At 41.8% G+C, this 72,089-nt stretch overlaps 1 protein-coding gene across 2 annotated transcripts; it reads left to right on the top strand.

The window, feature by feature from the left end:
- Positions 1-40,255: 40,255 nt before the first annotated feature.
- On the top strand, positions 40,256-70,874 carry Arhgap36 (Rho GTPase activating protein 36). Of its 2 annotated transcripts, XM_013018119.1 has the most exons (12): positions 40,256-40,313; positions 63,798-63,956; positions 65,263-65,328; positions 65,869-66,107; positions 66,327-66,519; positions 66,719-66,774; positions 67,021-67,171; positions 67,656-67,804; positions 67,991-68,167; positions 68,367-68,464; positions 68,580-68,686; positions 70,717-70,874. In XM_013018119.1, the coding sequence occupies exons 1-12, from the start codon at positions 40,256-40,258 to the stop codon at positions 70,872-70,874; spliced, it is 1,611 nt and encodes a 536-aa protein (XP_012873573.1). The 2 variants fall into 2 exon arrangements, with proteins under 2 accessions (XP_012873573.1, XP_012873572.1); XM_013018118.1 differs by lacking the exon at positions 40,256-40,313 and having other exon boundaries at positions 63,704-63,956.
- Positions 70,875-72,089: the final 1,215 nt, after the last annotated feature.

Raw genomic sequence — 72,089 nt, 5'->3', positions numbered from 1 at the left:
TCTGTGTTCCCAGTTTTTCATCACTGCCTTCAAATAAGGGTTGATTTCTGCCTAAACTCTCCCCAAATTACTTAGATTCTTACTTTCCAGTAGAAATTCAAGCCACTTTCGACCTTTTGTCCTCAAACTGACAAACATTTCTTTAGCTGCTCTCGCTTGCACCGCATATTTCTCCTGTACTCACAGATGAGCTGGACCTCATCTTGCAGTTCCTGCATCCTTGTTCTGTAGCCTCTTCATCTTCCTCTTTCTATCTCACCTGGAATCTTCCTTATTGAATTATTTTTTCGCTTTCCAGACTCTTTATTTCCTCCATTCCTCCTAGTTACCTCAGGTTATTCATACATTCAACTACCCGTATTTTTATTCTATTTATTTATTTTTTGGCAGTACTGGAGTTTGAACTCAGACCCTTGTGCTTGCTCTGCAGGTACTCTACCACTTGAGCCATGTCACAATTCCCACTTCTTTCCCTCCTATGTTCTTCTTAGCCCAATGAGAAATGGTGTTCAAGCATGCCACTCCATTACTGCAGACTCTTGTCTTTTTCTTACATTTTACTTTTTAAAAAAATCACAATTCTATGATGGAGGACAATACATTGCACACCCTGAAAATGTACATTTTGTTGAGCTTTGATTCTTGCATGTACCCGTAAAACTATTACCTCAGTCAAGATAATATCTGTGAAAGCAAAGTTTAAGGTCTCCCTTTTGTGTACCAAATATGCTCCAAACTGTCTCTAAACAATCAATTGGTTGTTTCTCAGAGGTTCATTTGAATTTTATAGGATTGTGTAGAATTGGAAAGAAGCAGTATGTTTCTTTTAGTTTATTTTCTTTTAATTTGGATCTCGCTGTTTTTGTCTTGGTAGTTTGATAATTACCTCAGGTTTGTTTACTTGATTTTGAAACTCTGTAATCACTAGTTTATTCTCATATTCTTTTAAAAATGAAAACTTCCTTTTATATACACACACATCCCCACTAGTTTCCTTTAGAGCCATCCCACCTGAGCTCTTCAGCCATGTCCTGTTGATTTCATGCTGTTTTCCCTGCCACTCTCTCCCTTTAATGCAGTTGATATGATTATTTCAGAAACTTTATGGCTATACTGTAAATAATAAAAACACCCTTTCCCCTTCACAACAGATGGAATCTCTCAATTTCCCACTTTCTAAGGGTGCCATTTACCTTTCCTTCCATCCTTCAAAATTCCCACGTATCAACTGTACTTGAACATTAAGGCTGGTAAACATTTGCATTCTGCCTTGTAACCATAATTAAGTACTCACTTAAAAGCTGAAAAGCATACACAGAATTTGAATTGTTACGATAATTTCAATGTTATTCGCTGAATAGCCAAGCTTTGTTCTAGGACTCTATTTTTCCTTTAGCATCCACATGCTACTCACTGAAGTAGAATATTTCTCACTCTTGCTGCTATTTGTTCAAAATCATGCAGTGTTTCATATAGTCCTTCCTAGCTTGTTTCCACTCACATAATTATTTTGAAACCCAGCCATATTTTGCATTCATCAACAGTTGGATTTTATTTTTAGTACAGTTCTTCCTTGTAACTGAGGATGGTTTCCAACTCAAGTCCTCCTACTTTCACCTCCCAGGTGATAGGACTACAGGTGTGCAATATCAAGTGTCCGGGAACAGCTCTTTTAAATTGCTCAGTAGCATTTCTTTGTACAAATATACCATAATGTATTTATCTATTCACCTGTTAATGAATTTAAGGATTATTTAAAGTCTGGGGCTATTTTTAATAAAGGTGCAATGGATGTTTGTGTGGACAAATGTCTTTCTTTCTTTTGGGTAATGTCTGGTGGAGAAATGAGTAGGTTGTAAGACAGATGTACTTTTTTGTAAAAAAAAAAAAGAAATTGCTAGACTGTTATTTCTGTACCTTTTGTCTTGTATATGTTTATATGATTTGGGGAGGGGGAGGGGAAGCATAAAGATGGTGGGACAATTCAGCAGTAAAACCCACTAGACAATATATTGGAAATGAACTATACAACTTGCGGGGAAGGAAGTTGGGAGGGGAAAAACTGGGAGAGCATGAGGGAGGTCGTGACACCATTCAACTGGAAATTTACTCATTACCTGACTTATGTAACTGTAACCTTTCTGTATATCACCTTTACAATAAAATTTTAAAAATAAAAAAGAAATTGCCAGACTGGACAATCTTCTGCATTTTAGACATTCTGGTCTAAATTTTTATTTGCATTTCTCTAATGACTAATGATGTTAAGTAACTGTCATGAGCATATTTGCCATCTGTATTTCTTCTTTTCTGAAATGTCCCAATGTTGTGAGATATGAGAATTCTTTCTATATTTGTAAATATTTTCTCCCATGCTATAGTTTGCCATTCTGTTCTAGTTAGCAGTGTTTTGTGGGCAATGGAAGTTTTTAATGTTGATGGAGATCAATTACTAATCTTGCTTTTATACTTCATGCTTATTATGCCCTCTTTAGAAAATCTTTATCAAATGCAAGGTTACTTAGAGTTTCTATTATGTCTTCAGCTAGAAGTTTTATACTCTTACTTCTTCCTTTTAAGTCTTTGATCCTTATTCAGCTAATTTTGTCTATAATGTGAAATAAGGGATAAGGTCCATAGCAAATGATATTCCATTACTTTAGCACTATTTGTTGAAGAAGTTGTTGAAGAAGTTCTTTCTTATTGAATGACCTTGGTACATTTTTCAAAAATCAAAAAACTCTACATATGTACGGGTTCATTTTGGACTTTCTCTCTTGTTCCATTGATATATCTTTTGGTGTTACACCAACAGTATCTTGTCTTTCTTTTTATGCCTTTTTAATAAGTTTTAAAACTAAGCAGCTGTTTGTTCATGATTACAGTTGCCTTGGCATATACAGGTATTTTGAATACCTACATAAATTTTAGAACTACCTTGTCAATATGTACAAAAAATGTTTTCTGAGTTTTTGAATGACATAGGAATCAAACAATAAATTTAAAGATAATAGATATCTTGTTGATATTGAACATTCTGATCCATAAACATAATACATTTCTTCATTTATTTAGACGAAATTCCTCTCAGTAATGTTGTGTACATGTGTACTATACCATTTGTCAAATTTAGTCTTATTTTATATAATTTGATGCTATTCAGAATAATATTTTTAAAATTTCAGTTCCTTTTGTTTGTTGCTAGGAACCAATGATTAATTTTTTAATGTTGACCTTGTATCATCTAACCTTGCTATACTCACTATTGCTGCTCAAAATTTTTTCAGGTCCATTATGATTTTCAGATCCAGTAGTCTGAGAATAAAATATCATTGTCTCTAATCTGTATGTCTTTTAATTTACTTTCCACATATTTGCACAATAATTATGGTCTCCAGCAACATGTTGAAAAAAAGGGGTGAGACTGGACAATCTTGCCTTATTCCTGATCTGAAGAGAAAAGCATGTGATCTTTTAATATTTAGTGTAATGTTATTTGTCAGCTTTTTATAGACGCTTTTTTCTTTCTCTTTTTTTCCAATTTCAAGGTGTCCTTTTCTATGGCAGGTATGTGTACAGTTCATTTTTAAAAGTATGAAATTGATTTTGAATTTTGTAAAATGCATTTTGCCTGTTCTCAAATAATCATACTAGCTTGAATTTTACTTTGTTAATATAGTGGATAATATTTTTAAATGGCAATATAATTTTCTAATCCTTTAATAACTTACACTTAATTATGATGTAATATCTTGTATTAATGGGTTGATTGGGTAAAATTTTCTAGGAATTTCTGTGTCTACATGCATGAGGGATTTTGATCTACAGTTTACATCACTTGTAACAATTTTGATTGGTTTTAATTATGAGGGCTGGTAGACTGATCGTAAAGTAGTCCTTCACTTTTCTCTGGAAATATGTAGAACTGTAATTATTTTTATCTGTGTTTGGTAAAATTTACCAGAAAAGACATTTAGGCCTTTTTTTGGAAGAAGGTTTTTAACTACAATTCCTATGCCTTAATAACTTTCACGTTCTCTTCTTAAAGTAAGCTATGATATTTTGTGTCTTATAAGGAATTTGCTCATTTTATCCAAGTTGCTGAAATTATTGTTATAAAAGTGTAAATAAAATTCTATTGCCCTTTATATCTAACATCTGTTCTGGTGTTATTTCTCTTATTGGTAGTAGTAAATTATCTTCCTGATTAGTCTGGCTTGAACTATATCGATTTTATTGATTTACTCAAATAACTAACTTTTAGTTTCATTAATTTTCTCTATTGTTTTTCTGTTTTACATTTCATTGATTTTTGCCTCTAACTTTATTATTTCCTTCCTTGCCTGAAACTTCCTTTGGGCTTAATTTGCTCTTACAGTATCATTTCTAGGCATGGTAATTTAGAACACTGATGTGATAATTTTCTCCCTTTTAATATGTTTCATAGTATAAACTATACTGTAAACACTACTGTGGTTGCAGTTTATAAACTTTGATAGTTTACATTGTCATTTTCATTCAGATAAAAATACGTTCAATTTTTCTTTTCTTTTCTCTGAGGTTTGCACTCAGGGCCTCACACTTGCTTTGGCCAGCCTGAACCACGATCCTTATATCTATGTCTCCTTGGATCTGGGATTCTGTGTGATACTGTACCCAACTTCCTTTCGTTGAGATGATGTCTCATGAACATTTTGCTTAGGTTTGTCTTGAAATGTCATCATCCTGATCTTCACTTCCTAAGAAGCTGGGATAATAGCTCAAATTTTCTTTTGACTTCCTATTTGACCTATGATTTATATGAATGTATTGTTCTGGTGTTCAGTTTATTTTTAATATTTGCCCACTTTTCAGGTACTTTCTGTTTGAGCTTGGGCCTGGACTTGGCCTTTTTTTTTTTTTTTGCCTGCCATGGAGGCTGAACTCTGGGCCTGGGCGCTGTCCCTCAGCTCTTCAGCACCACTTCCAGCTTTTTCTGCTTATGTGGAGCTGAGGAATTGAACCCAGGGCCTCATGCATGCAAAAAAGCATTCTACCACTGAGCCACCTTCCCAGCCCTGCCTTTGAACTTTTATGCTCAAGGCTAGCACTACCGCTTGAGCCACAGCTCCCCTTCTGGCTTTCTGTTAGTTAATTGAAGATGGGAGTCTCTTGGACTTTCCTGCCTGGGTTGACTTTGAGCTGTGCACCTCAGATCTCAGCCTCCTGAATAGCTGCAATTACAGGCCTAAGCCACTGGAACCTGGCTGCAAGGTTGTTGTATAGGCTGGAACATGGACTATCATGGTAAATGTTCCATAGGCACTTGAAAAAATATTTAGTTTGACAATTTTTGTGTATATTTTGTAAATGTTATTTACATAAATTTCTTTGATGATAATTTTCTGGCTTTCTCTAATTGCATTGATTTTATCTTTACTTTTTCTTCTAAGTGTTGAGAGAAGAGTAGTGAAATCACCAACTATACTGGTGGAATTGTACAAGCTGTATCTGTGCTTATATCATGTATTTTAGAAACTGTCATTTGATAAACTGAACCCGTTAATATGATCAAATGACCCTTATGTGTCTAAAATTTATTTTTTCTGTATTGATGTAGTCATATTCTCTTTTGTATATCTATTCTTAGCATTGTTAACAATCTTTTTCAGTGCTTTTAAAAGAGTCTTTTGGTGGTATTGGGGTTTTGAACTTAGGGACTCATGCTTGCTAGGCAGATACTCTACCACTTGAGACATGCCTCTAACCTTTTTGTGCTTTAGTTGCTCCTCAGATCAGATCACAGGCACACACTAACATGTCCAGCTTATTGACTATGTTGGAGGTCTTGTTAACTTTTTTTGTATAGGTCCTAGGGCTTGAACTCAGGGCCTGGAGTCTGTCCCTGAGCATTTGTGCTTGAGGCTAGCGTTCTATCATTTGAGCCACAGCTCCACTTCTGGCTTTTTGGAACTTTATTGGAGATAAGAGTTTCACAGGCTTTTCTGCCCAGTCTGGCTTTGAAATGTGATCTTCAGATCTCAGCCTTCTGACTAGCTAAGCTTACAAGCATGAGCCACCAGTGTCTAGTAGCTCTTGAGAACTTGTTGAATGATTTTTTTCCTGAATTGCTTCATTTCTGAGAAGGAATCTACTGTCATTTTTATATTTATTTCTTTGTCTATAATTTATCTTCCAGCCTACTGACCCCCTGAACTAGCTTTTAAGATTTTATCTTTATCAAAGATTTTATGAGATTGGATTTTGATATGCTTTTGTGTCTTTTTTTAACTGTTAAAATGTTTAGAATTTGTTGAAATTCACAGAACTGTAAGTTCATAATTTTTTTTTTGTCAGTTGTGGGGCCTGAACTCGGGGCCTGAGTGCTGTCCCTCAGCTCTTCAGCTCAAGGCTAGCGCTCTACTGCTTGAGCCATAGCAACACTTCCAGCTTTTTCTGCTTATGTTATGTGGAGGCATCAGACCCAGGGCCTCATGCATGTGCAGCAAGGACTCTACCACTGAGCCACCTTCCCAACCCCAAGTTTATAATTTTTATCTAACTTGGAAAATGTTCTGTCATTATTATCAATATTTTCTATTTTTCTTTGAGTACTTTAAATATATGACCATTAGGCTGAGTAAAATTGTGTCACAATTCAGTAACACAATGAATATTTATACTTTTCACGTTTTCTTTCCTTCTCAAGTTTTTCATGCTGTTTTTAAATCAGTGATGTTTTACTACAAGCTCCCATTTTTCTATTTGCTCCTTATATACTGATGCTCCACCAGAGATCTTTTCTTTTCACTATGACACTCACCCACTTCCAAGGCTTTCATTACCCTTGCTGATCTCACTGTTATCTTTTCTAAATTTCTGATTATCTAATAGACATCTCTGCCTGATTAACTCAAAAGTACATTAGAATTTTTCTCCTGTTTGTAGCAAAACAAAGCAAATGGTTACCAAGGCATGAAACATAGTTTTCATTTGAGACCTTCACTATCCTCCAAGCCCACATCTATTTGATGAGCACACATTTAGAATGGTTTGGTATAGCAATAGGTAACCAAAATGGAAGAGAGTGGAACATAACTATTATATCTATTGTTATGGAAGGTTTAGAGTAAAACCTTCTTCTCTAAGCCTCAAATACTCTGACAAAGACGTCAACCTAGGGGTTGAAAAGAAAAACAAAGGCAAATACGAGTCTCTCTTTATACTATTATCAGCACATAAGTATCCGGAGCTTGATATCCTTCAAAACACTAGCAATGGCATATAAACCACTTCTAAGGAGAAAGAAGAGAAGAGATTGCCTTTCAATGATACAGTACAGATGACAATGTGAAAAGAAAGAGCTACTATTTTGGAAAGAAGGAAGAATTTTCCCTAAAGAGAGAACAGGCTGGGATAATAGGTTAAATATAAAAAAGAATTTAGCAGGCATTAATGAAAAGTGGAGCAATTAAGTCCAACTTGCATATGTATAAAAATAAATAATTAGAATGACCAGTGAGGAGGTAATTTGGATGCCTATAACTGCTTAGAGAGATAATATCCTCTTAAACTACATTATTGGAAGTGGAAAATTCCAAATGAAGGAGGCTGATTACCCTTTTATTTTACTCATCTAGAAGATTGTCCTCAGTTCTGTGAGCAATCAGAGAAATTTGAGGACACAAGGCATATTACAAGGAAGAACTGTTGACCTTTTAGGTTCTTGTCAACTTGGAGAGTCTCTGAAACTATATTTAGATGCATTCTTAAAGTTCAGAACAACTCATATGTTTCCTTAATACCCTGTCCCGGCCTGGATCCATTGTAGTGGTACTCTTCAAACTGAATTGCAAAATATTCTGACAAGCTCTGGATAGGCAGAGTAGAGAGGGATAATTGCTTCTGGACTTTCTCATGGTGATATTTGATTAAGATAGGCTTTCCCGTCAGACCTCTGAGGTAGATGGTGGTGGGTCCTGTTTGGATGACCCTGCTATCTCACAAACAGGAAAGATTTCCAATTCCCCACTTAGAAAGAGACAGAAGGCCTGGGTTCAAGGTCAGTTGGACATGACTTCATCAGAGTTCTGCTTTTGTATGCTTTGCTTTGTGAAGTATGACTCATCATAATTAAATTTTGAGCTAGATTAACTATAATTCCTGCACTTATTAGGCGATCAGGGTTTAAAGCCCTTGTAAAAGAGGATGAGTTGTTCATTCTGATAATGTAATTAACTACCCAACAGAGCTAATATTTTATTTTAGGGAAGAGTAATTTTTGATTAATGATGCATTTTATTTTCCAAATCCCTGCAGCAGTGGGTCACATCCCTGATGAGAAAACAAAAGAAAAGGATAAAATTAGAAAATATAGGTGTTTGAAGGTGGATTAGTATAGACTCTCCAAAGGTCACTGTACCCCTTAAAGCCCACTCCCAAGCCCTGAGACCCTGTTTCCTTAGGCACATATGTATCTTTGGAGCCTGGACAACATTTTCCACCTGGAAGACATTTCTGGAAGCACTGACCCTTTGCCCTCACTTCTACTTACAGAAGTAGGGGATAATACCAGCATTTCTGAGGTTCTTTACTCATGGGATGCTATTCAATGCCAGCATCTCCTGTGCAAGTGCTATGTGAAGAGAGGACTGATCAGAAGGAATCAGGAAATGCTTCCTGATTATTGACACAGGGTTGGTATGAGAACTGTGACACTGTGGCCGGGGTAATCAGTTTGGTCATTTAAGGAATCCAGATGAGATATCAGTAGGAAGGAGAGCAGCAGACATAATCAGCCAATATTAAAGAAGTACAAACTTTTTTTTTTTTTTTGTCGGTCGTGGGGCTTGAACTCTGGGCCTGGGCGCTGTCCCTCAGCTCTTCAGCTCAAGGCCAGCGCTCTACCACTTGAGCTACAGCGCCACTTCCGGTTTTCTGGTGGTTTATTGGAGATAGGAGTCTCACGGTCTCTCCTGCCCGGGCTGGCTTTGAACCGCGATCCTCAGATCTCAGCCTCCTGAGTAGCTAGGATTACAGGCGTGAGCCACCAGCGCCCGGCAAGAAGTACAAACTTTAAGACATGCAGGATGGTTTGGAAATTAAAGGAGGCAATGTGTAAGGGAGAGTTAGGGAAACTTCTGGTTGCCTAATTTAAGTGATAAGGTGTATGATGGTACATTAGGTGGGAATACTCTTTACATGAAATGATGATTTCTTCTGGAATGATGAGAGAGATTTTAATTTTAGCGATCTGTAAAATATTAATGGAAAATGCCCAATAGGTAACTATGTAAGTCTGTACTAAGTAGGGAGGAGATGGAGTCTTAGAGGTAATCAGTAGGGCAGCTGAAACCTTATATATGCACCATGTTGTCCAGGATTTGCATGTTTAAGATGAATTAGGAGAAGAGGACTAAAGGGCATAATTCCATGGAGCTGTAGTGTTAAATGAGTGAGCTGAGGAGGATCCAGAAAAGATAATGAGCAGAAACAGGAGCTTTAACTCTGGGGAATGGAGCACCACTGAAGGAAAAGACAGAAAAAATACCTCACAAAGATGAATGAGCCTTCTTAATAAATATAGCCAGTGAGAGAGGGCCTGAGGAAGACAGTGCAGGATTAAAGTACAGGTGAAGGGAGGGGAGAGGTGCTATGCAAATATTTTAGTGGATGAAATTGTTTTTTCTTTTTTTAATATATGTTTTTATTGTAAAGATACGTACAGAGGGGTTACAGTTACATGAACAAGGTAATGAGTCCATTTCCTGTTGAGCATTGTTACCCCTTCCTCTGTTTTTCCCCTACCATCCCTTTCCTCCCACCTCCCCAACTACTCCCTCCCTCCCTCCCCCTTTAAAGAAATGGTCTTTTCTTTAAAGACAGTTTCCTGTTACTGTCCACACTTGCAAGAAAAGTCAGTGTGTATTCTATATAGACAATACTTTCTTTTTCTTGGTCTCTGGATCCCAGGGAACAGCAACCATATTTTGTGCTTTCTCCAACTCATCCTTGGGCTGTCACTGTTACTGGCCTTGAGCATAGGAATGAGGCTGGGCCCACAGTATTCAAAGCTTATCACATTCTTCTAAGTCTAGTAGTAAGAGACGAATATATCTGGAGGGAACTTCCTAAGAAAATAGTAGCATAGTTCTTGTTTGTTTTTGAGACAATGTATCAACTACTTAGAACAAGCTGGACTCAACAGTGTGAACCTCCTGTTCTTAGTAATCTGAGTTTGGTGATTATATGCATGAACTTTCAGACTCGGTTTTATGGTTCTTTGTTGAGGTAGATGGAATGGCATGATTGCTGATGGTGGTTTAGTCATCTTAAAACCTTGATTTCTAAGAATCCCGGTAATGCAAATTAGTGATAATTATGTAGTTGGAAGAGAGAAGGCAGAATAATGCTCCTCCACTCCATTTACTCATGCTTTTGGTCTAGCTACAACTGTGGTTATATAGCTACTAACATTCCTTTATTTTACTGTTATTGTGAAGGTGATGTACAGAGTGGTTACAGTTACCTATTTCAGGTAATCAGTACATTTCTTTTTGAGCAGGGTCACCTCTTCCCTCATTTTATCCCAGTTTTCCCTCACATTCCTTTTTTTTTTTTACATCAGATTAATTACTTATCACACAATGACATTTCTCAATGTGTAGTATTTAAACTACCTACCTCAGAAGCACTGTTTTGGGGCCTGGAAATCTGCATTTTTAATACATTCCAGATTATATAAATTCATACCAACATTTAACCCTCAATATTAGAACTTCTCAACTATTACATGAAAAAACCCAATACCTTGATTAAAGAACTGTTAGACATCCTGCCTACTGTGTTCTACTCTTTGGAGATTTGAAATTCTTATTAGCATATTAAAAGTCTAAGAGATCCCTCAGTGAGGAAATAATGTTATATTCACTGATGCAGGACTAACTAAATAAGTTATGATGCAGGTACAATAAATCCAAAGAAACAAAAGATACGTGTTTTCCATTATATGTGGAAGTTAGATTTAGCTTATAAACTTATAAGTAAAAATGTTGGGTGGTATCCAAGTATATACAAATGTATCAACTCTGAAATATGGTAGAATCAGGGAAGAATTCAAATAGTGTAATTCCTTAGAAAAGCAAAGTTATAGCCCCACAAAATAAGCACTAGGTAAGGGATACTTGTAAGAGGTGGCAAGGAGTCAAAGGGAAAGAGATAGATGAATGAAGAGAAGAGGTGGGAAATGCAGACAAGAATCCAACATATATCCTACAAATTTAAGAAGAGCAAGGGAAAAGATGGATAGGAGAAGGGTAAGGGAGAATGTTGAAAGGGGTGGCATTGATCAAGATGTATTGTATTCATAAACTTTTGTTAAATAGAAACTCCTTTGTACAATTACATAAAGAAAAAATTTAAAATAAATAATAACAAAAACCCCTTGTTATATTTTAACTATGAATTAACCCTCAAAGTATTCTAAGGCAGCTTGTTGTAGATGTGAAGAGCCATAGACTCTATACTAATCCTGAACTTACATCTCTCTTGTATCATTATATTAATGGTGTGATCTTGGAAAAGTTCTCTCAATCTGTTTTCTCTACAAAGGGAATGACAAGTACCCATTTCACAGAGTCAAAGTTGTAAATATATGAAAGCATGAAATTTCTCTTGGCATATGAAATATACTCAATACTTAGCACTTACTATCATCAACATGGGAAAATGCCCATGATGTATTATCAAATACAAAGCAAAGTCATGCTTTCATTTGAAATCAAGTGTAGAACCATGCCTATGAGCCTACCTACTCAGGAAGCTGAAATCTGAGGATTGCGGTCCAAAGCCAGCCCAGGCAGGAAAGAAAGTCTGTGAGACTATTACCTCCAATTAACCACCAAAAAAGCCAGAGGTGGAGCTATGGGTCAAGTAGTAGAGTGCTAGCCTTGAGCGAAAGAGCTCAGGGACAATGCCCAGGACCAACAGCAACAGCAAAAAAGAAAAGAAAACAAATGTGGAAGTGTACCACTCTAATAGGGAATAATTTAGGGTTAGAGGTTGGTGGGAAGAGGGTAGATTTTCTCATTATATATTTTAGTGAGGTTTGTTTTTTCTCTTCCAGTATTATTGAAGTATAATTGAGTAAAAATTGTATGTACTTATAGTGCACAATGTGACCTGGTATATGAATACATTATAAAATAATTATATCAAGATAATATATCTATCACCTTGCATAGTTAAATCTCTGTATGTATGAAGAACATTTCAAATGTCTCTTAGCAACTGTCACATTTACATTATTATTACCAATAGTTACCATGGCATGCAATAAAGCTGTAAAACTTAATCCTCTTGTCTAACTAAAAGTTTTTGTCCTTTGACCAAGATCTTTCCATTCTCTTCCCTCCTGTTTTTCAAAGAAAGCATACATCTGAGAGATTAAAAAAAATCTTATCTAGAATCGAACCCCAGTATGACATGGACATTGCAGAATAATCAAGTGGTAGCATGGTTTTCTCTCTCAGGTTTCTGGTTCTATTTTGCTTTTCTTCCACTACTCTTAGAATTCCTCTGACTCATCAAGCTGTCTGCCTGTTGACCTCTTTGCCTTCTACACCCTGACAGCTGCTCTGTATATAGACCTGTGCTTGTACATGTGAATTCTGGATTCCAAATGTAGGTTATTGCATTTTGTACAGGTCAACCCATGCTTCAGCATACTGAGATTATTTGGGATGCTACCTCTCACATCAAATTTATAAGCTGGATCCTTAAGCTTCTCAACATCCTCACCCTTAGAGAGTGTGCCATCTGTGTTAATTTTCACATAAGCTGTTGATAATGATTGTGACTTGACTGAGACTGATGTAGGATCTGTGACCTGTCACTAGAGACTCTGATCCACATTATCAGCATCCACTTTCTAGCTCTGTAGTCTCACCTGTACTCTGTATTTCTTCCCTTGATCTACAAAGGGCTTATGAGTGCCTAAGTAAAAAGCTTTGTTAAAATCCAGATACATCCTGTCTACAACATTCTACTGATCTACAGGACTTGTAACCTCATCAGAAGAGTAAATTAAGTTAGTTCTGCCATGACTTCTTTCCTAAAGGCCCTACTTAGTGTTATTACCAAAAGAGATTTGATTTGAGCCCAATTGTGGTTTCAATTTAGACATATTTACTATATTCCCCTACCTGCTCAGTATCCTTCCCTGTCCCCTCAAGGCTTGCCTGGTGGCAGGAGGTAGTTAGATGTATAAATTCATGCAACCGGACTAATAGAAAATAATTACATGTACTATCTATTTTGTGCCAGCCTTTGGGTTTGAACTCAGGGCCTGTGCACTGTTTCTGAGCTTTTTTTGCTCAAGGTTAACACTCTACCACTTTTGCCACAGTACCACTTCTGGCTTTATGGGAGGATAATTAGAGATATGAGTCTCATAGATTTTCCTGCCCTGGCAGTCTTTGAACCACAGTCCTCAGATCTCCTGAATATCTAGGATTATAGGCGTGAGCCACCAGTGCCTAGCTATATGTACTCTTTGCAATGTAGCAGCAAGAAAGAAATGTTAAGAATGTGAAAATAATTATGTGTGTGTGTCAGATGGAATCCATAGTGATTGACATTGCATTGTGATAGATGAAGGGCATATTCAAGATAAAGGAAGATTTTTCACGCGGTTTGCATTACAACAGGAAGGTTGTTTATCAGATCTACACGAGTTTGTTAAGGCTGTTAAACAAGTTTGTGGTTTAACACCATAGAAACACCATGACAGTTTGAAATCTGGACATCCCATATTGTTCTCAGGGTCAAAATCAAGTGCTGGTAAGTCCAACCCTCTAGAGGCTCTAGAGGAGAACACTCTGCTTCTAGTTTCTGTTGATAGCAGCACCTTTTGGCTTGTAACTGCATTGCTCCAATCTTTGTCTCTACAATCATACTACCTTCTCTTCTATCTGCGATCTCTCTGATTCATTCCTATGAGAACACTTGCAATTGCATTTAGGGTACAGTTGGAAAACAAGATAACCACCCCATCTCAAGAACTTTAATTTAATCTGCAAAGTTCCCTAGAAGGTAATATTCACAAAATTCTGGAAGAGATTTTGGAAGAGAGGGCATTATTTATCCTATGATAAGTATTAATTCTATATGACTAATTTATTCTTCTGCCAAACTTCTCTGAGAAACATGGTTTGCCTAAGTGTGAACTGGGATAGACAAATGCAAGGTCTTATAGAAGATGGCTCTAGCCTTTCTTTCCTCTTCTGTTCCTGTTGCAACCACGAGCATGAAGAGCCTAGTAAGAAGGTCTTAGCACCTATTTTACAGGCTCAAGACACAGGGATCACCATGGCATCTTTGCATTGCTCCTCCCACTTGCTTGTTTGAGATTCCTCAGGAGCCCAGACTTCAGTCAATATATTGGCCAGGAATATTCTGAATATCTGTTGTAGAGCTGTCCATGTACCTTGCCACATCCTGATCATACACATGTTGTGCAGGGAAATAATGCAGTATAATCCACTCCTGAAATTCATCTTGGCCAGTTTTCATTTATTTAGGTGGCATTCGACCTCCACAGCATAATTGCTGATGCAGGATGAAACAGGGTGTGGGGGAGAGTGATTGATTGGCTCACCAATAACATTTGTCTCTTGGGCTGGCAGTGAGCACAGAGAAGCCATTTATGCAATCTAATTATTACGTCAATTGGGGGATGGAGTAATGTTTCCCAGATGCCATTTGGCACCTGGAGAGCTGCAAATCAGCACTATCATATACAAAACATTAATATAGACCATTGATTGAAATAATTGATCCCACCTATTTGCCTCCCCTTTTTGGCTTCTTATTTTGGTTTGACATGAAATGCAAAGGCTTTGCTTTACCTCTGCTAACTACCATGTGCAGATTGATTAGATGTCTTTTACAGTTCAATGTATTTAAAGAATGATATGCATGTCTGAATTACTTTCCCTTTTCCTGACCTTGCATCATTCAAACTATGCCTGGCCAATATGACTGAAATCTGGGCTCCTAAGGAATCTCAAACAGGCAAGTGGGAGGAGCAATGCAAAGATGCCATGATAATCCCTGTGTCTTGAGCTTGTGAAATAGTTGCTCAGAGCTTTTTATTAGGCTCTTCATGCTCATTGTTGCAACATTTCTTGATGCTAAAGGTATTTGTTGGCTTCAAAACACACTTTTTGTTGGTGCCATTCTAGGGCTCAAACTCAGGGCCTGGGCACTGTCCCTGAGCTTTTGTGCTCACAGCGAGTGCTTTACCACTTGAGCCACAGCATCACTTCAGGTTTTCTGGTGGTTAATTGCAGATGAGTCTCACAGACTTTCCTGCTCAGGCTGGCTTCAAACCAGGATCCTCAGATCTCAGCTCCCTCAGTAGTTAGGATTACAGGCTAGTAGGCTTATTTTTAATGAATCTTTTTATCATTAAGTAAGGAATCTGTTGGAATTAGCCTCAACTGCATGCAAGCTCATACAGCCTGAGGGAGGAGGAAGCTCAGGTTATTGGAGGAGTTTATGACATTCCCTTTCTTCCCCATTCCCCTTTCCCAAATACCTTTCCCTTTTGTAGGCAGATTCTTACAGTATCTTTACTATGTCACAAAGCCTTCCTTTCCACTGGTGGGCATGGAGCTCAAAATGTAGCTAAGCTCAGGGAGAAGGAACACAGATATTTAGAGTTATACTAAAGAGTAAATGAGTGCTGCTACAGACTCCTAGATGGCCTACTAAACTAGGAAAAGGCTTGAATCTAAAAACCCCTTATTTTTTAAGGAAGAGGGAACTGAGAATTGACTCATCCAAGTTCTTAAGGCAATTTTGTTAGTACATTGTTTTCTTAAGGATGTTGTAGTAAGGAACACTTTAAGAACACTGAAGAGAGACATTTATGACCTCATTCACCTATGACCAATTATGGCATATTACAAAGCTAACTATTACAGCAGGCCAATTACTGAAGAAATTAAGTGGTCTGTTTCCAATGCTCAAAACACACCTTTCCCTTAGCTCTGGCTTGGTGGTATTTAGCAGAAGTCCTTATTTATTATTTGTCCACTAGTATCTAGCATAGTACTTCTGTCATGGAAAACACTCAGCAAGTGCTTCATAAATGACTGATTCTCCCCAGAAAATAGAGAAGTCTTGCCACTGACCATTCTACACTCTGCTTCCTGGACATACATTGTGTCGATAACTGCTCATGTTAGGAACTTTGTCCTTGAGTGGGACTCAATTCTGTCAGTAGGTAGAGACCAAAGTGAAGGCTGTACAGTATACTTGTGTTCAAACCTATAATCCTAGCTTCCTTGAGCCATGTGGGGGAGTCATGATATTAGAAGCAAAAATCCTGAGACCAATGTTTCTTGGGAGTTCAGAGTCACCAATTCTATCTTTGGGTATTGTGGGCACCTGATCAGGAAATTCAGATTCCAATTGGAGCTAGCACACCTTCTCTGATAAATTTCTTTCCCCATGTTGGGAGAAATACTTCTCTGGTTGTGGTTGGGCCTGAGAACAAGAGTAGAGACAGCACTACAGGGGTGTAGAAAGCCCCTGTTGTACTTATGACTTATTGGTAGGAAATAGAATCTGCGTTCTCCTACCACTAGTACCTAGTTTTTTTTCCCATTTGTTGGCTCCTTGTACTCTCCTCCATAGGCTAGGGAAAGGTATAATCCATACCACCAGCACAGTCCCTGCATGCCTACCTCTCATTGGGCTTCCTCAATTGGGATACTGTTTATGCCTTCTATATTCACAGCAGAACTTTTCAGTCAGGGAGACAGGGCAGACTTTGAGGCACAGCGACCCATCAGCTCCTGATGAAAATAAAATCCAGTAACCAAATCCACTCCTGTTGGCTGATGGCTCAGTATTGGCTGGGAATCTAGAAAGCCTTTGGTTGGCCTGAGCCAATGAAAAAGAGCCAAAGATACAGTCTCTCTACCCATTAAAGAGATACTTCCACCTATGATTGGCCCTAGGGCAGTTCACCTCAGGGTTCTCTATTGGCTTGGAACAGCATGCTGACAGCCAGGTCACCCTGTGCTGAGCAGGCAGCTACGTAGGCATACAGTTGGGCACAGCCTGCTGCTGGATACTCAGGGGAGAGGCAGAGAGAGGAGCAGGTATCAAGATCCTCCCTCTGCTTAACTGGAGACATCTTGGGGGCCCACACAATATTCCTTTCTGTGCCTCTCCCCTCGGTGTTGGCTTTCTTGTTCTCCTGTTTCTGTTCCCCAAAGGATCTTCGATTTCCAGGTATGGTGGTGACTGGCAACACAGGGTAAGATGTAGCCTTTTCTCAGAGCTATTTTCATTTCATAGGGGATTCCCGAAATCTGAAAGACTGTGATGATCCAAACAAATTATAAGTTCATAGAATTTGGATGCCAAAGGAAACTTTGGTATAGTTGCCATGCTGCAGATGAGGATGGGAACTGAGATGAACTCTGAGAGGTAATGGAATTTGGTCAGTCATAGAGCTAGTTAGTGTCAGTTCTCCTGACCATAGGCAAGAGCGTGTCTAAGGTATCACAAATGAATTGTGACTGTGGTATTTCATGTACTTTTCTGTTTTCCTTTAAACCATAGGCTTTCGGCTCCTGGGAAACTTCTGGTCCCACCATGGAGGTCTTTAGAACACAAATATGGCTTAATTATCTTTCCTAATGAAGTTTAATTGTGATTACTAGATAATGAAAGAGGCTTTGCCATAGGATTTGTCTTACTACTTACTTTCTTGTAAGTCCCACAGTAGAAACAGTAGTAACCAGTTATCTCTCTAGGAAGTCATGCAACTGGGGTCTGTAGCCACCAGCCTTGTGATGTTCGAACCATCATTATTCCATGTGCAGCCAAAAAACACCCCCCCCCAAAAAAAAACCAAGTTAATTACTACATGGCCAAAGGTCTGAGCCTAAGCTATTGTTGTATTAATGTGAATGCTCTATTTTTCATGCATCTATCCTCTACATCTCCTTTAGGTTAGAGACTTATGTTTATTTGTTCATATGTAGGATGAGTTTGGAAACATCCTGAAATCCTGGCCATGAGTAGTTGTTTTTCATCATCAATAAGGAGAATAAAGGGTTTCTGATTGCTGCCTGCAGATTCCCCTTATCACTGATCTTTCCTTGATGCTTCAGCTTTCTTCACTCTCCTTTTCTTGTACCTTAAAGGCCCATGATGAAAATCCTCCCTTTTCTAGGAGCCTGTGCTTACTAATGCTAGCCCACATCTATCTTTCCCTCCTTTGGACACTCACTGTCCTTCTTGCCTATATCTCCAAATGACAATTAATTCTATTCCATTTTGCATTTCTCAATATTTTACGTATACCAGTCTCATCTAGATTGTAAGTCCTATAAAGGTAGGATACACCTCTATACTTGTTTAGCATGCCCCAAAATATCTGGTGGGCATTCAATAAACTAGAATCATAGCTTCTGTAATAGCATGAGAAATGTTCCCAATATATTTGAGTGTAATACAAGATACAAAATGTTTTCCAGAGATGGAAACAAATATACTCAGACGTGCAAGAGGTGGGATGATGGATGAGCTTAAGCCTTCATATGTTCACCTGATTTTGCCAATTTTCAACAAGGATGATGCATTGCTCTTATGAGAAACAAGCATTGCTTAAAACATAATCGTAGATTCATATGTGCTTGAGCACAGCACAAGAAGAGATAATAGAGCTCATGTAAGTCCTTCCTTCTTCTAAGGTTGAAACATTTGGGACAGTGCTGTGAGAGATAAGAGATACAAGCTAGTGATATATAATCACTAGGATCAAATGGCCCAGTGTTCTAGAGCTCTGAGGCGGGCTTACCTCTTCTGAAATCTACCTGCGCTGAGGAGCTTCTCTTCCAAGTATTGGTCCTAGAAGTGGCTGTATGATTTTCTCCTGCTGAGTTTTCGCATAATTACTTGGCATCTTCTGTGTTGGAAAAGTCAAAAAATTTGACTTTGATGCATACTCTAGCTTCTTGTAAACCTCTCCTGGAACTCATTGCTTTGCCTCTGGAACATCCCAGCACAATAGGACACAGTACTTCTAGCCCCAGGTGGCTGGAAGTAAATAATGCCTACTTCTATACATAACTAGAAATATAAACTCACTGAAATCTGAGTACTTTCTGGGAAGGGAATCTCAAGCTAACTGCCACTCAATGCCTTTGCAAACCCTGGTTGTGAGCAATACTATTAAAGGCAGGCCACCCCAAAAGGATGCAGATAGCTCCCTGTACCTTTCACACTGGATGGAACAGAATAGCCCAAGGTACCAGTTATGCACATTTTTTTTCTTGTAGTTAAGGATACTTCACAGTCAGAAAAAATACTGGCCATATTATGCAAAAAAGTGTCTACTGTTTAGACCAGAGGTGGCCGTTTGATTCAAGGCATGTCATCCATGATCTGGTGTCATATCTATATGGCAAATATTCTTACTAATTTTCTAATAGTACATTTTTCTAATAGTAATGGAATGTAATTATTCATATGTGGACACTCTCTGTTAGGGCTAGGAATATGAAGATTCTTGTTATATATCTTGTATATTTGTTACTTACTTGGAAAGCAATACATGCAACACATTTCATCCATCCATATTTCCATTCTTATATCAATCCATGAAATAAGTATTTAATTCCTACTACCAATCATCAATTTCTTATTTCCCCTTCCCCAAACACAACGCTCAGAAAACCAAGCTTAATAATAAAACTCTTTTGCACTTATATTAAAATATGGATAATTTCTCTAGGAGTGGTGGCATATGCCTACAATCCCAGATATACAGGAGGCAGAGACAGGAGAATCTTGAGCTCAACACTAGCTGGGAAAGTTACCAAGTCCTATATCAAAAGCAAAATTGAAAAACCCAAAAACACCAGGAGTGTGCTTCCAGGGGTATAGTACTAGTAAGTTCAAAGCCTTGGGTTCAATACTCACTACCATAAGATAAACAAGTGATATGAAATGTTGATAGTGTTCATCTTACTTAATGTAAATAATGTATTTGAGTATAGAGAACTATGCTACAATGTACTAAGTCTATTACATAATATAAGCAAGTACATATGATTATTTTGAAAAAAATCCCCAAATTCAGAATTTTGAAACATACCTTGCTCCCCCCTCCATATTTTACATTCGGCACTTTAGCACTGATTATCTTGGGTAAGATGGCAATGTATACACTACCTGAAGAAGCCAGGAGCAAAGGAACCTCAGAAAAATATGGAACAGACATTCAAGTCTTTAGGAAGGAAGATATGCTGAGCATCCAACCAAAAAAACCAAGTTGGAACGCTCAGGTATTGGCCCAGAAAGCATGAATACCCTGCAAATGAAAGACAAAATAGACTCAGTAGAAAGACAGAATTATACTGAAATGAGTAATTATAACTGGTTACAGTGGCTCTCATCTATAATTTTAGGAGGCTGAGGTTGGGAGATTCACCGCTTGAGACCAACTACTGCAAAAAGTTTGTGAGATTCCCTCTCAATAAAAAAGCTGGGTGTGATTTATAAGATTATTTCTTTGTTGCTTTGTATGTCCCTCCCCCTCAGTATAACCCCTGCTTTCACTGTATTTGATGTCGGTATAATTTGTGGAGGGGAAGGGGAAAAACAAATCATTTAAATAAGGATACAGGTGGACCCATTGCAACAATGAGATGTACAAGTCATTATGTCGAAAACGAACTTTACAACTTTGGTGCAGGGGGTGGGGGGGGAGAGGAAGCGGGAGGATTGGTTGGGGGGCAGGGGGAGGATGGGAAGGGATGAGAAGGGGAAACAAAGGAGGAGGCTACAATGTTCGATAAGAAATGTACTCATTATCTTGCCCATGTAATTGTAACCCTTCTGTACAGTATTTTCATAATAAAAAAGAAACTTTATTTTAAAAAAAAGCTGGGTGTGGTGCATGCCTCTTATCCCAGCTATAATGGAAAACAGAATTAGGAGGATCATGGTTCTAGTTAGACTGAGCAAAAAGCAATACCATATCGCAAACATTACCAAAGTGGAAAGAGTTAGCAGCGTGGGTCAACTCATAGAACACCTTCTGGCAAAACATGAAGGTTTGAGTTAAAACCCTAATACACCCCCCCAAAAAAAAGAGAGAAAAGTTTTGGCATAAGGGAAATGAGAAGGGGCTTAGGGACATGATGTCTCTGACTGCATTCAGTTGGCTGCTGGGTGTTAGGCAGATGTTTGGATCAGTCTAGTTTTTAAAGATGGACTATTGTGGCAGATAGATACAAAGATCACTGAGACCATTTCTACCCTCTGTTTGCCTGAAGTCTACAGTCCTATTAGTCAGAGCAGAGTCCTGAGAGGATGGATAATTTAAGACAAATATTTCTTTAGCTTTTTTCCAAGCTCTGTACTTTTAGAGCTATTATTTTAAATACTGCCAAATATACCACATATAATGAAAAGTATATAATCATAAATATCCAGCTTATTCCATGATATGCCTGTTATGTGTTATCAAATTCAAAAGCAGACTATTTTTGTCAGGTATGGTGGCACAAGCCTACAATCACAACCTTCAAAAGGTAGAGGCAGGAGAATCTTACGTTGTAGCCAGCCTGGGTTACGTAGTGTGTTTAAAGGCTACCCTGTCCTACATAGCAAGACTGTCTCAAAAAAACTGTATTAGCATCTTGAAGCCCAGTGTCTATCCCCTTTTCAAAGAATGGGTCTTTCCTTCCCTCCTAGATGGCAGCAATTATTTTGAGTTTTTCATAAATTGCTTATACCTATATATTTAGCATGCATCCCTAAGCATCATAGGTTTTGCCAGTGACTGATTTTTTGAGGTTGTTTATTTTTTATTTATTTTTTATTGTAAAGGTGGTTTACTGACAGGTTACACTTACAGAAGTCAAGTAATGAGTACATTTCTTTTTGAACAATGTCACCTCTTCCCTTGTTTTCCCTCAGTTTTTTTTGTCTCCTGATCCTCCTCCTTCACAAGTTATATAGTTCATCACTGCTGCATTTACAAAGGGTGAACAAATGCCGCATTTACTGACCTTCATATAATCATTTAGCATATACTGTTTGGTGTGTGACCTCTTTCTTTTAAATTATATTCATGTACTTGCATTGTTCCCTCTCATTGTTGTATAATATTCCCTGTTTCGTAAGTAGGCCACAATTTAGGGGCAGCTACAGCATTTCTAGTTTGGGGCTATTATTAAAGACTAACATTACTACAGATATTTTTGTTTGGTTTTGGTGTACATGTATACCTGCATCTCTGTTAGAAGTATAATCACTGTATTATAGAGTCTGCATATGTTCCATTTTGGTAGATGCTGCCAGTTTTCCAATGCATGTACCAATTTACACTTCCATTGTGCCAAATCTTTATCAACAGTAAGATAGTCAGATTCTAAAATTTTCATCATTCTGGTGGGTGTGCAGTGGGATCTCACTGTGCAGTTCTTTGGTGACTAATGAGGTTGAATATCTTTTCATATATTTATTGGCCTTTTGTATATACTCTTTTGTACATTTTGTATTTAGGCTTTTTGTCTGTTTTCCTACTATCTTGCCACTTTCTTATTTATTTGTAGGAGGTTCTTCATAGATGCAAGGTACAAGCTGCTTCTTACAGAGGGCTACAAATAAGTTTTACAGTACAGTAGCTTTCCATATATTATTTTTTAGTCTCATTTGCTTCCCCTAAATTCTATCAGGTTTCCCAGGTCTAAAGGATACCCAGTTTTCTAAACATATCCACACCCTGAGGAGTACCAGCTTCCTTTCCCTTTCTTCCCACTCTGTTCCACTGTTCTTCCGTGACATGTTCTTCCCCACCCCTTTGCTTCCTTCAAGCCCTGCCTTTCGTTTCCTTTCCTTTCGTTTCCTTTCCTTTCCTTTCGTTTCCTTTCCTTTCCTTTCCCTTTTCCTTTTCTTACTGGGGATCAAGCCCAGGACGTTGCACCTGCTAGGCAAGCATTTTGCCACTGAGCTACATCCCAGCCCAAGTTCTGCCATTTCTAAGGAGCTATTTACTATTGACAGGATGGGTAGAAACAACATTCACCCAGCCATGGTGCCAAGACTTTAGTTTGCTATGTGCTAGAAATAGATCAGAACACCTTCATTCTGGAATGATCTTGGGCAACCATGTAGTTCACTCATTAATGATGAGAAATTGACAGCCTAGTGATATTAAGGACTTAAGATCCTACTACAAGTTGGTGTCAAAGCTAGGAGTATGTCGCACCTACATCACAGCTTTTTTTTCATTCCAATAGGCTAAAATGACCAGAACACACAGCTGCACCTTGACTGGGGTTTTTATTTTCCCTTCTGAAAATAAATGCTGTCTGTATCTGTGTAACAATGTAATCGGTAGACGATGGCTCATGTCTGTCTGGACCCAGGTTGAGAGATCACATCACCTCTGCTACTTTCCCATCTCTTGGCTGTCAAAGCCTGAAGGACAACAAATGGCTTGAGTAATGAGATGAGTTAAGATAGTGTCTCCCACGCTGAATTATGTGCTGGTTCCAGGACTACAGGATTCTGCCACAATCCATTTACACAAGAAATTAAATTGAAGATCGCAATGTAATATTCATATATTAAATCCTGGCGGACAATCAAAGTAATTAAGGCCAAATGCTCTGAATCATCCTGTGGCATTGCGAACATTCTATTGCTGGGTTTTTAGAAGGACTTATTTCTACAACCAATTATCTTGGAAATCATTAAGACTCCTTTGGAATGTGAATAATTTGAAAGCCACCACAGTGCCCAGTACTGTTCAAACCCTTTTGGCCCCATGAAAGAATTCTGCGAGATAGGGGAGTCAGATGCGTAAGAGAAGTCAAAATTCAAGAAAAGTAGAATTAGGAGACTGGGATCTATCTGTGACCATCCTCCTCTTCCAATATATTTTTCAAAAGTAGTAGATATATTTCATCCTAAATTGCAGCAGACTACTGAGTTAATCCCAGACACAGAGTGATCGGCTTATTGTGTGGTTCTGTGGCTCTGATAAACATATTCTATTGATTTTATGAAGGAGCTTGGGAAACTGGAAGTGTCTCTGCATATCTGAAATGATGAAAGGGGAAACCTTCAGACCTCCCTCACTATGGCCTATGATGGGTCACTTCGTTTTGTAATTTCTCCAAGTCCTTTACCTCTCAGCACCAGTTCTTCCCAGTTACCTTTGTTCATTCCTACATTATAACATTTATTCTAGGTCTTCAAATTATTTGTTGATCTGCCTTGTAGAGCAACAGCTTTGAAGTAGAGGGGTTATATCTGAATATTTCCAATGTTCCCATGCCTGAGTGCATGAGTCAGAAAAGGTGCTATAGTTGATGGATGTGTTAGAGACTAAATAAGCAAAGGATGAAATTACCAAGTTACACAAATGTATCTGTGATTGGGAATGGCAGGATGGGGCGATGGCCCCATATAAGAGAGGATTTAATCTCCCCTTCTCTTATAAATGCATTCATTCTCCCACTTCCAAATCAATGCTTTCAAGTCATTACCAAAAATGAAACTTGTCACCAAAAATATATGACTAAAAGGGAAACAAAAAGTACTAAATTAACTAGTATTTTTCAAGAGTTGTACTTAGGAAACAATCGCGTTTTTTTACCTGAACTAATTACAAGACTTCTATGCATCTTGAATACTGCATACAAAAAAGGTCTCAGATACATCAGTTTTGCCAGTGGGAATAATTAAAGTGTGCATCTGTAGTAATACTCTTAGAAAATTATTTCTTCTCATAAATATTTATCCGTAGCCTAGCTGTGTTGATGCTGAACAGTACCAATACAATTTGGCTTTACCTTCTATATTGCTTCTCCCAAATGTATCCCAATTTTTATTCCTAAATGGATATTTTGAGATATTTGACTGAATCTTGTTTGTGTCTGGATTCCTAGATTCATCATCCAGCTTGCCACAAGAAAGCACTCTTTATATAGTGAATGAATGAATGAATAAGTAAATGAATGAATGAATGAATATGCAGAGAAGCAGAATCTTTTTTTGTCAGTTGTGGGGCCTGGGTGGTGTTCCTGAGCTCTTTTTGCTTAAGGCAAGCACTCTACCACTTGAGCCACAGCACCACTTCCAGTTTTCTGATGGTTTTCTGGAGATAGAAGTCATACAGACTTTTCCTGCCCAGGCTGGCTTTGAACTGTGATCCTCAGATCTCAGCCTCCTAAGTAGCTAGGATTACAGGTGTGAGCCACCAGCACCTTGATAAGAAGCAGAATTTTAAAGGATGTTACCCATCAACAAAGTAGAGTTGCACAGAACAAGCTGTGGTCATTTAGGTTCTTTTTGTGATCAGCTGCCTATGGTAGTCCCGAGCTTTCCAGCCAAATAGATGCATACACCAAAGTGTATGCCCCTTCAGAACGCACTTATCTCACTCCTTCATGTGCCCATCACTATCCAGAAGGGGTACCACAGTCTGTGTGTCAGCTCAAGCCAGATGGACACCCCAACAGCCATCTGTGGCTTTTCTGGGAGGGTCACATGAGCCTGTGTGCTCACATCATCAGAGGTCTACCAATTAGTGTTGGAAACTAGGCCAAGAAATATTGATATTGCACAAAATCAATAAACTGGGGGCCACAGCTAAATATTTATTGGGGCAGACAGTGATGCCATGTTGGCCAGAAAATCCATTCAACTTCTATCCAATTACTCTGGGTTATGATTTGAACAAATCAGCTCTTAGTCATAGGATCCCAGAATGTTAGAGCAGTGAAGACCCTTAAAGTTCATCTGGCCATGCTTAACCTAAAAGCTTCCAGACTTTATTTTTGTCAAGGGAGACTTTTAAAGGAGGATGGAGAAAGAGTAACGGAGGGGGTAATTTCGATCAAAGTTCTTATATGAATGTATGGATATAGTACAATGTAATAGTTAATGCATGCTTTAAAAAAAAAGAAAGAGTTTGTTAGTATTCCTGTCATTTTATTGAGGCTACAGGTCCTAGGACTTGCCTCCTCCTCTTATCTGCCTCAAACTGCAGAGAGGAAGGGGGAAGTCCAAGGAAGTTAACATGACCCATGACACAAATGGGGGGAAAGTCCTGGTCATTCAGTAGGAGTTAAGAACGAAAGGCTTCAAGTCTGTCTTAACCACAGAGTCTAATATTCTACCATTCCAACTCATGCTTGAAGGGGGCCTTTTAGTTACAGTCATTTAGACTGGTGAGAGACATCTGTTCCCTGAGAAGGGTGACACAATAACTAACAGACTGTTAGAAGGAGTCAGTTTATTTAAATAAATTGCATTGCCACCAACTGGTACAAAGCCTGGAGGAAAATTCCTCAGGGCATGAGATAGAGGCAAAGGCCTCTAAACCAGGTACTTCATCCAGGCCAAAAGGAAGGGACTCCTCCCTTCTCCCTTGCTGCTATAGCTATGTCTTCATATGACTACCTTTCCCTGAGCCTCCTCTGTTCTCCTACAGATGGATCTAGTTTCTTGTCAGTTTCAGTCCGTGTCTATCCACGTGTTCAAGTTCTCTCTGTTCACACCTATCTGTTGTGTGTCCGTCTCTGGCCATGTCTCACATGGTTCAGGACCCACACATCAGGGCATGCTCCTTTTCATAAGCTTCTATATGTGACTGATTTTGTATGCATGGGTGGTGTGTGTGCATGTGTTCTACATGCTCAGATCTTTGTATCTGTATCTGTTATTTCAGTAGGTGATTGTTTCTGCCTTCAGTGCACTAATTAAAGTGGAAAGGACGCAGCCCCTGCACAAGGGAGGAGACTTGGTGACTCAGACTCTGAATGCCAGCATTGACACATCACATTGTAATCATATGTACCTCACAGCCAAGGAGGAAAAGCAGAAAATGAGGGGTGGGGGGGCTTTTCTCACTATCTTAAACACTATACTTCAGTTTCTTCTTCCATCTTTTTCAGATTTCTTCATTTGTTCCTTTCATCATTCCCTTATCCCCATCCCTTTTCTTTTCATTATGTTTCTTTATCTTTGGTGGTTCTATTTTTTTCTAGTCCTGCCTGACTTTTTCTTATTTTCTAGTTTGTGTGTTTTCTCTTTCTATGTTATTTGTTTTCTCTCTAGATTTAGCTTTCCCCATATAACTTCCTTTCCTTTTTTAATTCTCTAAAGTCTTAAAAAATTTCATTCTGTTTCCCCCCTCTTTTTATCTTTCCTTCCTTTTTGAATCTTCTTGGATTTTTCATTTTACTCTATTCTCAACTCTTTTCTATGGCACTTCATTTGATTCATATTTCTTTCCTTACCCATACCCCCTTTTAAATTCCTACTTTCTCCATTTCTTTCCTCCTATTTCTCTTTCAGTTGCCCATTTTTGTCAGTAGCTTTCTGTCAGCAGCTCTCGGGGAATCTTTGTGCCTCTTTTGAGCTTTAGTTTCCTGAAACATGCTTCTTACATCAGGAAAGGGCAAGAGTTGCCCCTTGCTGCCCTGGGCTGAACGAGCTGGAGGTGTGTAGGTTCATTATCTGTCTTCTCACATAGGTGGGTAGGATTGCTGCTATTCCTTTGAACCTAATCCACATCTTTCTTCCCCTCCCCCAGGACCCCATCTGCAGAGTCACACTGCGACTCCAGCTGCTGCTTGCATTCCTTGCACGTTCCTTGCAGAGTGATGAGCCCCCAGGTGCTGTGGGAGAATTCATCAGTGCCCGACAGGGCTAACGATTTACTCCTGAGAAATAATCCATATCCGGATAATGGATCACCTCTGACTCCCTGAGACCATTTGTCTTGGCACTTAAATGGCACTAGAATCCAGGGACAGAGCCAGGACTCTATCCCAGGTTCATTGCTAGATGAATAGGCTGGAATAATAATGTTAAGGATTACGATAAGAAACACTTTGCATTTGCATGGTGCTTTTAAACTCTATAAATTTGGAGGAGGTTAACCTTCCTTGGCTGATCTCTCTTGAATCTTACACACTAGCCCCCTGCTTGTAGAACTAGAAGCAGAGGACTTTGAGTGACTCCGTACAGTGATCTAACCTGCTGCTAATGGCAGAAATGGAACAAAAAAATATTTTCTGATGCTTTGAGATTTTTTTCTGCTGGATGGTACATGGCCTTGCAACCCTTCAGTTGCAGTGTTTGTATTTTGGAAAGGGAAGGCAATAAATATCAAGAGACAGTATACTAATAGGGTTTGACACACCTGGAGTTTGAATGCTGCCTCTGCATAAGCTAGCTGTGTCTCCTTGGCAGGTTGCATAGTCACTCAAACCCTCAACTTCCTTCTCTATAAAATGGGGATCTTAATAATGTTCCTTATAGGACTATGATAAGGGTGAAGAGAGATTATGCATGTAAAATGCTTATTATAGTGGCTAGCTCATAGTAAAAGCTCTATGAGTGTTAGCTATGATTATTACAACTGCCTGTCTCTTTGCAGGATGCTAAGAGAACTCATACAAATGCATGAGAAAATTGGTCTGGAGGAGGGGAAGAGATAATTGATGAGGCCAGCTTCCACAGAAGTGTCCCCAAAGCCATTTGTGGTGGGGGAAGGGAAGTAGAAGGGTGAATTCCGATTAAGGGAAGTGCAAAGGATGCCATTTGGCTTGGGAGGTTTTGCAGGCTCTGGAAGAATGGTGACTGGGGATCTGTGTTCAGTACACAAATGTGTGTTATTACCCAGTAGGACCAATTGCTGACTTTCAATTCCAGCAGGCTAAGGTTCCCCTTCTCAGGGTCTTGGCTATCTGTGGTTACTGTGGGTGGCTTCCTTCCCCCAAAGCTGGACAGAAGAATGTTTCCTTGGGGAATACTGAAGCCAGAAACTAAAAAAAATAAATAAATAAAAACAAAAAAAAGACAAAAAAACAGAGGCTTTTGCAGGATCCATTTGTGTACATGGAAGCTCGTTGTACAAATATAAGAGTGATTATTAATATCCCCAATAATAATAGTAAGGATCACTGTCATCATCTCATTGTATTGAAGTGTGGCTGCTAGAAGTTGCCACATCATCTCTCATAGTGATAAACACCCCCAGGATCCATCTGCATGCAGAATCTCCACCGCCATCCTTTCCCCCTTTACTGGGACCTCACGCCTCACGCTCCCAGAGTCACACACGTAATTTAGCCTTCAGTGAAATGATTCTGACGCTATTGAGGCTCCCCGGAGAATGGATGCTGTGCGAAGGCGGGGAGTGTGGGCTCCTGACTTCAAGCTGCAGCAAGGCAAGGAATTGATACCTCTCCTAAGCACCAAGGGCTCAACTCTTCTGGAGATGAGAAAGACCTTGTCAAAGCCTGATGGTTTATTTTTAATAATTCTCTCACGTGCAGAGAGCCCCATGCTTCTGAATTGACAAGTATTAATTGAGACCCCTTTGTGGGGGATCTAAAGAGGCTTGGCAGAGCTGACAATGTGATTGAGGAGCGAGACCAGAGAGAAATAAAGATTATTGACAATACAAACACATGCAAGCACCTGAAGTGAAATGGGAAAATATAAATTCAGGAGAATTGATGTCATCTAGTGTCTCTGGGCCTTGGTTTCCCCATTGTCTTGGAAAGGCAGCTTATTATCTTTGAAAGAACTCTAACTTGGGAGTCAGACCAACCTGAATGAAAAAATCCAATTAGTCCACAAACTAACTCGGGGGTCCTTGAAGAAGTTATTAACTCCTATGAGATGCAATTATTTTATGTATCCAATAGGGGTCTAATAAGAGCCCCTACCTCATAAGGTTCTGCTGAAGATTAAATGAAAATACACATGTAAAGCACTAAGCAAATGCCTGGTACATGGAAAACACTCGATAATTAGTTCCTATTATTGTAATATGTGAGAGGAAAGGCAGAGAGTGTTTGGAAATAGAAAGGTTTTCTTTTCCTTTTCAGCTCTTTGTATGTTTGACACTAAATTCATAGGAGTGCAAACCCCCAAAAATCTTATATATAAACAATAATTATAATATCACTCCATACTGCCTTTTGTATGCCTCTCCACTATTGCTCACTAGATTTGGTATGATCAAATTTACAGAACAATACAACAGCAGAGGAGGCAAATTATATACTGCTTATGATCCGAGAGTCTTCTCTGAGCTTCAGTTTTTCCATCTGCAGAATGTGGCTAAGAACCCCTACTTCATAGCACTTTGGTGAAAATTAAATTAAAATATGCACAAAGCTCTTGGCACAGAATAGGCAGATTAGAAATAGATTCCATTTTACTGCTTTCGTCTATAAAAATGGGAATAAGAATATTGACTTCACAGGAATGTTATGATGATGAGCTCAGGTAAATAGATAGGAAATGCCTGTAAACTTAAAACCCCAATAATGGTCCTTGTCAAACATGTATTATAGATCAGAAACTAGTTTGTCAGTTCGGTGAACATTAGTGTGTGTGTGTGTGAATATATACCATTTTGCTGTGGATACAGGAAGGAATACATGGGGGAAAGTGAGGAGAACCCATCTATACTACTATTTGCAGGCAGTAGGGACTGAGGTTGTGAGAGGCAGGCTGAATGACAGAAAGGAAAGGAGACTGAGGGGTAAGGGAGGTTTGTTTTCATGCGGTAGCATTTCAATGTATTTGTGGAGTATGGAGAAGAAAAAAACCCATGGAATGCTATGAGATGGATAAGCAAATATGAGAGATGTTTATTGATGAGGCAGAAGGAAATTCTGAGAGATGACACTTGAGATATTCTACTATGAGAAGAGGGGCTTTCAGTTAATAAAGAGAAAGGGACTAGGGGCAGCATGAGAATAGCCAATGAGAATGCAGAATCTGACAAAGAGACATTTGATCTACTGTTAAGCCATGAGGTCCTTCAATAGATTGTTCAGAGTGGGAAAAGATGACATAGTGGATAGTGGAGAGTAATCATTTGAGAAATTTTCTAGACCCAGAAATAGGTAGAATGAGCCCAGGTAAAGATCGTGCCTTAAGGGAAGGGTTGAGACATGCATAGGTGGAGGACAAGAGACAGTGAAGATACCAGAGAGTGAAATATTCCTTGATGGCTGACGTGGCCACAATTAGAGGCACTAAGGTTTAGAACATCCATAATCCTTATGACCCCTTTCTCCCTTTGTGGTGCTATCAGAAGGAGATAAAAATGCATGGGGGCCAAGAGTCTACATTTGGTCCTAGAACCTGGTCCTTGTCACTAATATTACAACTCCTTAGACCATGCCTTACAGTGTATGTCACTGTCACAAGAATAAATTTGAGAGAATCTGAGGACAACAAAGTGGGTAATAATCTAGTAACCTCCCCTCTCTCTCTCTCTCTTTTTTTTATGAAGATGGAAGAGACCTGTAGCCTTGGTCCTAAAATGTGGCCCAGTAAGGGTGAACTATGGTCTATATCCAATACCCATGCCATAGAGTCACTTGTACCCTTTCATTGAAATTACCATCCTGGAAACCTCCCTTGAACACAGTCAGGGTCCACAATCACTTGGAGACTTGAGAGATTTGATTTGTTTGCTCACTTGTAGCTTTTTCGTATTTTTTGTGAAGGTTTTTGTTTTATACTGATATACCATATTTGTTTTTACTTCTTGTTTACAGTACAATAGTTCATGTTTTGAGCTGGGCGCGGGTGGCTCACGCTTATAAAACCTAGCTACTCAGGAAGCTGAGATCTGAGCATTGCAGTTTAAAGCCAGCTTGGGCATGAAAGACCGTGAGACTCTTATCTCCAATAAACCATCAGAAAACCAGAAGTAGCACTGTGGCCCAAGTGGTAGTGCACTAGCATTAAACTGAAGAGCTGAGGAACAGCATCCAGACCCAGAGTTCAAGCCCTATAACTGACAAAAAAAATCATGTTTTGAATCTAGCTTTTTTCCCATTTCTATTACCACCAATTTGTGGTACAAGGGAGTATTCAATAGGATTGTTGTTGTTAAGATAGTAGGGTACCAGTTTCCTATAACCTGGCCAAATGCTTCTTCCATTGAGGACAAGAAAAATGATTTCCTGAAAATACCCTGGTGTTTAGCTCTTTGATATATATACACAAAGCCTTCTAAAGGTGCCTAATGGCCTTCTGGACACTTGATCTGACCCCAGCTACAGCCTTTCTTTTCCAGCATGTTTGCTTTCTGGTCCTAGGCTGATTCATCTCTAATGACACCACTGTACTTCATCCTTTGGCTTCTAGTATGACAAGTCTAGAATATGGAAGATGGGACAGCAGTCAAGTATAATCCCCGAGTCCTTATAAGGAGGAAAGAGCACTGGGCCTCTGAGGCTGGGAGATGGCAGCTTGGGTAGATACCAGACCATAAAAGCTCAGAAGATATGGGCAGTCCTCAGCATATATAGTCAATGTCAATATAGTAAACTCCAGTTCTGGAGTTTACATACTAACCTCTGTTAGCTACTTGCAACTGGGATTCTGATGATAGCTATACATCTCTCCTTATGACTTCCATTATCCCAGGATTAAGGTATAGCAGAAGAAAAGCTTATTTACTTTGGCAAATGGTAATTAACAGAAGGAATGATTAAAAGTGCGAGTGGCTACAGGCTTTGAAATGTCAGTGGCTGGTGTGCAAGATAATTCCTTCATTGCATTTTCTTCTCCCTCCTCCTTTATTCCCTCCCCCTTTTGTACTTCTCCCTCTCCTCTCCTCTGCTCTCCTCTTGCTTGCTCCATCCACCCCCACCCTGAGCTACTGATGTGATTTCTCATGATCTACAGTCAAACACCATTAATTCTGACAAGCTCACAAGGGTCCAACTAAGCTGTCTCCCGAACCAATCCTGTGAGCAGACAGACCAGGGGAAGCAGCAGGCAGACAACCCCTCAGCCCTCCCCCTCAGGGGTAATGGCAGCTAAACCAATGAACCAGAGTGGCTGCTCCTAAAGTAATCAATAAATCACTTTGGGGTCCAAAAGAGGTGGAAAACTCCCCAGCAAACAGGGCTCAGGACATTTTCCATGACCTCCACTGCCTTGAATGTCCATGGCTCACCAGCCACATGAGCCAACACTGACTCTGATCTCAAGGTGCCGCTCCCAGATTCCGCCTGGCCCTTCTCAGTTTCAGAGGGAGGTCATTCCTTCCAATGGGATGTGACAGGTGCCATCTTCAGGCGCCTGGCTCCGCTCCCAGCAACAGGGACTGTCGCTGACTGCAAATCCCTCAAGTGCTATGCTGGTCTGAAGAAAGTTAGCCCTGGGGTGAACAAATGACCTTTCAAGAACTCACATATTCAAGGTGGGATGGCAATGTGATGTAATGGACCGAATCCTGGATTAGGAGGCTGGACACCTGGCTTCCAGTCCCATTCCAGCCACTAACTTACTAGGAGATGTTGGGTAAGTCACTTTCCCTTTCTGCATCTGTCTCCCCTTGATCCCCATGATATCAGATTAGATTAGATTGCCTCTTATGACACTTCTAGCCCTGATAACCAAATTCTGACTTTTTTTTAAAAAAAAGTTTATTTTGGAGACCTCCAAAACTTCCAGTTTTCATTAGAATTTCTTTGAGGGATTCCTTCTGTAAGTATCCAATATAGCTGCTTTGCCACTAAATCCTTCATCCTAAACTTCTTCTCCGTACATGGAGCCATTTACTAGCACCCCAGTTTCATCTCTGATACCAAGACCTTATAGATGTAGCTTTCCCCTTCTCAGAACCCAAATGTGCACTTGGGACTCATCACTCTGATGGAGTGCTGTGACATAAGATATTGTCATTGACATCTATTTTAATGTAGGTGGGTAGAGTGGCTCCCTGGGGGGATGATTCCCCTCCACTTTATATTTTCAAACTTTTAAAGTTGAAAGAATGACCCAATAGTTATTCAGAATATTAAAAAGTTGGTCTCATAAAAGTTGAAAGTGGTGGTTACTCGAGGCAGAGGAGTGGTGGAGGAGGAAAGGATGGCGAAAGGTTGATAATGGTTGCTAAATATAGTTAGATACTAGAAAGTTCTATTGTACTCTTATAAGGTGAGTATAGGTAAAAGGAAGGTGCTGATGGTTCAAAAAGATGGAAATTAATGTTTTTGAATGGTAAATGAGGAGATAAACAGATATATCTGATGTGATTAAGATTATGCAATGCCTGCATATATTGAAGTATCATATGGTACCTCATAAATGTGTAAACTTTTTATATTTTTATATGTCAGTTACAATAAATTTAAATAAAAATACTTGTGACAAGAAATCTCTTTAACCATTTGAACTATGTTGCAAACGTGTCACTTTCTCCATAAATACTTCAAAATACAGCTCCTAAGAACAAGGATGTTCTTAGCTGGGAAAAGTCTCAAGCTTTCTAAGAGCTTTGGAATTTTCAACAAGAGGCTTAATCTGGATATGTGTAGTGTGAATGGGAGCGGAGTCCAAGAGAAGGAGACTCAAACAGCGGTTCAAGTATAAGCTTTTTTTTCCCCCCTTAAGGCAATGGACAACTTGGACAAGAGCTTCAGTTTCTTCATCTATGAAGTAGAGCTTATGTTAATCTCTGTTCTGCCAACTTCCCAGAGCTGTATGAGATTCCGATGTGAAAATAGATATGAGAGCACCTTGGAAGCTGCTACACTTAAACATATAAGGCCAACTGATTTGCAGAGATGACCTTTAGAGCAAGTTCCGGAGCAATGATTCTCTGGCCACAAGCCTGTAGGTCTCTGGTAACACATAGGAGTGGATGGTCCCTCTGTTCATACCCTAAACATTTGCTATTGAAAGCCACAGAACTTTCATACAAAATGGAAATCTCAGTAACTTGCATATTTTTCAGATTTTTAAAGACATACTCACCGAGTGTGATTCTTCCTAGTGCCTTTTCTTTTTGACATAACTCGATTTTCTCTTATTGATGGTGGCACACTTTTTTTTGTCTGTGACATTTTTCTGCATATCCTTAGTTCCTACTATTCTCCTCACCCCACCCTGTTGTGTGGAGTGGGAACATTCTCTAATCCTGTCAACCCTCCCCCCCCCAGCTCAAAGAACAAAATACTTTACACAATTAAGTGAGCATTTGGGATTTTTAACTTGATTTTATCTTTTCATTCAACCAGAGGGGTATGTGTGTGGGAGATGCACTTGTCAACTAAAAGCAATTTCTCTGCCTCCTTGGGGACTGAAGTGTAATCGTAGCTCTGTCTTTCTGATGTCAGGATGAAGCTTGCATTTTCCTGAGTGGTATCAGCACACTGACAGACAGCTCCTGGGATCTAGTGAAGAGTACTGGAAAAGAACGGGCAGGGGTTGAGAGATCTGGAAGCTGGTCTCAGCTCATCTCTTCTCCCCTGGGTGACTTTGAACTAGTCCTTTGCTTTACTTTTCTAATTTCAAACTGGGAATTATGTTCTCCTATTCTTTCTCAAATGATTGCATGTGGACTCGGTCAGACACTGATCATATAAAAATGTTTGGATGTAATTAGGCTACAGAAGAAAAGACACGTTTTGGAAATAAGTGCATCCAAAAATGCTGTTAAAATAGCTGGAAAGGAACTTCTAGTTTTTCCTTGCACAGCTATGAGGCAACCCACACCTTTCCCAGGCTAAAACGTTCCACAGTGTTCCCTCATGACTTCATTGAGACATTTATCAAGAACTCTAGTAAATCCTTCTCAAAAAGAAAATTGGGTAGATAGAGTTTTGAAGTTCTGAGCCTTAGCGTCCCCTTTCATGTGCATACTTGGTCCCGGTGTGTACACCATGTGACTTTCTGATAGTGCTTCTAAAAAAAAGGCATGGGATGTGGGGAAGGTTGCTAATCTGCTAATTCAGGCCTGGGGTCTAGAGGAAAAGGACTTCATTATTCCTTTCCTGAAAATGCAGAGACCATACATAATCTATAGTTGTAATGCATTCTCATTTCATAGATCCTCAGTGTGGGAAGCAGACATACTCACACTCATGCTGCTATTCAGTACGCATGTCCAGCCTCACTCCTGATATCTTTACTTGAAATGATCTGCTCTCTCTATTGTGCTTCAACTGCTGCTTGCCTGACAAGGAACCGAAAAATCAGTGTTTTAAAGAAATAACCTGACTGGGGGGTATAGTATAGACGTATTTGCAAGAGTGCTTAAACATCCAAATGGATGTTCTGTGTAGAATATGCTCATTTTGAGGAACCTCTCCCAGTCAGGAGGTAAGTGCTAAGGTTTTGGCCAATTTTCCACTTATATAAAGGAAGTAGAGTGGAGTTATAAGTGAAGTAGAGTGGAGTTGTTATCAACTCTCTGAGATGGCTGTCCCAATGTTGTTTGTCCCTAAGATGCAGAAAAAGGCAGCGGTAGGACATTCAGGAATGGACTTTTTTTCCTCTATGTTAGATTTTCTCTGACTTGAATAGGCATTAAGAGATTCCATAGGGAGCCTGTTATAGTCCAGATCCTCATAGGTATAAGAACAGGGAACATGCACAGTTACAACGCATCCCAAATGATTCTCATGCATGTTGTCCAATAGGCCATACCATAAGAAATACCAACCAATTATAATGTTTAAGGGCCTTTCATTCTTAAAGTTTCGTTAATTACCAATTGCATGCCAAGCACTCTTGAATTTCAGGTCAAGGAAAAGAAGGTTTGAAGCTCTCTTGCTCAAGAAGTTCCCAGATTATTTCATGACAGCAGCTAAAGTAGACCACAATCTAAGTTAGGAGCAGGATGTTTGGCTCTAAATTGGAATTGCAATATGCGACCCTTGAGAAGCACCTAGCTATCACATTGTGGATATGAAGTATCAGAGTTAGGACAATGATGCCCAGTGCTCTCTGTATTAACACACAGCTTGGGATAAAGGGTTGCAGGTCCTGGCTTGCTTGATGGGGATGCTAAGGGTCTCTGTTTCTTTGGAAATCAGATATCCTCATTAGTTAATATGCTCTTACACAGGAAATAGGATCTTCCTTCTACTCACAGACAAACTGCCTCAGTTTCTGCTCATGCAACAAAGCCAGGCCCAAGTGCCCTATGCTACTAGTACAAGCCCAACCAATGGTCCAAGTAGTTTCCCTATCTAGCTTAGTCCTTTCTTCTGCAGAAACAAAGTTATAGATTGTTTTCCATGAGACAATTTTATAACTCCAGAAATGAATGATTATTAAAGATAAATTAGAAAATACTAAAATATGAAATAATAAAGCAGTTAAAATTGCCCATAATTGCATTGCCTAAATAGAATCATGATTAAGATTCTGGTGTGCCTCCTTTCCCCCCCTCTATGCATAGGCGTATTATTTATTTGTACTGTCTGCATTATAATGTGCATAATTTTGTATCTTGACTTTTTTCATTTAACAGTATCCTAAGTGTACTTTCAGATTATCATATAAACTTCCAAATTATATATTTTAAAATAATTGCTTAATAATTCTTCATTCAACGAATCAACCAACATTATTGCATAGCTCAACAATGTGGTACCTAGGCAATATTTGAAATTTTTCATTTTTTTGAATAAATTAATGGTTTGATGGATGAGTGTATTACTCTATTGTATGTCAATTTTGAAGGTAAAGATTTTCAAAGGGAACTTTTGTTAAGTAACTGGCAGAGTAGACAGTTTAAAACAAAGGGAAGAGGGAAAACTGTTAACAATTACTAGTCTTTTTAAGAATTCTTTTTTTTTCTTTTTAAGAATTCTTATTTCTCTTTCCTTTTCTCTCTTTTTACAAAAGAATAGATTGTTTGGTTTGCTGAAAGCTTGTTCACAACTATTAACATCCGTATTTCACAGGTGAGGAAATCAGGCTTTAGAGAAGCTAACTCTCCTAGGATTACATAGCCAGTACATAGTGCAATTGGACATTCAGTCTCACTTTGTGAGCATTCCTTTACCTAAACATACATCACAGCTCTTGGGAAAAAGGCAACAAATACAGACAAGTTCTGTGGGGTTTGACCTCAGTTAGAGCTAGTCTGGAAACAGAGAAACTTCAGTGACCCAAGAACCTTTGGATTGGAGCCAGAAAGAAGGTAGCCTTTATACTACAAGGAAGCCAAACAAGTGTTTATTCAGTTGGTGTGTGTGTGTGTGGGGTCATCTATGAAGGCTATTATACAAGCAGATGCTGGGTAAGCTCGTGAGAAGATACAAGGCTGAGAAGAGATAAGCTCAAAATGCAGCACTTGGAGTTGGATATTTCTCAAAGTCAGAATTGTTTGACTTTGGATGACTGAATATTTGTACAGCAGAAATTGGTAAAAAGAGAAGAAGAAGAAGAAGAAGAAGAAGAAGAAGAAGAAGAAGAAGAAGAAGAAGAAGAAGAAGAAGAAGAAGAAGAAGAAGAAGAAAAGAAGAAGAAGAAGAAGAAGAAGAAGAAGAAGAAGAAGAAGAAGAAGAAGAAGAAGAAGAAGAGAGGAGGAGGAAGAAGAAGAACAAGAGGAGGAGGAGCAGGAGGAGGAGGAGGAGGAGAAGGAGGAGGAGCAGGAGGAGGAGGAGGAGGAAGAAGAGGAGGAGGAGGGTCTGGGAAATGTTTGTTATAATTGATTGCTTTACAAAAAACAATAAGGAAATTTGAAATGATTTAGCAATCTGTACAAAGGCAAAGAGGTACCACCTTTTCCAGAAGGGAAGGAAAGTGGAAGCCCTTTAAATTCCAACTATATTTCTACTTTGCTAAGAATTGCATGACTAAGTACAGGCAATTTTTCCATTTTATACACCCCTTTGCCACATTAATGCTAATATCAGTGGTTAGCCAAGCAAATGTAATAACCACTCTTCCCAAAAGACCCATGATTGCAGCTTCCAGTGCTTAGGCCTGCAATCGAGCAGTTGGAAGGGGATTTTCCATATTCCTTTCTACCTCTTTACTGGCATTTTGATAGAGCCCCATTTTCCCAGTAGAGAAAATCAAGGGACAGAATCGCCATCCGTACAGCTACCAGTGGAGAATTGGGGAGAAATTAATTTGGACCCCTGGGCTTCAAAAGAAAAAGGAAATTGCCTTTAGAAGTCATTCCTGCCCAATGTCTATCTCTGATGGGTTCCTTCTTGCTTAGGATTTAGGGGCAGATCTAGTTTATCAACACCCGAGCCCCCCAGAAAAGTCTGTTGTAGCATATGTACCCTACCCCCGTATATGTGGTTAAACTTTAAAATTACAAAGCTGTAAAAGAAGCGTAAGGAAATCCTACACAGTACCACCACCCAGTGAAATATCAAATATCATATTCTTTCTAAAAATAAATATTGGGGCTCCTCGTGTGCCAGTGCTAGGAGAAAGAGCATGCTAGATAAGCCTTGGTGTCTCTAGGTCAGTAACAACCCTACATTTTTTAAGTACCTTGAAACCGTGTTCTTCCATCTCTGTTGGATCAAACCTCTCAAAACAAAGATTTCCAGGCAGGAGAGCATCTCCCTCTGCCCTGAGGGTTACCCAGGGCAGTGGCAGAAAAATTCCTCTTAGATCCTGGGCTCCTTGCTGGGCAAAACTCATTTCTGCTATTTAACATTCTTGGTCCTCCATAACAGAACAATGTGTTAAAATCGGACTCGAAGTTACCCATGCCTGAGTTGAAGTCTCTCCTAAGAAAGAGGTGGGAGTAGGAGTGGGATGGTTTCCAAGGACTGACACAATGCTTTCGTTCAGATTCAGGGTGTCCGGGCAAAGCGCAGCTTTCCGCTTAGACTGGTTTCTGGAGGGCAAAGGCGACCTCCACTAAAACAGGATTTTCTTCTTCTTTTTTTTCCCTAGAATTGTGATAGAGTGTCACTCTCAGATATGAGGATCTCGGGACAGGTGCACCACCTCACCCCCAAATTGTAGATTCTGGGAATACCCTTCTTTCCCCCTCCCTGCTCAATGAAGGCTACCTAGGTAGGCGGGGTGGGGGGGACCTTTGTTTGCCTTCAGCTTTGGGGCTCACCAGGGTTGAGATGTCATCACCCCTTCGGTGTGGGCTCCCTGGGGTAGGGCCAGAATCAGATCTTCTCAGGACAGGAGCTATGTCTTGGCCTCTCTCCGCGTGGGGGAAGGGGCTGTGGGACTAGAGGCCCTCCCCTCCAGCGGGAGGGGGGGCTCCCTTGAGGCCCTGCCCCCTTTGTGACATGCTTAAGGTGTCCGGTGACCAAGTCACTCAGAGCTGGGTGCAGGGTGCGGCTCAGGGCGTGGTCACCGGGGGCTACTTAGAGCAGCCCTTGCGGGGAGGGGGGGGGGACAGCGCGAAGGTTAGCTGCGAAGCGTCCAGGCACTCGGCGGGCACTCGGCGCGGGCTATGGCGTGGATGCTGGACTGCCTGTTCGCGTCGGCCTTCGAGCCCCGCCCCCGCCGTGGTGAGTGGGGCCCACCGAGTCGGAGGGCTGGGGGGCTCAGCCACGGGCTGCGGGCGGGTGAAGCCCAGGCCGGGCGCCCTAAGGCTTGGCTCCCCCGCTCCCTTCCCTCCTAGCCCCACTGGCTTTTAGCTAATTGTTCCTGGCCCAAGGGACTGCCCCGTCGAGGACCCGCATAAATCAACCAGCTTTGCCGGGAACCCAGAGCAATTGCGCTAATGGCTCGGCGGGACTTGGGGCAAGGGCGGGGGGCGGAGTCGCGAGCTCAGCCGGAACCTTGGGACCAAGAGAGCTATCCCGCAACCGAAGGGCTCTAAAGGCCTAAAGAGGATCGTCCCTGCCAGCACAGCCAGGACTCACGAACCCTGAATTAGGAGGTGTGGGTTACTTTGCCTTGAGGTTTGCCCCTTTATCCCTGTCTCAACCACATAATAGCTACATGGGCCCCCTCAGGGTCGTCGAAATTCAATTCCTCTGTTTAAGACATGATGACATTGAAGCCCATACTTGGGATAGGCCTGCTGAAGGTCACTCAAGGAGTTGGCAGTAAATCTGGGACAGTTTGGCCTACGGTAAGTGTTCACCACTCAAAAATACTTAATAGTGCAAATCTGAGGTCCTTAGCCTGGATCTTTCCTTGGGTTCTTGAAGTCAGTGATTGGGTCCTTTATTCCTGTGCAATTGAGGACTAAGTGTACAAAGTTCACATATTGATGTAAATATGTGGGTCTCATTACATTATTTTCCTGGAATATCGTTTTGAAAGATTTTGGAAAGTGGTTATTTTCTCCCCTTTTATGGTTTCAGGACACAATTAGTTTCGCTTCCAGATTCTCTATGACTCCCCCCCCCCACTGTCCTTCATTCCCCCTTCATAGGCCCCGCCCCCTCCAAGCTGCCACTTGCCCCCAGGGCCACCTGTTTTTCCCATAGTCTCCACCTCCAAAATCTATATTGGTGAGAGTACGTCATTGGTTACCAGCCATATGCCAAACCTGGGATTGTGGCCTCTTTCCTCTGCCCCCTCACAGGCAGGTGAGGGAAGGCAGCAAGATAAGGAACCTCAACAACTTAACTCAGCAGAGACCTCATTTTAGTTCTTGCCAGTCCCAGCACCCTGCTGAGAACCATCCCAGAGGCTGACTTAGTGCTAACAGCCTGCAGCCTGCATAGCCAGTTCAAGTATACTCTATGGCAGGCCATAAGCCCTCTGAAAAGAAAAGACATCTGCATACATATCAGTGTTTTTCCTTTCCATGTTTTAATGTTTATGTAATCTTGGTGAATCAACAAAAAATAGAAAGAAGAAAAAGAAAGAAATCCAGGCAGGTATGTGCCTATAATTCCAAAACTTGGGAGGCTAACACAGAAGGATCAAGGATTTGAGGCCAGCCTGAGCAACATAGTGAGATTCTCTATTTAAAAAAAATAGAAGGGGAGATTTATTATTCCTTTTATGGTGTTGTGGCTTGCCCTGCCTTGTCTACAGGGGTCTTATAACTCCAACAAGATAAAAATATGAAGGTCTTTCAATGAACAATCTTATGGGAAGGAGTCAGTACCACATTAGAAAGCCAACTCCCATCTACAAAGAGCACTGTCTATTAGGATTAATTAGAAAGGTTTAACTTAAATCTATACCCTGAGAGTTTCCAACTTCTGGCCTGGTGTTGACCTTCATGATCTCACTTTCTAGGAAACAGTGCTAGTCATCTCCCATCCTCTACCTCCACACACCTTTCTTTTTTTTGTGTGTGGGGGGTCTGGTCATGGGGCTTGAACCCTGGGCCTGGGCGCTGTCCCTCACCTCTTCAGCTCAAGGCTAGCACTCTATCACTTGAGCCACAGCGCCACTTCCAGCTTTTTTCTTTTTGCTTATGTGGTGCTGAGGAATCGAACTCAGGGCCTCAGGTATGCAAGGCAAGCGCTCTACCACTGAGACACCTTCCCAGCCCATCTCCACACACCGTTCTTCCTATGCAATCCACACCTCCTCAGTTACTTCATCCCTTTCACGTGTGACATGCTGAGAAGCCTCAACACACAGAGCTGCACTTCTTTGAATGTGTTCCAAGTTTATAAATAACAAATGACCTGGCCAAAAGAGGATTTCCAACTGGGCCCCCATAAATATAGCCTGTGATGACTGATTTTTGGAAATCCACACAATACCTAAAGTATATATATATACACACACAGACAGCCATAAATACTCTATACATATATATCCTATACTCATGCATGTGTATACACAAAGCCATAAACAAAGATCCACCTTACATGTGTCCTCTACTTTTTACACATAACACAAATTCAATGCACATACCACATGGATCACATAAGCCTTTATATTGGAATTACTTTCAAGTAAATTCACTTTAACAAATAAACGTAAGCTCTTTTCTGTCTTTATTCGGTGTTTAAACCCAATTGTAAGACCTTAGATGTGCTACTGCATTTCCAGTCTGGAAAGAGCTGTTCCACTACCTGCCCCTAAAGCACACCCCTGCCAACACTAGCTCTATTACTCATACAACAACTCTAGCTAGTGTATAGCAACAACTACCCAAGTTCTATGTCATTAGGTTCAGTCCTTTATATGTATAGTGTCATTGAAGTCACACAGCATTGCTTTGAAATAAATAGTAAAACTTTAGGTACAATTACTAACTAGGCAAGAGCCACTGCTTCATTGTACCCCCTCTCCCCCCCCCCCGCCGAGAAATGCCATGTGTTGGGCTATAACTGCTTTTGACCACATTGTAAACATTTGTCAGAAGTCCTCAAGAGTCAGAGGTGGGGAGAAATAACTGGCCATTGATCTTGTAGCCCTTGCTTAGGAGATGGTTTGTATGTCAGAACAATCTTTTGAGGGTGACAGCATGATTGACCCACTTGAAATTCTCTCCCCAGTTCACTCTTGGCATCAAATTTGCCCTCTCAACAATTGGGTTTCTGTAAGGCAGCCAAAACTCAAAAGCTGAAGGGACCCCGAGGCCCACTTTACATACAAATTTGATCTTTTCTTGGATATGGGACCCAATCGATTTCCAGTGGCCAGGCCTAATTGAGCTGCAACAATATCATTTTCCAGAGCTAGTATAAGACTGCCAATAAGACATGGGGTTAGTCAAGCACCCACATTTTCAGAATTCCATTCTTAATTATTTGTTTGCACCCTCAAGATATTTCTCAGTGGTAAATGTGTGTGTGTGTGTGTGTGTGTGTGTGTGTGTTTGTGTTGATTTTCTCTAGGATTTAGATCGCAAGGTTAGACCATGGTTTATCCACCATTAGGATGAGATGCAGAATTTGTGTGATGCAAACTAGCAGAAATAATCCTTTTGCAAATGTACATCAGGCTCCAGCAGTAGAACTGACATTCATCAAGCTTAAATATCAAATGACAGAAAGCGCATTGAGCATTGATAAAGCAGGACACTAGGTCCCTGCGGGCGATTATGGCAATGGTGAAAGTAACATTATTCTTTTGTCTTCACACTTATTAAGGCAACATAAATGCCTAGCAGTAGTGCAATAGCTAAACAAATCCTATGACATATGCACACATTAGGTAGTATACACTATGATAATGTCTGAAGAATACATGGTAGCATATATTAATTACAGTTATGTCAAACATGCTTTCTTGAAAGACTGGGAAGAAATTCAGCAACTGGGAAAGCTGGATATTCGATTAAAGCTGTGATAAGTAGTCTTTTTCTCTATTTTTTCAAACTTGTATAAAGCTTGTTCTTACATTGTTCTTTTTTTAATATGGTGCTGGGTATCTAAGATCTTGCATATCTTAGATACTCTATCACCAAGGTACACTTCAGCCTCTTGTAATTATTAAAATTTACAAAAGGATTTAAAAAGGGTAATCAAAGACCCATAATTTGCAATTAATATATAAATGGATCTAGAACACTACAATACATAAGATTTTTTTCTTCATATTTTAGTTGAAATATAATGACTAGATCAAGCCCGTGAAACATGATCTTCATAGTGATCACAAATTATTCCCTTATGCTTGGTGGGGAAAGGCACAGCTAGTTTGAATCCTGGATCTCCTCTTATAGTGTTGTTATGAGTAAATTATTTAAACTCTCTTAAATTGATTTAATAATGTCTACATAGGTTAGAAATGATAATAGTTACTGTTGGTGTAGATGCCATTACATTAGATGCCTTTTATGTCTCACATATCAAAGACATATTTTGTTCATTCTCTAAATATTTACTGTTTCCAAATACCAGTCATTTTACATAAACTACCTCATTTTGTCTTCATAACAACTCCCTAAGGTATGATTAGTTCTATTTTAAATATAACAGCTAAGAAAAAAGTTTCATAGCTTGCTCACTTTCACAGTGGCTGAGCAATGATTACAAACCTTTTTGGTCTGAATTCAAAATTTGAGTGAGATTAAGAGATCACATTTGCAAAATTCCTAGAACTATGCTGACCTGCAGGTATACATGAGGTGATTAATATCTTGCTCAGGGTATCCAAATTCTAGTCCTTGACCTATTTGCTTATCCACAGATTCCTTTTTGTGGAAAAAAGTGCACGTTTCCACTGGAAGATGCAATGCAAACACCACCTGTGTCCTCAGAGCTGGGGCTGTGAGTCACTAGGAAACGATTTCTGTTTCCTTCTGGCAGTATCATTTGTTCTCACATGTATCTGAAGCAGTAGGTAGATGGCATGTTTGATGAGCCTTGGCAGCGCCTGTCATGTCTCAAATATACCTCTTGAGAAACCACATGGCTTCCTTGGGATCGGGATTGGCACTTAGTCTCTGTTTATTAAGGAAACCTATTCAATGCTAGGGCTTATCCCGAACCCCTGCTCCAACTATTCTGATATGGATTACTCTTGTTACCCCTCCCATTTTCCTTCTCAAAATGAAAACAAAGGAAGGGCGCTGCAAAAGTTGTTTCTTCCCCTCCCCCCTTCCTCCTCCCTCCTCCCCCTGCCAAATTCCTACATCCTCAGCAGAACACATGTATCTTGCATAGAAGATTCTAGGACCAATGGGGGGAGTATGCAGGATGAATAAGAAGCTTGAAGGAGGGAGGATGAATTGCATACCTTTTCCAGAGACTGAGAAAATTGTAAGACTTGGATCTCAGAGTTTTTTCTTCCATGTATCCTAGTACTTTTTTACTTTGTAGGTTTTTTTTTTATCACTCCTTGAAATTACATCTACTTCAGTTACCCCAGTACTTAAACCTGCACTCCCTGCTCAAATGCAGCATAGGTTGCAATGACTTGTTCTAGTCTCTAGAGGGAGCCAATAGCATCGAGGAGGAAGGGACATAGATTGGGGTCACTTCCCACTCCACCAAATTTGACAAAAGGTAGATTTTATTTTCTTTATCTGGAAAGATAAAGACCTTATTGGAGATGTATTTGAGGTGCTGCATAGTATATTTCAGAAAACCATTGTGTCTCTCCACACCATCCCATCTACTTGTCACCCTTGGTATTTGCTCTCCTTAATTTCTAGAAGTAATGGGGGAATCCCACAAAAGTCACAGGGTAATCTTGAGAAGAATTAGTCACCCTCATTTTCTTGAAGTCAATGGCACAGATTTAGGATGTAGGATTGGGGCTGGCTCTGAAGCTGGGCTTGTGAATGTCTGGATACTGAGTGGGAAGTTGAAGACTTTCCTATGTGAACTATTACATTTGAAACCCAGGTCTCATTAACACTGCCAGGAGAAACTGCAGAGTGAAAATTGGACTTATACTCCAATCCTTCCAAGGCTGTATTAGGCTGATCAAAACATCATCCTGGAAGAAGAGGGACTATTTCAAGAGTGTCAGACAAGCCAGTAATGAAGAGAATTGTAAGCTTAGTGGGCTCCACTCTGAATATCTTGCTTGAGACACTCTGGGAGACATGAAAAAATGGAAGGAAAAAAAACTAACCTTTTCTTGAACTTTTCTATGCTTGTTAGGTATTTGGCTGCTGCGTTCTATGGTTTATCTCCCTCAGCCCTCTGAGCAGTTCTAAGGTAGGCACTAAATATCTCCATCTTACAGTTGACAAAACTGAGGCTTAGGGAGTTGAGCCTTCCCAAGATCACACAGCAAGTAAGTGATTGAGCTGGGATACAATCAGCCCGCATAGGAAAGACAAAAGAGCTGATCTTTAAAGGACTTTTACTTTCATGTGTAAATGATGACCTTTCTCCTCAATAAAACCCTCATTTTAGTGCTCCTAGTCTTACACCCTTGTATTTAAGATGCAAGCAAGCAAATTTCTGCTTTTATAGGACAGTACTGGATTTTCCATCTTCACAGAGAGGGGGGGTAGGGAGAGGGAGAGGGAGAGGGAGGAGAGAAAGGAAGAGGGAGAGAGAGGGAGGAAAAGAAGGAGAGGGAGAGGGAGTGGGAAAGGGGGAGGAGGAGGGGAGGAAGGGGGAGAGGGAGGAGAAGAGGACAATCCATCCATGGGACTGACAATATTGATGATGGTTCTGGTAGCCCTTCTGGTCCCACCATTTATATGGGTCTGGGGCAGTTTCAGGACAGTAATTGCTTTCCTTTATGTTGGCCTAGGTTAACACCTTAGCAGTGACCATCTAGAACTTTTGGGTTTTTCAAAGTTTATTCCCACACACATCACAAGCAGGAGCAGTGAGGTAGAATAAAAGCAGAATATCTTTGTGAAGGCTAATGGAACTTACCAGGTTTTAGACAAACTGTCCAGTGGTGTGTGTGTGTGTGTGTGTGTGTGTGTGTGTGTGTGTGTGTGTGTGTGTGCAATGAGAAGCAGGGAGTAAAGCTTGGAAGGAGAGGCTTCACCTGAAAGCCTAGAAGTGTAAGTGAAGCTGGTGTATTGAAATGAGAATGAAGAGGCATCACAGTGGCTGAAGAAAACAAGAGATCAGATACTAGGAGATACTAAAGTTTGCATGCATTCCTTGTATAGATCCCCTAGTACAATGAAACCAAAGGTTTTAGGTGGTCTGGGCCCTGCACATCTTAGACTACCCATTTTTTTTCTTCCCCAGAGGAGATTTTCTTGCTACCTAATAGTTTAGGCAATGCTTTTCTTGCCCACCCAGGATGAGGTGCTGACCCAGGCCCAGCTGGGTGGCAGCTTTATGGATGTTCCAACTGCTTTTCATCCACACACTGGGCTCATTTGTGCCAGTTGAAAGGGCACAATAATAACAGTGGCAATTTAAATCGTGCTTCTCACTTTGCTCTCTGCAAAGTGGCAAAGTGACTCACCACCATTGAATTGTCCCTCTCTCCACCCCCTGACCTCAGCAGCAGTCTAGGATGGTTCCCTGGGGGCCAGGCAGGGAGCCAGTACTACCAGAAGTCCTTTAGCTGTGACTAGGCTGGTTTTGCACCCCCCAAGAAATGGGCTCCCCCTAACACCATGAATTGTTTTAATTTGAATTTCTCAGATGAATTTGTGCTAGAAAGGCAGCAGCATGAGCTTCATTATATTGTGCCCCTCCATCATGAATCATACCAAACAGAGCTCACTCAGTAATCATTTTTAAGGAGTGGGTCTCTTGTTTTTTTTTTTCTCTGTGCAGTTTTCTCTGTGTGGTTTAACACAGAGACGACCACCCTGCTTAGAATTCATTGCATACCAAATTCTGGGGAAGAAGCTGTAAAAACAGGTCTGGGTCTGGGAAGCTGTGAAATCATTTTCTTACTCCAACCTGATCGCTAATCTCCTTTCCTGCTCAGAACCAATTCCACAAGATCCTCTGGCCAGAAAATAAATGTTCACTCTCAATCCTTTCTTTCAGCACTAGCCTAAGGAGAGCTCCCAGGATTGGAGCTGGGGAGGTGTTCATATGCCTAAAGTAATTAAAGATGTTGAGATGTCCACAAAACAGGTCATTAGGTGGTGAAGGCTGTCAGTTAAATTTTGAAAGGTATTTTTGGAGGGGACGAAACGATCTTTGTTTGATAGAGATGTCAATGTCTAGCAGGAATCAGGATACTCTTGTTGAGGCTGCTTGGTTTAGAAGAATGGCTTAGGGAGCATAGCAGAACTGAGTTCCAATGCCAGCTCTACCTCATATGCTCTGTGTGACCATGGGGAAATGATTTGACTACTCTGAGCCTGATGTGTGAAGTGTGAAATAATACTATCTACCTCACAGTGATGACTCAAGAAGGAAACCCACGTAGGAGAACTTAGCACAGTGCCTGGTACATAGTAAGTGCTTCATAATTGCTAAACAAACGATTATAATAGTTACTAGTATTATTCTCACTATATACCAGACATTTTCTAGAGCAACTCAGACTTTAAAAGGAGAGTCAAACCATTGGAGTTGTGTATGATCATGCTTTAAGATGAAGAGTGAAATTGAGGCTCCAAAAAGGGAGCCCTCAATGGAGAGGGGGAGGGGCACAGTAAAGAAAGTTTTGTGATTTGACTTTAGTCATTAAAAAGTGAAGTTAAAGAGTTTGTCTCTAGGACAAGGAGAAAAGAGCTTCCAGGCAATCGAATGTGCCCACACCAAGTCAAAGAGGTGTGAAGAAACCAGGCCTTTGCAAAAACAGCCGTGCTCAGCAGGGCAAGAAGTTTTCTGGAGGGATGGTGATGTTTCAGGGTCAGTGACAATCTTTCCAGCTTACTCCCACCAGCCCCTGCACCGCGCACTAGGCGCCCTACCTGGCCAAATCTCCTGCGGCGCCCTCCTCCTCTTCGTTCCTCTAAGCAGCCAGGTAAGTTCACACCCAGCCCCAGCCGACCTGGCTGGCAGAGCCTTGGGCTGGCGGACCTTCAGCAAGGAGATCTGGCCCGCGAGCGCCCCTCCCGGGGTCGCCGGCGCCTACCTCCTTCCTCGTCCCAATCCAGGTGCAGTGTCCCACCCACCCCGCCTCTCAACCATGCAAATGATCACCTGGGTTCTTTTTAGATGACCCTGTACTTTCATACCACTCACATTCCTGCGATCTCCCTGCAAGACACTCACAATATTCAGCCCTCTATCTGAGCACATAGGTTGTCCACATGCGTCCATACCACACACCTGGACTTGTTAAAAGATACATCAAACCTTCTCTTAAGCCTTTGAAAACACACACACACACACACACACACACACACACACACACCTTAAGAGGATTCATAGAAATGCCTTGTTCATGAGCACACCCATTACACTGCACAACAAACACCACCTGTAAACCCACATTGACACACCTAATCTAAAGGTAAGCTCACACCAAATATACATATGCACACAAGCGTTATAGCAACTACATACATACATTGCATGCTTATATATATATATATATACACACTCACCACAGCAGGATCACAACCCTCGAGAAAAGCACACATTGCACACACATCCATATCCAGACCGCACCCTCACAATCACACTATAATCGGACAGAATTTTACACCCTTCAAGCATGCACACAGACGCTGCAAAAACACATGCTTCATGTCAAAGCGCAAAGCAAATACACACCACACCAAACACTTGGGTTAAAACATGCACCGCACCCCCAACACAGACCCGGCTACACACTGGACATACACAGACGTGCCGCACCCGCGCGCGCGCACACACGCGTACATGCATACATACATACACACACAGCCCGCCCCCGCCTTCTCTCAGGGCGGAAGAGAAGGGGGCGAGGAGTGGAGGCGGGGAAGAAAGGAGGGAGGATGGGCGGGGGCAAGAAGGGGCGGGCACGGATGCTCTTTTCCCTTTGACCTGGGTGTTGCCCTTCGGATCCCCATTCCCAAGCAAAGGGAGGGAGTTGGGTCCCGGTAGGATCCCGTCGGAACCCAGAAAAACGGGAAGGTCTGTGAAATAAGTCGGCAGGCGCGAGGACTCCGCGGAGACCCTGACTCAGATTACAGTGGACCCTGCCCAGAGGCTCCTCCTATCCTCCGCTTTACTGCCTTTGACCTCTGCCCCTCACCCCAAGGGTGCTTCTTCCTTTTCTACCCTAGGGAGCTGGTGACTGTGTAGGGGTGCAAAGCTTTATTGGTTTCACGAAGTATGGAGTTGAGATCCGCATATGAGCGACTTGCAAAACCTGTTCTGGTCTGGCAGGAAGACTTCTCTTATGGAGAGCTCACTATTTTACATAGCAACACAGTTTCTGCGTCAAAAGCAATGGCTGTTAGCCATAACCGGCTAAACTCGGGGCACATAGTAGGGCCCTGGAAATGCCTTCTCCTCCCCTTACGTCACTAAATCTGGCAGAGCTCTGTATAGCCTAGCCCTGGCTGGCGACGGCTGTTAGACAGTCAATGAGGTTATTTTTCTGAGCACACGAACCCGCAACGGGAAAGCAGCTTCGGACCAGGAGCCGCCACCGGCGGCAGGGGGCGACAGAGTGTCTGAAGGCCCTTTACACTTTCGACAGCAATAACTCCCGCGGGAAACTGTGAGATCTGTTCCCATCAGCGAGCTATTGCGACCCCACCAAAAGGTGCACGGTCAGATGACTATCCGACTCCTTTGCTAGCGCTCTCACTAGTCTGACCCGCAATTGTACAAAACGCTGGGCAACGCACTCAGGCTTCAGCGTCATTAGTGGCTCGAATCCCGCACTGCCACTTTGTAACTGACTACCTTGTCCAATCACTAGTTTAATTCGCAGGGCAGCTATGAGGTTTAAGGGCATAACATATCTAAGTATTTATCCCATCTCAGTTAAGATACGAAAGATATCCATTTACTTCCCTTCTCCTGTTCATGTCAAGATGCTAAAGACAGGGGAGTTTGGGGAATGGGGATCAGACACAGATATGGAGGGTATAGCCAAGCCAGAAAAGCAAGGGATGGGCAGAGTTCAGTTAACCTGCAATTTCTTTAGAAATCGGCTGCATTTAAAGAAAATGCCCATGCTAATAATGTCACTCACTGGCCACAAGAAATTCCAGGCCACAATTTTCAGTCCTTGGAATTATGATGAACTCCTTCTGCCTAGCACCTATGCTCCTCACAGAGACTTCCTGACACCCAGTGCCCCCTGCCTAGATGCCAACATTTGTAAACTTGTAGTGAGCACTTATTGGATCCCAGGAATATCTCTTGTCACCTAATGTCCTGCCAGTGCCTAACACAGTGCCAGACACAGCGCATCCATGCTAATGCAGCAGGGAGACTTGGGGATATAAGGAACTATAAGGTACCTACAGAGAGGACTCCAGTGGTGGAACCAGGCACTGTGAGGGTGGAAGGCAGTGGCTTAGGACAAGGGGCTCTTCCATTCTTCTATCTCTCAGCCTGACTGAAAGGGCATTATTTCAATACTGCGGAAGCTTCTGCAGTTAATTAAGAAGAAAGCCTTTTTTCCTGGAGGGCAGAGGCCTTAGCCAGCTAGAGGGTGAGTCACAACGTAAAAGTTGGGCAGCAGAGGTGGTGCTAAAGTGGCAATGAATCAGTCCGAGATGGCAACAGAGATTACCTGAGTGATGAGAAGGCGGATGAGGGAGGACCTGTACTCCCTGGAGGATGCCTAGTCAGCTCCTAGCCCCCCTCCCCACGTCTCTGCCACCGGGCAGCTTTTTTAGAGGAAAAAAGTGAGTGGAAAACAGCTCTTCTAGGGCAGGGGTATTTGAGACAGGCTCCCAATCCTGTCATCGATTTACTTTGTGATCTCTGACAAGCCCTTTGGCCTCTCGGTGCTCCAGTTGTAAGGTAAGTGCTCAGTACTTTACCTGTGTTATTTCATACACACATATTTCTCTGTGGTGGTAGGAGGGTGACCATTTATTCCCCTACTTTGAGTGATATTCAGAGATTGACCTGCTCTCTAATACATCAAGCTATTTGTGTTACCAAGGCAATCGCTGTAATCCAAGCCACTAACTTGCCAGTTCTCTACCTAAATCAGTTCCCGATGCACTAAGGTTCAAATCATGGGGCCAGCTGCCTCCATCTTTTCTTTCATTTCATTTTCTTTAATCTTTTGTGACACACCCATCTCCTTAAACCAAGTATTTCCGTAGCATATCAGTCTTAAAAATTTTACCCTGAGACGCAAATACCACCAGAAAGATGTGCCCAGTATCAGCCCATTTCCACAGGGAGAAGGAACTGGCTGGGAGGGCCAGAAGGAAAGGCTGAAGAAAATCCAGAGAGGGTGGGGAAGAGAGGGAGAGCTGTTCCCTCCTATTCTCCCCTTCTCATGTTCTGGTCCACTAGAAAATATAAAGGATCAGAGAACCCGAGCCCATTTCCAACAGGAGGTGAGAGATTTTCTCCTTTAATAAAAGGAGAACTCATTTTGTACATTTAAATTACACTCCTAGGGTGTGTGTGTGTGTGTGTGTGTGTGTGTGTGTGTTAAGATTTAATTCCCAGGTGGGGAAAGGGAGGGGAGAAAGAGAAAGAGTATCCCAGTAGTAGTGATGGAGATGAGGTGGTGGTACTTGAATTTAAAAAGTGCCACCAATGTTGCTGCCCAAACCACAAGCTCTCTCTAAAGAGGACAAGAGACACTTGCCATTAGGCTTTTGGATTTCTTTTTAAATGTAGGCCTTACAGAGGCACTTCTCTAGGCTTTTGGAGAGTAAGGCCATGTCCTTTTCCTCCTTGACTATAGGTGTGTATGTCTGGAGGCAGCAGCTTCCCTCTAACCTTTTCTCTCGATCTAGACTTGGCTTTCTTCTCCTTTTCTATTGCTGGGCTCACCTAGTCTTTCCCATTATTGATTCTTCTTACTTCTTTCTTCAACATTCTTGTTCCTCTTAACAATAAGTTTTTCTGAATCCTTACTCAGCAAGCTAAGATCTGAGGATCCTGGATCATAGCTAGCCTGGGCAAGAAAGTCTATAAGGCTCATTTCCAATTAACCACCCAACATCCAAAAGTACAGGTGTGGCTCAAGTGCTAGAACACCAGCCTTGAGCAAAAAAGCCAATCTAGAAGTAGAGGCCTCATATTCAAGCCACAGTACCAGTACAAGAGAACAACAAACAAGAAGCAATAAGGCTTTCCCTTTGTCCATTTACTTGGTCAAAGAGGATAGCATAATGAATCACAAGAGGGAATAATTGCACATTTGAAGTCTCCCTTGTTTGAGACCTTGTATTTATACCCCCTGGTGCATCAAATTAGGATATGATAAATATCTTAGTCTAAAAAATAATATATTTGTCCTTTGTTAAATGGTGATTTGTATGCATGATTTGGTGGGCTGCAGAGTAGAACTTCTACTTTGGGAGAAGTTTTAGAAAAATGGCCTTCTGACTTCTTCTCCAGGCATTCAGACATGTGTAGAAGACAGAAAATGCAAAATGATGATGATAGTAGTGTGTGAGGGAGTGAAGACTGGAGGAGGCCACATAGATCGTTGTGGTCAGCTTTGTGAAGTTGGTTACTGTTTGCTCTTGCTGGTCATTGAACTTTGAACAAAATGACTTTTTGTCTCTGAATTTGTGAGGGGAGAGGCCTTGGTCTAGAGTGGGAAAAGGGGAGCAGAAAAAGTGTGGTGCTGAGGAGAGGTGCTTGTTCTTTGCACAGTCTTTGCATGCATAAGGCCAATAAAAGATGTTCCCTGCCCTGAAATGGCATAGAGTCAGAGCACAAGGGCAACAAAAAGTGTGCTGAGTTTGGATTCATGAGATCTATGTCTTTATGGTGGCTGTGACAGTAATGAGCACTAGGTACCTTCCTTTCTTCCTTCCTTCCTTCCTTCCTTCCTTTCTTCCTTCCTTCCTTCCTTTCTCTCTCTCTCTCTCTCTCTCTCTCTCTCTCTCTCTCTCTCTCTCTGTTTCTTTCTTTTGGTCCTGTCTTGGGGCCTGAACTCTGGACCTAGGCGCTGTCCCTCAGCTCTTCAGCTCAAGGCTAGCACTCTACCACTTGAGCCACAGACACACTTCCGGCCTTTTTCTTTTTGCTTCTGTGGTGCTGAGGAATTGAACCCAGGACCTCATGCATTCAAGGCAAGCACTCTACCACTGAGCCACCTTCCCAGCTCCACTAGGTACATTTCTTGACGATCTGAATATCCACTGCTGCTCTTCCTTCACCTGTAATGTGAAATGACCTGTGAACATGGCCAGGGAGGGGTCATTCAGAACACTTAAAAGAAAGGGTGAGGGCTAGGAAGGTGGCTCAGTGGTAGAGTGCTTGCCTTGCATGCATGAGGCCCTGTGTTCAATTCCTCAGTACCGCATCAAAAGAAAAAGTGGGAAGAAGCACTGTGGCTCAATTGGCAGTGCGCTAGCCTTGAGCTGAAGAGCTGAGGGATAGCGCCCAGGCCCAGAATTCAGACCCCATAGCTGACAAAAATAAAAAAGAAAGAAAAGGTGAGGTGAGCCTCATTTGAAAGAAAGATTGGTTTTGAATATACAGGAGAGATATTGTGGGGGTATGGTGAACAACTGTAGGCGTAACCCAGAGAATTCAGCAAACAGGTATGCATAAGGCTGCTGTGTAGAAAATTGCTATGAATCAGTCCTATCCCAACGTGGGAAAGGTGTATACAGCTTGGGGGAGTCTTCAAGACAGAGCAGAGCATTCACAGCAGCTAGTGTCAGGACTGGCCATGGCTGTATCACCAAACGGACAAGCAGCAGAAACGGAGAGTTGCCAAAAAGGTAGGACAAGGGTTGGAGACCACAGGCCTGAGTGTGTCCCACTGTGGGGGCAGGAGAGGGAGAGGAAGATCCTCTAAGTGGAGGCCCCCATATCAGGGAGAAAGACAGGAGGCCTGGGATGGGGGAACATGTTGCTCAGGCTTTCACATTGATGCATTAAACCTAGAGTTCACAGCTGAGATTGAATGCTTTGAAGCAAGGTTTTTTGTGTGATTTTTATTTTTTGCAAGCCATGGAACTTTGTTTCACTTTGTAGATTCTATGTTCCCATTAGCTCTATAAGGACAGGATGTACACAGCACAACCTAGCCTGAAAGCCCTGCACACCAGTGCTAACACCATTTGCTGAGGATAGCCCCAGAAAGCCCTCCCCCCACAGGGGCTCAGCTCAAGGCCAAGGGCCTGCAGATGGGCAGAGGCTTGCGTGGGACAAGAGAGGGAGATGGCCTCAAAATGTTCTCAGGAGGTCTGGGGACGTGTGGGAGGCACTGTCCCTTGAACTGATAGCAGCAGAAGCAAGATGCTGTGGCCTGGAGTTTGCCATGTCCCTTAGAATAATCAAGGACTCTGTATATGTGAGGGCTGTGGTCTCAATAGTGCTATTCTATAAACAAGATAATACTAAATTATGCCAGTTGTGATTCGGGCTTGGAGGTGCTGACTGAATTGCCCAAGGCCACCCAGCTGCCTAGTAACTAAGCAAGCCTGATTCCTGTTCTAGGGCTTTTGTTCACGACCCCATAGTCTAGCTAGTGGTCTTATTTTGAAGGAGGGTATTTAGATAGACATTGATATTTGAGAAGTATAGTTATTTGAATTTACTTCAAAAAGTAACGTTTGGATCATGAAAACTACAGGGAAAAATATCCAGCCCCTAAGTCCCTGTGACAACTGCTGAGACAAGATTTTGAAAAAGAAAACTGGCAGAAAATTGGATGCTTCTTGTGGAAGATATAATCAAAGACTAAGAGAAGTGAGTGGGTGGTGGGGGTCAAAGATAGAGGAAGAGCTCAGTAGATTCTGAGAATGTATTTATTCTGCAAGCTTCCTTGTCACAACCTTTGTCCACATGGTTTGGGGTAATGTTGCCATCGCTCTATTCTTTCTCATACTTATCTGTAGAAGCCATAGATGTAACCTGGATGGATTTGACAATTGGCGAATGGCCTTCCCTTCAATTCACACTCATTACCATCTTTTGTCTTTGTGTGTATGTTTAGATGTAAGTGTGCAGATGATGCTTGTGAGTGGGAATGTATATTTGTGTCTGAAAGGGAATGGCTTTGGGGGCAGGAGAAAGATTGACACCATAGGACAAATCAATAGAAATTTTCTGTGTGCATACTAAAATCCTACAGTTCAGTGAGGGTCTGCCCACTGTTGGTGGGGCTGGGGGAAATCATCACCTCTTAACACTCCTTAAAGAACACAAGCAAGGAAATACATTTAAAATACTATGGAGAAGGACAGCAGAATTCTGTTAGACTCATTGCGGTTTCTTGACAGTCCTTCAGTCGAATGACATTTATGTGACCTTCAACTAGGTTCTGAGATCCCAAGGGCAGGAACTGATGCCTCTCCCCTTTTCTTCACCATCCTGAGCATAGGTGACTTGTATATGGTGCTGAAGGTACAAAGCGATCATTGAACTCCTTTTGGAGGCTGGTTAGCTTTCTCCTACATTTTATACACTAGACAAATTCCCTTGGACCCCATAGCCAGCTGTCTTCATCTCCATCACCAGTGAAGAAACAATTCATCTTATCCCTCTGAAAGCCTGCTTTTGCCTATTTTCACTTTTTTTCCCCTGGGGCTTGAACTCAGGGCCTCAGTGCACTCCCTAAGATGGTTTTTGCACAAGGCTAGCACTCTACCATGTGAGCTACAGCTCCACTTCCAGCTTTTTTGGTAGTTTAGTAGAGAAAAGAGTCTAATAGACTTTCCTGCCTTGACTGGCTTTGAACTGTTATCCTCAGATCTCAGCCTCCTGAGTAGCTAGGATTACAGGCGTGGCTCCCCATTTTCACTTTTGAAAGCTACTGCCAAGGCACTCCTCAGCAGGGGCACTCTCTGTCTCATTTCAGACAGTATCCCTACTTTTATTTTTCCAGTCGTGGGGCCTGAACTCAGCTTGGGCGCTGTCCCTCAGCTCTTCTGCTGTCGATTAGTGCTCTACCACTTGAGCCTCAGTCCCACTTCCTGCTTTTTCTGCTTATGTGGTGCTGAAGAATCGAATCCAGGGCCTCATGCATGCAAGGCAAGCACTCTATCCCTACTTTTTTTTAAGAGCTGAAGACTGAATTCAGGGCCTTACACTTGCCAGGCAAGTACTCTTCCACTGAGCTAAACCCCCAACCCTGAGTATCATTTCCAAGTAGTTTTTTTGGGGGGGGGGTAATTCTTCACTTTTTGGCACAGCACTATTGATTTTAGAGAATTTTTTCATTCTACCCTTTCTTAAAATATTCCTAACAATTATACTAACAGGTGTTATAATTCTTATTTATAAGATCCTGGATCTGAGGCATGTAGAAATAAGCCTTCTTTCAAGTCATGTAGAAAATGGTTGTGAGAATTTACACTGAGATTCAAATCCCAGTTCTAATCTATATCTCAGGCTTTCTGGGATACCAGACTGTTAAGCTAGGGAGGTGCCTTTCCCCTCTGTTAGTTCCTCTCTACCACTTTTCACAGTAGTAGTATACATACATATATACATGCATACATACATACACACATACATATATACACACATATATACATATACACACATATATATGAATATTATATACATACATATGAATATTATATACATAGTTATCTTCTTTCTCTCTATCACTTCATTCCCATTCCCCAAGGAATTCCACAGAGTAGCATATATAATAATACCTCAAAAACAGTCCAGTTACTTCTTTAGAAAGGAAGATGCTAGTGTTGACTTGAATCTTCCGAGGCAGGAGATACTAATGATGACTACAAAGAAATGCCATGATTTTATGAGAAGGGTTATGTTTGGCCCAAGGATGGATAGAAATTGTTAGACTATTTGGACTTTGCCAGAAAACCATGCAGACATCCAGGTATAGAGAACAAATAAAGGTTTATTGCCAGGAAAGGGGCCGGCAAGACCCCTTCTCTCAAGAGAGAAGTGAGAAGAAGCACTGGCCATTGTCTGAGGTGACCTATATAGCCTAGGGGGTTTAGGAGGGGCTAGAAGGGGCTAAGAGGTGGAGACCCTGGTGCGGATGTGAGGGCCAGGGGCTTCATCATGGCAGACTAGGATGTATGGCTGCTGTCCAAATAGTAGAGAAGGGGCCCTGCAGCTGCTCAGACCTGAAGGTCACTCTAAGGGGCTCTTGCTACATTATATGGTGGTAGCTGCCCCAGAGAAGAGCCATCCCAAGGTAAAGGGGGTTGGAGGTTGACTGTTTATTGCCTTTGCTAAATGGGCCTAGTGTTGCTCAGGAAGGCAGCATGCTAAACTGTGGAGAGAGGTAGGAGTGTACTAAACTATGGGTAGGGAGCTCATTGGGCTCATGGGGATGGCATATCATGTTCCTGTATAACATTTTTTTGTTCAACTTTACTAAAGTAGAATCTCTCAAGATGCTTACTTTGTTGTTATCTATAAAAGGGAGGGTCAGGGGGAGGTAATCCCCATCCTACCTTCTTTCCAGGGGTTGTTGTAGGAATAAATTGGCATGATTCACTTATTCATGAATCACGAATAGCTGTTTTAATTATAAGTCCTTCTATTCTTTCTAATCCTGAGTTTAAAATCCCATGAGTCACCCAATGAACACTTACTGAACACCTACTGTGTGCTAGTCCACAGATAAAGGACATTAAGAAAGCTTTAGCGACAATGAAATGCACAATGCAAATTAGACATTTATTTTTTAAACTCCCCGTGATAGAAAATCTTGTTTTTCCCTCCTTCTTCCCCCACAATAGAAATAGCACCCAAAAGGGAAATTGGTGACACCTGTGGCACTGCTGGTGCTGTCAGTACTCTTATGGACCCTTTCATGTGTTGCAGATAATTGAATATTTACGTCTTGTTTTATTTGACGTTATGTCACCTTGTTTACACTATGATCTGGGATGATTATCACACAAACATTGCCTTTCACCACCCTGAGACCGAGTTTTTTTTTTAGTCAATAAAATTTGGAAAAGATATCCCATGTCCAATAGAATGACGATTGTACTTAATTTACAAAGATGTAAATTTGTGGTGGCTGACTGCCTTCGGATATGACCTCCCCTGGCTTTATGGAATTAAGCTTTGACTGTGTGTGCATTCTTTTGATTTCACTATGTGGCAATGCAGAATCTTGCAGATATTATGAACACAGGAAGATAAGGCAGTAGAAAATGCCTTGAGATTGAGAACTAGGTTTTTGTCTAGGCTTTGTTGTCAAATTGCTGTGTGGCCTTGGGAAAAGCATTGTACCTTTCTGAACTTCAGCTTTTCTGTACTATACCTTGGAGATTTTGAACTGTGTGGTGGTTAAGAACCACTCTGATGTTCTTCGTAATTCCTGGGGCAGATTTTCTTTGAAGCCAGGGCTTCTCTCAAAATGTTTTAACAGTACTTCCTCCAGTTTATGAGCTTCTGCTGTGTGGCATGACGGGCTGACTCTAGTTATTGAAGAATGCCGTCCCCCAATTTAATTATCTCGGGGCATCACCACTGCAAAGGATGAAATGAGTCATTTTGTTCAGGGCATCTGCAGCCTTTGCTGAAATGGAGGTTATGGGATAACAACTTAAAGGCTAACTCATTAATGCTCAGAGATGAATGAGGTAATGTGTCAGCAGACCAAATTGGCGCCCAAATGTTTTCATCTAGCGCCCTAGATCTCTGTCCCACATTGTGATGTATTAACGGGGATGTCTTTATCCATTGTCACTGCCTACAGACCTGAATCACGTGCACGCATACCCTCTAGGCTCCCATCCCCAAGCTACTATGAATTTCTTAACTCCTAGGTACTCTCAGTATCTAGAAGCAAAATTCTGCAGAGGCCATAAAGTGGCTAATACATAAGGATTCCAACCAAGGCATCAGTGTACTCCCTGCTTCCCCTCCCCCCCTCTCTCAGGTGCTTACTACTGAGCCTTGCACCAATGCTAACTATTTGATGAGGGCAGTGGAGGAAATTGTGCCTCCAGATTGTGAATGTTGTGGATTTATGCCTAGCTGAGAGCATTTTTGTCCTCATAATTTGAAGTGGGTGACCTTTCTAATGTTAATTTGTTTCTCTGTCTGTGCCATGCATTCAGGAGGACATGAAGAATGTACTTGATGCCACCCAAGGGTGTTTCTTCTTTTTTGTATGACTTGAAACATGGTTTAGGTGTCCTTCTGACTGTGTTCAAATACTCCTGCTTGATATCCATGTGTTCCTTTTCTAGTAACAATGTTAAAAAGAATGATTTGAAAGAGAAATTGATTTACTCATCTAAATAGTAACATATGAAATATTGAATTATGAAGCTAGCTTTTGCTAATTTCATAAAATGATTTAAAAATTACCCCCAATGAAATTCAAGAGTGAACAACTGTCTATTGTTAATAGTTCACTAAATCTTCTTGCTTGCCTAATTTAATTAAAATTTTGTAGAAATTGAACAGAGTAGGTTGTTCCATACTTTTGACACAGATTTTGAATTTATGTAATCACTTTTTTGTGTGTGCCAGTCTTAGGGCTTGAACTCAGGATCTCCCACTTTCAATTAGCTTTTTGTTCAAGGTTGGCACTCTGCCACTTGAGCCACCGCTCCCCTTCCAGCTTTTTGCTGGCCAATTGAAGATCGAGTGTCTTACTCTCAGATTTCTTTTCTCGAGCTGGCATTGAACCAGGATCCTCAGATCTCAGCATCCTGAGTAACTAGGAATACATGCATCTGGCATCTGATAAAATTACGTTGAAAGCTAAAACGTACTAATAACCCCAGGCCTTGCAGTATTAAGTTATTTATTAAAACCACTGCTACTTATTACATATGCATTATTCATTCACTTCTCACACAACAGAAGTGTGTGCTATGATATTTCTCTATTTTACAGAGTAGGCCGAGACTCAGAGAATTCAGCTGAGAAGTCATCAGGTTTGGCTTTGAACTCAGTGTTCACTGCAAAGAGTTGCCTGAAGAAATTCTTTGGCCAATGTGTTTTTAGATTGAAGTTGTGCTGGTTTGCTTTCTCATTCCTCCTGGAGGATATTTTACATGCGTGGGCACTTCAGCCTAGTGCCATATAATTCTGAGGAACATGGGAAGACACTGACCCAACAGAGATCTCATAGCCCTGCATGCCTTGTGCTGAGTCTTCTTTTGCATTGTTTATAAAGTTAGGCCCAAGGACAAGTACACTTCTCAAATCTCTGCTTTTTCACCCATCTCCATGTTACCAATTTGTTTCTTGGCTAGGCACACTGATCTTGCCAGCTTTGCTTCTGTCTGTGTCCTCCTGCTGCTTTGACTGAGCCCAAGGCAAGCAAGGCAGTATCAGTTTTGCTGGCAAAACTGTAGCATATGACTGCTCTTAAGTTTAGCCCTGTGTCTGCAAGCAGAGAGGCAATGACAAACGGTTTATTCTAAGGCCTTTGATTTCCTTCAGAATTGTAAGCATCTAGGCTGACTCATCTCTCAAAGGTCTCTCTCTTTCTCTCTTTCTATTCTTTATGGGCTAGTGTTGCTTTGAGCTTTTATTGTTTGTTCATACTTTATGGGGGGGGGGCTGATTCTCAGCTCTCCTCTTCGGGCAACTAGATCTGGTAAGCAAGAAAATATATAGCTGACATTCCAAGATAGGTACAAATTGTCTGGGTTGTAGCAAAGGGAAAGGGACAGTGATATTAGAAAAATTAAGCATCTACCACCTTTCTGTCAAAAACACATTATCTGATCTTTGAAATTTAAGCCCCTCTCCAACTAAATCACAGAACATAAGTGCAAAATTCCATGTGGAAAGAAAGTTCAGAAAAGTGGTACATGGTTATTTCCTCTTTTGACAAAAGGTTTGTTTCCCTATGTCCCAAATTATCTTTTCTGTCAGAAACCAGCACACACACATTTATCCAAACCAGAAGCTTGAGAGCTATCCTAAATTCTTTCTTTTTCATCACAATTATTTTCCCCTACTTCCTATCATTTCTATTCAGTGACCTGACTTGTATCAGTATGCCTTGCCTCTTGGCTGATCTACCTGCTTCAGGCTTTCTGTCCAAACTAGATTTTCATGACTGATTTTTCCAAGGCACAACTCTGTCATTCCCTGCCTGAAATCCTACATTAGCTCTGTGTTGTCTTCAGAAGGTCCAACTCTTTCACGTGGCTTATTGGACCATTCATGATTTCATCTCTGCCCATTCATATTTTTATCTCCTCCAATTCATTTATATTGCTTCAAGAGGATGACAACCTCTCTTCCTTTTCTTTCTCTCTGCACAAGCTGCCACTTCTCTCCCTCCTCCTCTCCCTTCTTCCTTCTCTTTCTCTCTCTCAACTGTCTCTCCTCTCTGTCTCCAGGCAGACTTAAATGTTTCTCTTTTCTGCTCTTACAGTACTTTGTTTATATCTAGGCCTACTGACTTATCACAGGCTTTGGTAAATTGTTACTAACTTGTGTATCTCCTTTACTACCCTGTAAAAAAAAATCTATCAATACAGAACCCCCCTTTAAATTAGTGGCTGAAAGAACAAATGGGGAACAGAAAATGTGCAGGAAAGGATGCTATGTAGGGTGTATATGGGGGGGATCCCTCACTGGGCAACCTGTGATGACCATGGAAAAGACCAGATAAAACTGCCTTGCCATTACAGTGAAACAGACTTCCCTTTGCTCACTAATTCTCACTAGAAATGGTCAAGAGATGATATCTGTTTGTTTTGGTACAAGTTGGTTGTTTTATGAAATCTAATTCAATGAGGATGCAATGCTTTTTGATAAAGCAAAAGCAAAAAGCAAATAACATACTACCACTTAATACAGAGGTTGTTAGCATTTGCATGGATTTCCCCTCAATCTTTTATTTATATATGTATGCTTTCTTCACATAGTTGTAATTACAAGTCAATTCCATTTTGTATGTCTTGTCAAAAAGCACTTTGTAAACATTATTAGTGACTGTATAATTTTCCATACTATGTGCATTACCTAATTTATGTAATTAACTTCATTGCTAGGCTAGCTTTTTACCCCTTTACTTTTTACTGTTATGGTTCATGTGATTTTTTTTTTTCTGTCTGTAGGAAGACATCATTAGGATAGATTCCTAGAAGGGGAATTACTGGGTCAGAGGACTTGTGGAGGACTTGTCTGTAGATCCATATGTGCAGTTTGTGTTTGGGAAGACTTACATAAATTTACAAAAAAACCTCCCAAAATCAAAAACAAAAACAAATCCCCCAAACAAACAACTGAAACCGTCTTTTTTAACCCAGATCATGTTGAATATCATCATGAAAAAAAAATACCAACGGACACAAATCTCAACCAGTCTTCTAGTTAATTAGTAGAAAATAGTGTTTTATTCTTGTCTGAAAGTGTTTTTTTTAAATTGGAAGGTTTGTTTTTCTTTTATCTTTTTCCCCCTTTTTTCATAATTAGGTTTCCTCTTTTCTGGACTATCTGTTCAGAGCTGATTTTTTTAAGTTGAATTTTTTTTTAAAGAAGCTACCAGAGGCAGCTCTGCTTGAGGGTGAAGCCACCTCCCAGTTTTCCCTCCCCTTCTACCCCCCATAGTTCCCTCCACCAGGTCCAGTGACAATTGGATGATGCAGCCCTGATAATCATGCGGCTCCAGAATGGGTGGCTGCATTCCTTTTCTGAAGGAAGCAAGGACATGGTGTCCCAGAATCATGCCCCCTTTACTGTTGTTGTCTGCCTTAATTTTTTTAGTGAGTGTGCTGGGAGGAGCCCCAAGGCACAACTCGGACTGCCGGACAAAGATGGTATCAATACACAGCCTCTCTGAGCTGGAGCGTCTGAAGCTGGAAGAGGCTGCTTACCACGAACTCGTGGCCAGACATTTCCTCTCTGAATTCAAACCGGACAGAGGTGAGCTATACCCCGGAGTGTGGCGTCCTCGCCTTCGGGCGAGTAGACCCCCCGGGAGGGACGGGACAGGTTAGGGGATCCAGGAAAGGGTAAAAGGGGCTCAAGCCCCGACTCAGACCTAGTCCGATCTCCACGCGCTTGGGGGGGGGGGACCGAGAAAGCGAGAGTTGAAGGCTGTTGAATTGCAAAAGAGGAAAAAAAATTAGTTCCCCTCGGTCGAAGTCTGAAGGGTTAAGGGGGGCATTAAGACCGGCAAATGTCAGGGACAGACAAGTGGACAGCGGACGGGTGGAGAGATAGGCGCACCAGGTGCCGTGTGAAAATCGGGACGAGCGCGACGGAGACGCACAGGGACACTCTTGAGAGAGGACTGGGACCGACAGAGATTGATGACACAGAGAGAGAGCGAGAGCGAGAGCGAGCGAGCGAGCGAGAGAGATAGAGACGGTGAGAGAGATGCGCGCCAAGCCAGCAAAGAGCGGGAGGGCGGTGCGGGCACGGGGTTTGGCGGCGGGAGGTGCGCAGTGAGCGCTACCTACTTGGACTGGCTGCGGCGAACCCGGGGGGACGCGGCTCCGAGTTCGAGCGCATCAAGGGATCTCAGGGGTATGCGGGTCGATTTGGCTGCAGAGTCAAGGGGAGGTGGGAGGGGGTTCGCGCGGACTGAGGGGAGCCCCCAGTAGGACTGGAAAGTGCAGAGTGGGGGGCTGGGGGGCTGCAGGTTTGCTAGGTGCGCACCACTGGCGCAGCCTAAAGTGAGTGAAGCAAAGGGTGCGGAGACCCCGCCGGGCAGCCACGGTGGCTGCGGGATTTGGAGCGAGGGGCGTAGGGGGGGGCGGAGAGTGAGGTGTCGCTGCTGTTCCCACCGCAGCGTGAGGAGCCGACGGCAACCTGAGCGTGAGCGCGCGCCCGCAGTAACTTGGCGACCCTTACCCACGGTGGCGCTGCAGGCAGAGCCCCTCCCCTCGCCTGTTGCATGATTCGGACGCCTCAGAGCCCCTGAAATTGTTTTAAGTGTTCGGTTGAGACTACTGGTGCGCAGAGAGATGCGCTCCCAGCGCCTTAGACTGGTTTGGTTCAATTCTTGGTATCTTACATATGTTCTATAGATAGGATCGGCTCTGTAGTCAGACGGGGAAACTGAGTCTGGGAGAGAAAATGCATTTCCCCCTTCGCTCCACCGGGTGAGCGCGGAGCCCCCCCCACCTTCTCGCCCACGCTGCAGATTAATGCATCACGATGTTTTCATCACTTATCAAGGGTTATTGGTGTGCGAGTGTGCGTGTCTTTTCTTTCTGCTTTGTAGCTGAGCCCACAGACCGTCCAAAAACCTTGGAGAAGTTGCTTCTGATTTTGAGAGGACAAGAAAGGGGTAAGGGGCTGTTTTGCTGGATTTTTTTTTAGGAAAGGACTAGAATGATGACACCCCCCTTCCCCCTCCCCCCCCCCATTGCGTAGGATGCTCCTGGTTAGTGGAGATTGGGCGGTGCCCAATGCCCCTGAAGTCACTCCCCTCTCTCCCAGAAACCCCTCAGGGGGTGTTAGCAGGAAGTGGCGCAGTTAGCTAAAAGCGCAGTGGGGGCGGTCCTCTCAGACGTGCCTGAGCCTTCCTGGGGGACCCATCCCAGACAGATAGGAGTGAAGACATCTCTCTCATCGCTTCTGGCAGAACTTAAGGCAGGGGATCTTGAGCCCCGTCGGGGTAGTGGAGTAGAGCTGAATCCTTTGCCTAATCACTGCAGAGGGTCTTTGGGACTTGCTCCACATAGGAGGGGCGCTGTGGGTCTGGAGGGGTGACGTGACTGCGGGTGGCTGTTTAGAGGGAGTGCGATAGCCCCTCCAATTTCTTTCTGATTCTAGCGCTGCGGGGTTTTGACGGTTCTCTCTTCTTTCTCTGGCTTCTCCTCGGTAGCTCTGAAAACCTTTGGCATTCGCCTGGAAGAGGTGCTGGTGAATGAGCTTACCCGCCGCAAGCTGCTGGAATTGACAGCCATGGCGCAGAATGAAGAGACCACCAGCGCGCCTGCAGGCCCTCGTCGTCGTCGTCGGGGAAACGTGATGCAAAGATTATTTGGACGCATCAGGCGCTTCTTCCGTCGCAGACGGAATACGCCCACCTTGCCCCCGGAGTTCACCCGCCGTGGGCGTCGAGTGAGTTAAAACCTTCTAGGGGTCAGTGAGAGATTCTTTCTGAAGATGTGCAATAATGTCAGGAGACAGGGAGGGTGTCGGCATGTGTCCTCATGGGGCGGGGGAGGGGAGGGGACCAAGACATGTTGGAATGGTGGGCTTCTTAGTGTCGTCTTATGCTCCTTAGATTCCAAGGGACCTTCCTCTCTTCTGTGTAAAACCCTTTGGGCTTCTCCACAGGGTGCGGTATGTTTGGAGAGCCTGGCTGAGCTGGAGGATGGGGCCTTGCTGCTGCAGACCCTGCAGCTCTCCAAGGCTTCATTTCCCATTGGCCAGCGACTTCTGGCATGCAAAGAGAAGATGGGCCTCAATCCTATTGCGAAGCAAATCCCACAGGTGGTTGAGGCTTGCTGCAAATTCATTGAGGAACATGGTAAGGGAGCCACAACTGGTTAAATTAAAGGGAAAGGAGGGGATGTTGAAAGATAAGAGAAAGGTGGTAGGGATGAAAGGTTTGGTTAACAGTCCTCGGATACCAATGGAGTTAGGGATGCATCTCCTTAGGGGTACAGGGGAAATGCCCTAGGAAAATGCCTCAGAAATGCATAGGATCCTCTGGTCTTTTCTTTCAGGTTCAAAGACATTAGGGATTTTCACTGCTGAACATTCCTTGCAGCGAGTGCTGGAGGTAAACTGACTATCTGTACATGTTCCTTGAGTAACCAAAAAACAGAGGTGGGTCCTTCCTTATAAACCTGAAGGTAATGTTATGAGCAGTGTGTATAGGGGAAGCAAGGTCTTCTTTTAAGCTCCCCAGACACACCATCTTGCCAGCTACCTCTACTCAAGCCTAGGCCTTATTGAAGGAATGACCAAAATGGAGATTTCATGGTGGGAAGGGCAAACAGTTCACATCTTCTCTTCTTTTTTTTAGCTCCGTGAGGAATTTGAACAAGGTATGGACATAGTACTGGATGACAATCAAAATGTACATGATGTGGCTGCCCTGTTGAAGGGTTTTTTATGTGACATGAAGGACTCCTTGCTGCCAGATGATCTGCACATGTCTTTTCTTCTGACAGCAAGTGAGTGTTCTGCACAATCTTCTTGCACATTGAGAGGAAATAGCATAGATATCTAGAGGGTCTATTGTCAGCTCAGGTTGCAAGATCTAAGATACCCCCAGTAAAAACACAGACAGTCCAACCCCCCAAAAAAGAAAAATGGTAAAGATAAAACATCTCTCTAGTTGAAAATAATCATTTTATCATTTCATAATTACCATAAAAGTTTTAATAAAAACATTCTCTGGATTACTTTTGATATTCCTTGATGTTCCTTTAATTTTATGGATTGGAAATTCCAGCTTCAGTCATGTACACTTCGGATAGTAGTGGGGGTGGGGGTTCTTCTTGCTTCAAAGTCTCCTAAAGTCAAATGTTCTAGAAGCAAGCAAAGATAAATTGCTTAGGTACCTTTTCCATAGCTAATAAGAGTTTTGAAGCAGGAACTTGTTTCCTTAACATGAAGCCACTACCCCTCTGAGCCATCCTTATTTTCCTTCTCTAGCTCTGAAACCAGAGGATCAGCTTTCTGCCTTGCAGCTGTTGGTTTACTTGATGCCACCTTGCAACAGTGACACTCTGGAGTGTCTGCTGAAGGCCTTGCATAAAATCACTGAAAACTGCGAGGATTCCATTGGCCTTGATGGAAGCTTGGTAAAAAAAAAAATACATGGGAAATAGTAGTGAAAACTTCAGTAGGGGACCTGTGAGGGAGAATATAAGCCAGTATATGGGATGGGTAGGATAAAGAAAAATTCAAGAGAAGTAAAAGACACACATCTATTGTACAACTTTCAATATTATCTCAAGGTTGATTACTTTCTGTCTTCTTTTATCTAGGTTCCAGGCAATCGCATGACTTCTAACAACTTGGCCTTGGTGTTTGGATCTGCTCTTCTAAAAAAGGGCAAGTTTGGCAAGAGAGAAGCCAGGAAAACAAAGCTGGGAATTGACCACTATGTTGCTTCTGTCAATGTGGTCCGTGCCATGATTGATAACTGGGATGTCTTGTTCCAGGCAAGTGGGATTTTTGGGTACATTTGTTTTACACTCTTCTTTTGTTCATAAGGTAAGGGAGAGTTGCACGAAGGTAACCTGAACAAGTAGCTTCTAATTTCCCCACTCCAGAAATTCTTCTTTGCTTAGCGGTCACGTCACAGATGAGTATAAATGAAAGGGCTCTGTGAAATAAAAAAAATGTTAATTTTACCCTCAGGTGCCACCTCATATTCAAAAGCAGGTTGAGAAGCGCATGGGGAAGTCCAGTCCTGAAGCCCTGGACTTTATCAGACGCAGGAATTTGAGGAAGATCCAGTGCGTATTTTTTCTATTTATTTATGCATAGTCCAAAGTACATTCTCCTATGAGGGTTGATGTTAATAATTCCAGGTATGAACTGATGTACCTTTTCAAACACTTTCCTATTCAGGAGTGCACGCATAAAGATGGAAGAGGATGCTTTGGTGTCTGATCCAGTGGAAAACTCTGCTGAAGCTGAGGCTGCTATTCTTGCCCAAAGCATGCCTTTTGATGAAGGTAAGTTCCCTACTGAGAGTCAGGCCCCTGCTGAAAGTCATATCTTTCCAGAGGATCAGATCTTTGCTGAAGATGAGCCCCTTGAAGAAGATAAGTCCTCTGAGAGAGAGAGAGAGAGAGAGATAGCCAATGAAGAACTGGTATTTGAACATCTCAGTAAAGGAAGTCGTGTGGGAAACTTCAAGGTTATGAGTTCCTTAAATAACCTTGATATTCAAGGTCCACATTCTGAGGGCATATCAGAGCTTGATGACTATGATGCTAATGATAACCCCCTGAATTTTGACAATCTTCCTTCCCTTGAGAATATTCCAGAACCTGATTATGTAATTGCAAATCTCATTTGACAGCCCAGAATTTCACTCAATGTCTTATTTTTATATGGTTTCAGGTCCTGAAGAAGCACCAGATTCACCAGAAGCTGTGAATGCTGGAGAAAACCTGAACCCTGACTTTGAGGATGAACCGGATTTTGAAGATTACCAAAATTTTGACCTGGCAGAAGTTCCCTATCTTGATGTTGTCCCTAACAATGAAGATGCTTCGGATGCTGATGAAATACCAGGTAATGAAGAAGCCCCCAGTATTAATGAAATTCCAGACAATATAGATGCCTCTGATAATGATGAACCCCAGGATTCTGAAGAAAATCCCAGTATTGACGAGATCCTAGCTGCTGGTGAGGTCCCAAATCATGAAGAGATTCCAGTGCCTGAACCATCTCCAGAGGTCAATGGAGTTTTAGACTCTGAAGATGACCTTGATTTTGAAGCAGTCCCAGCTCTTCATGTGGTCCCAAGTCCTGAAGAAGCCCCACCAGGACATGCAATCCCAAATCATGAAGAATCCCCAGAGATAAATGGACTCTCACACTCTGAGGATGATCCCAGTCTTGACGAGTTGCCAGTTTTTGCTGGCATTCCAAATGGTGAAGAAACTTCAGATGCTGAAGAAATCCCAAATCATGAAGAATCTCCAGAAGTCTTTGGAAGTGTGGCCTCTGAAGAAGACCCCAACCCTGAAGAGGTCCCGGCTCTTCATGTGATCACAAGTCCCGAAGCACTATCTGATTTTGATGAAATTACAGGTCAGGAAGAGCCATCAGAGGTGGGTGAATCCCAAAACAATGAAGAATCCTTTGATGAGGAAGAAATACCAGAACCTGAAGAAGATTCTGCTTCTGATGTCACTGACAACGAAGCCTCTGAAGAAAGTTTAAATCCTGAGAAAGATGCAGTTCTCAGTGTGGTGCCTGATTCTGAGAATTCTCCAATTCACAATGAACTTCCAGAATCTCACAAATACCAAGCTGATGCTTACGAAGAAGATGAAGTCGGCACGGTGGCTCCAGAGACTGAAGAGGTCTCCATTCTCAGTACAATTCCAGACCCTGTGCAAGAGCTTGCTGTCCATCTTGAAGAAGTCCTGAATGTGGGAGAAGTTCCAGTGCCTGATGATCTTGATCCTAAGCAAGTTCAGAATCAAAAGGCATCCCGGCCCCAGAAAGAAGATGTAGATATTGCACGTCCTGAAGACATCACTCTCCTTAAGAACAAATCTCAGGCTGACCACATTATAAAGTACAAGTCCTCCTCAAAGTCATTGAAGGGTGATATCTGTTTTCTCCCCTCCATGAAGTGTTGTAAGCTTCCTGCTCCAACTTTGTTACTCATTTTCTTGGTAAAACTAGTTAGGGTACTTGTGGGGTGGTGGTGGTTGTTAGGAGGTCATCATATTCCCCATATTCTGGGTGGTGTTGTCCATTTTCTTTGAGCATGGGGTGCTACCTCACTCTTTCTGTTCCCTAACCCAGTTCTTTTTCTACCTGCTACAGTGATCCTAGATTTAAAGATCTGTGTCTTTATTGTCGGGCTGCTATTTTCTTATATAGCAAATGGAGATAATCATTCTTTTCCTACTTTTTTGTCTCATACTGTATTTGAAACTCAAATCTAAGTCTTAGTGCCTTGGTGCTATGCGAAGTGTGACATGTAGAAACATAAGAAGTTAACATTATTACTATTTTCCAGGTTCCTCTGAGGAGCCCGCTGTGCCTCCCGGCACTGCCCGTTCCCATGACGATGAGGAAGGAGCGGGTAACCCTCCCATTCCGGAGCAAGACCGCCCATTGCTCCGTGTGCCCCGGGAGAAGGAGGCCAAAACTGGCATCGGCTACTTCTTTCCTTAGATGTTTTTCCTCTATAAGGTGCCGGACAGGGGAAAAGGGTGGGGGTAGACCTGGGATGTCACAGGAAACATTAAGGAGAACCCTGAGGATAAAGATCTGTGGGAAAGAAGGAGTTCCACCTGATGGCTCGGGTCAGGATGAGAATTCCAAATACACTGCCAGCCCCTTCACTGGGAATGCTTGGTCTCTTCAGCTGGTAAAAGCAGAGATGTTTCTGTGTCATGCCCAGGCTCCCTGGTGCTACCTTGCCTTCTCTTTTACCCCTGATCCTGGCTTTCCCTAACAACAGCCCTTCCTTTAATTGATGTTCCATTTGTGGTAAACACCCGTCCCAGAGAAGCTCACAAATCTCGAGGTGCTTTCCCTCCCCCAAAGGGGATTGCATGTTTTTCCTCACTTTCCTACCCTCCTTCAAGAGCTCAACTGGAAAGGCCCTCAAGAGGCATGCTAGAACGTTAGGTCAGCCTACTGACTGCTGACAAACAATTAATGCTAAACCATGTCACACCAACTCATAGCCGTGTCCCCGCAGCAACTCTGCCACCTCAGGATTTTTTTTCTCCCTTTTCCAAATTATTTAGACCGAGGGCTCGTCCAACAGCCACTCCCAAAATTCTGCGCAGTTTTGCTCAGGTCACGCCAACTGGGAAACCTCAAGTGTAAGCCTGACTATCCTTTCTGGGATCAAAAGTTAGAGGACAAATTAGACTTTAGTACCTGGATCTGTTTTAAAGACAGCTGGAGTTCACACCTGGTTGTCAGCAAAACAGCTATTTAGGTACAAACACATAGTTCCAAGTAGATAAATCATCTGATTACAAATGTTCTTATCTATCGTCTCTGTAGTTCCTCTATGCAGGGCGGTACAAATTTGCTTGACATGCTCTGGTAACACACAGATATGGGTTATGTATGACATCCAAATTATAGCTGATATTGATGGGTAACAACTGCTAAGGTACATAGAATGAAGAATGTACTGTATTGAGGGATAGAAATTGATCATACAATGGGTAACAACCGAAGAGCTCGAAGATTTGTGATAGTTAAAACTTCTCTGGCATTTAATCATTAATAAACATCTGTATCGTGATAGCAGCATACTCATGGCTTACTGTGTTTTATTTTCCCCTTTCATACTTTGGAGGTGAGCTGGGAAGCTCTGACTGGAGATCTAAAGGGATATGGGCGAAGGGAATTTAATAAGACGGAGGG

Source organism: Dipodomys ordii, unplaced genomic scaffold (genome assembly GCF_000151885.1).
Source record: "Dipodomys ordii isolate 6190 unplaced genomic scaffold, Dord_2.0 Scaffold38, whole genome shotgun sequence".
Lineage (NCBI taxonomy): Eukaryota > Metazoa > Chordata > Mammalia > Rodentia > Heteromyidae > Dipodomys > Dipodomys ordii.
Note: the sequence above shows the minus strand (reverse complement) of the source record. Positions and strands in the feature narration are given on the sequence as shown.

Excerpts from the sequence above, each read along its gene's own strand:
- Arhgap36 (XM_013018118.1), top strand. The coding sequence starts at position 63,704 with ATGGGTGGCTGCATTCCTTTTCTGAAGGAAGCAAGGACATGGTGTCCC. Across the intron at positions 67,805-67,990 it reads TTGGCCTTGATGGAAGCTTG|GTTCCAGGCAATCGCATGAC; the intron begins GTAAAAAAAAAA and ends TCTTTTATCTAG. Across the intron at positions 68,168-68,366 it reads ACTGGGATGTCTTGTTCCAG|GTGCCACCTCATATTCAAAA; the intron begins GCAAGTGGGATT and ends TTTTACCCTCAG.